The sequence below is a fragment of the Vombatus ursinus genome, unplaced genomic scaffold (genome assembly GCF_900497805.2).
Source record: "Vombatus ursinus unplaced genomic scaffold, bare-nosed wombat genome assembly UNPS02014158.1, whole genome shotgun sequence".
Taxonomy (NCBI): Eukaryota; Metazoa; Chordata; class Mammalia; order Diprotodontia; family Vombatidae; genus Vombatus; species Vombatus ursinus.
The window spans coordinates 5,367,290-5,439,175 of NW_020953936.1; the positions used below are offsets into that span (position 1 = coordinate 5,367,290).

General features: G+C 39.2%; 4 protein-coding genes across 7 annotated transcripts; 1 reads left to right on the forward strand and 3 right to left on the reverse strand.

The window, feature by feature from the left end:
* Positions 1 to 10,010: 10,010 nt before the first annotated feature.
* Positions 10,011 to 38,930, reverse strand: TRMO (tRNA methyltransferase O). 4 transcript variants are annotated; one of them, XM_027859075.1, is made up of 6 exons: positions 38,365 to 38,571; positions 34,135 to 34,309; positions 32,927 to 33,084; positions 28,470 to 29,096; positions 24,989 to 25,259; positions 10,011 to 11,440 (listed from the first exon to the last, which is right to left on the reverse strand). In XM_027859075.1, the coding sequence occupies exons 1-5, from the start codon at positions 38,435 to 38,437 to the stop codon at positions 25,003 to 25,005; spliced, it is 1,290 nt and encodes a 429-aa protein (XP_027714876.1). In that variant the 5' UTR covers positions 38,438 to 38,571; the 3' UTR covers positions 10,011 to 11,440; positions 24,989 to 25,002. The 4 variants fall into 4 exon arrangements, with proteins under 4 accessions (XP_027714876.1, XP_027714877.1, XP_027714879.1 ...); XM_027859076.1 differs by lacking the exon at positions 10,011 to 11,440 and adding an exon at positions 38,869 to 38,930 and having other exon boundaries at positions 23,936 to 25,259; positions 38,365 to 38,458; XM_027859078.1 differs by lacking the exon at positions 10,011 to 11,440 and adding an exon at positions 38,869 to 38,915 and having other exon boundaries at positions 23,936 to 25,259; positions 38,365 to 38,455.
* LOC114040872 (tigger transposable element-derived protein 1-like) lies at positions 38,691 to 42,900 on the forward strand. The gene is made up of 2 exons (XM_027859073.1): positions 38,691 to 38,825; positions 39,902 to 42,900. Exon 2 carries the CDS (start codon positions 40,512 to 40,514, stop codon positions 42,792 to 42,794), a length of 2,283 nt encoding a protein of 760 aa, XP_027714874.1. The 5' UTR covers positions 38,691 to 38,825; positions 39,902 to 40,511; the 3' UTR covers positions 42,795 to 42,900.
* Positions 42,901 to 48,942: 6,042 nt separating this feature from the next.
* LOC114040817 (hemogen-like) lies at positions 48,943 to 50,778 on the reverse strand. The gene is made up of 2 exons (XM_027858999.1): positions 50,343 to 50,778; positions 48,943 to 49,123 (listed from the first exon to the last, which is right to left on the reverse strand). Exons 1-2 carry the CDS (start codon positions 50,674 to 50,676, stop codon positions 49,005 to 49,007), a joined length of 453 nt encoding a protein of 150 aa, XP_027714800.1. The 5' UTR covers positions 50,677 to 50,778; the 3' UTR covers positions 48,943 to 49,004.
* Positions 50,779 to 50,860: 82 nt separating this feature from the next.
* On the reverse strand, positions 50,861 to 57,374 carry HEMGN (hemogen). The gene is made up of 4 exons (XM_027859066.1): positions 57,260 to 57,374; positions 54,705 to 54,795; positions 50,940 to 52,249; positions 50,861 to 50,877 (listed from the first exon to the last, which is right to left on the reverse strand). Exons 1-4 carry the CDS (start codon positions 57,339 to 57,341, stop codon positions 50,861 to 50,863), a joined length of 1,500 nt encoding a protein of 499 aa, XP_027714867.1. The 5' UTR covers positions 57,342 to 57,374.
* Between the last annotated feature and the right edge of the window lie 14,512 nt (positions 57,375 to 71,886).

Sequence of the window (71,886 nt, forward strand, 5' to 3'; positions counted from 1 at the left end):
GATCAAATGAGATGTATCTGTGAAGTACTTAGCCTAGTGCCTGGCACATGGTAGACATTATATCAATGCTCGCTTCCTTCCTCTCCAGTATGATCAAAGTAGATTTTTATTCTATAGACTTGGTAAATTTTCATTCTTGAACAAAACAGAACTAACTCATTATCTTTCTCCCCAAATCCACCCCTTTTCTGAACTTCCCTATTTCTGTTAAGGGTTATCACCACCCTTCCAGTTGCCCAGATTTGCAAACTGGAAATTATCTTCCATTCCCCAATCTCCCTCACCCTACATATTCAAAAAGTTGTCGAATCTTGTATTTTATACTTCTACTACATTCTGAAAATAAATTCCTTCTCACTGGTCGCTCCACCACTCCATTACTTCAGGCCCTGATTACTTGCAAAAGGCAGGAGAACACTGGAAAAGGTTGGCTGCTGAGGGAAGTGTCTGAGGGAAGCCCCAGAGAAAGGGCTAGAACTGAGTACCAAGCAATATGGGCAAAGGATGAGTTCACAGCCTTGTCAGCCACCTTGTTATAAGACCCTCTGGACCATCAGAATTTACACATGCCCTTGTGTTGCACCCTCCAGACCACTGCACCTTTCCATCCTCCCTGTAGCTAAACTCCTAAACCTGTTGTCTCCTCCTTTCTGATGGAACCTACTTGAGAACAAGGTAGTTTTCCATTTGTATACCCAGTACTAGCCCAGTTCTTGGCACACAGTAAGTACTTAATAAATGTTTATTTATTCATTCACTCATTCATTCGTTCATTCTTGTCTGGACAATCAGGTAGTTTCCTGATTGGCTTTCCTGGCTCAAGTCTCTCCCTACTCCAATCCATCCTCCATACAGTTGCCAAAGTGACTTTGCTTCAGCACAGATCTGACCATGTCACTCTTCCTCTCCCTCTCCCCACACTACTCAATAAAGACTTTCACAATCTGGCTTCAACTTACCTTTCCAGCCTCATAATACAGTACTCCCCTTCCTGCCCTTTAGCCTTTTTGCAGTTCCTCACACATCACACTCTATCTCCCACCTCTGTTCCTTTGTACTGGCTGTGCTCCATGCCTGAAATACATTCCCTTCACACCACAGATTCCTGGAATCACTTGTTTCCTTTAAATCTCAACTCAAGCACCACCTTCTACATGAGGACTTTACTGCACACTCTCTCCCAGCTCCCAGTATCCTCCTTCTCAAAACTACTTTGTATTTACTTTGCATAAATTAAGTATGTATATGTATGTATACACATATACATTTACATATACACGTGCATTTACATATGTCTGCATACATACATTGCATATATTGTATATATGTGTATATGTATATATGTGTGTATACACACCCCAAAAGAATGTAAACTCCTTGACATTTTTATCTTTGACTCCCTAGCATATGGCACAGTGCCCAGCACAGAGTAAGCACCTAGTAAGTTCTTGTTCATTGATTATGGAAGTATATATCTGTGAGAGCAGTATCACTAATGGCACTACGATTTTTTTTTAATATTATACAATGATTTGTAACAATAATACAAAACTGAAGACTATGATCTCAAAGCATACCAAGGATTCAATAAAATTCAAAATTAGTTTATTTTCTGTTTTCTGTGAGAAAAGGCTGTGGGAAGAGTTTCAGAAGAAGCAAGATGGACTTGTGCTGAATAAAAGAAGGAAATTGTGAACTTAATTTGAAGGTTTATGAAGAAAGTCAAAGGTTGGATTAGGAGACATGTTTGGAGAAATTGGAGAGAAAAATTTAAAGGACACAGTCTCCAGATCCAGATTCTATTTCTGGATCCTATGAGAGAAGATTGCAGGAGTCAAGTGAGAGAGTATGCATCTGAAAATAAGGAGTCAAGGAAAAAGAAAATGAGAAGGCAGTTGGCAAGGCATGGCAAATGAGAAAAGGCAAATAAATTGGTAAAGTAAATTGCTAAGCAAAACCAACTAGTGAAACAAATAAGAACCTCACGAGTCCTTAAAAGAAAAAGGAGGTAAAGCACTGGCTATAAAGTTGTTGAGATGACTCGTTTAATAAAGGAAAAGAAGTTGAGGGTGGTTGCCAAGTTGTTGAGGTAATTAAATATTATAAAAGTCTTACCCTAGGTGGTCAGATGTTGTTGGTATCTAGAAGCAGTTTAAAAATCAGTAGAGAATCTCAACAGTATGGAGAGGACGAATTTTGTATTGAGTGTGAGATGTTTTTATTTCTGTGACAGTCAAGGGATTAATATTTATATTCCAAATCAAGGCTAGGATCCCTCCTGGAGAAGGTACTCCTTAACCTTTCCACATTCCAGGTTATTAGAGAAAGTATAGTTGCCTTTAATAAAAGTGGCAGAGAAAAATTTACTTTTGTTAGGATTAAAGAGAGAGGAAGAATTTCAGAGAAAAAGAAAAAAGACGAGCTAAAAACTTCACATTTGAGGTTCTTCCTAAAGAAGAGGGAGCTTAAGGTTCTAAAGAAGTAGTTACCTTGGGTAAGTCACTTAACTCCATTGCCTAGCCAAAAAAAAAAAAAAAAAGAAGTTGCTTGTCTTCTAAGGAAGTAGAAGTAAAGTCACTGAAGCTATCGGGGAAGGATCATTCAATGAGCTTCAAGGGTCAAAGGAAGAAAAGAAGGGTAATGGTACTTGATGACTCTCTGCTCAGGGGTACTGAGGTATCTATATGTTGACTAGTAACAGTGATAGAAAGGTCTCTTGTCTTCACAGGGCATGCATCCAAGAGACAACAGAGAACCTAACAAAACTTGTCAAAATAGATGACTACTACCCACTCCTGACAATTCATGTGGGTGCAAATGATATTGCCAAAGGGAACCTAGAAAGCATTATGAAATATTACAAAGTCTTGGGCAAGAAACTGAAGGTTGTACTACGGTGGTAGTTTCATCATTGCTGCCCACTGACAGCAAGGGATACAGAGGAGAAAAATTGCGTTAGGAAGTGAATATCCAGCTAAGAAAGTTGTGTATAAGGATGGAATTAAACTGGACTGGGCACTATGGTATATGCCAGAGAGTCAAAGATAAAAATGTCAAGGAGTTTACTTACTGTCAAGTAGTTTACATTCTTTTGGGGGAGACAACATGTGTGTGTATGTGTACATACAACATATATATTTAATATATGCAACATATGTATGCAGGCATATATGTAAGTATATATGTAAATGTACATGTATATATAAATATGTAAGGATATGTATATATTCAGGACTATGGCTTAAAAGGATACAAGCAGTTTTCAAAAGAACTGCAAACTATAATTGACCATATGAAAGCATACTCTAAATCACTAATAGTAAGGGAAATTAAAAATTAAAACAGCTTTGATGTTCCACTTTACACCACGGAGATTGGAACTTTATTTAGATGACAAAGATGGCAAAGAATGGAAATATTCAATGTTGAATGGGCTATAAGAACATAGACATTAACGTACTGTTGGTGGAGCTATGGAGTAGCACAAGTTTTCTTTTGTCAGTTTGGATATTTATGCAATTTACATAAGAAATCTGACTAAATTGTACATCTCCTTTGACCCAGTAATCCTACTGCTGGGCATATACCCTAAGAAAGTCAAAGTTAGAAGTAAAAGTTAAATATATACCACAATATTCACAGAAGCATTCTTTGTGGTAGCAAAGAACTTTATTCTCTCAATAAAGCCTATCAATTAAGTAATGGCTAAAAAAATTGGTCTATGAATGTAATGGAATAGTATTATGCAGTAAAAAAACAACAACAACAACAAAACTATGACAAGTTCTGAGAAACCTGAGAAGATTAATATGAAGTAGGACAAAACAAATTAGAAGAACCAAGAGAACAATACACATGACTACAATAACGTTAACGAGAAAACATCACTAAAAAGAAGTCGAACTCTCAGTGAGGTCCTGGAGGACAGATAAAGAAACACCTTCCTTCTCACGCAGAGACTACTAGGACAAAATATTGTATGCATTGTCAGATGAAGTCATTGTATCGGATGTTTTCTGCTTAATTGTTTTTCTTGTCACAAAGGAAGGTGCAATTTCGGGGGTGAGGTAAGAGTGGGGTTTGAAATGATGGTGATGCAAGACGTGCTCAAGACTAGACAGACATGTACAGAAAGGGAAGAAGCTGGGAAAAGGAGACTTGAAATCCAGCAGAGATGCTACATCCAAGGGGAGTTACATGTGAAAGATAGGAAGAGATAAAGGACTTCCAGACCCTACAGTACCAGGAGTTGTGAATTGACTTTGCTACATGTGTATCCTACAGTGTGATTCACTACCATTATATTCTAAGCTTGAGCTAACTGTTCCTATGGATACTATGTATTTGTGGGAAAGTGTGCTGCAGGTTTATGAAGGTTTATGAAGATTTAGAAATAGTGTTTTTACTAAGTCTTTTCTAAGAGTGAATTGTGCTTACTGTCTGATAGTTAATGGGATGCACACCCTGTAGGGGCTTATGAATTAAGGTATTGGGAATAGAAACCCATAAGGTAGCTCTAGCGCCCTTCCCTCTCCCAGAGGCTCCAACCAGTGAGTCCAAATGCATGTTGGTGGAATAACTTGGAGGACTACTGTATCTTTTTGTTTCTGTAGAACATGTCACGTCTTACTGAACTCATTTCCTTTTTTGACAGGGTTACTAAACTGGTCAATCAGGGGAATGTTGCAAATATAGTTTACTTAAATTTTAGCAAATCATTTGTTAAAGTATCTGATGTGGAAAAGATGGAGAGCTGTGAGCTAATGATAAAACAATTAGATCAATTCAACTGATTTGATGGTTGGACTCAAAAAGTAATCATCAATGATTCGTTGTCAACTTGGCAGGAGGTCAACAAAGGAGTTCCCCAGGGATCTGTGCTTGGCCTTGTGCTGTTTAATAATTTTTTTTATCAGTGATTTGGATAAAGGCATGAATAAATTCTTGTCATATTTGTAGGTGACACAAAGCTGGGAGGGATAGGTAACATACTGAAAGACAGAGTCAGTAATTTAAAAGGTATTAACAGAAGAACATTAGACTGAGCCTAAGAAAAAGAAATATAATGGGGATAAATGTAAAGTCTTATATTTAGGTTCAAAAAATCAATTTCATATGTAAGTGTTGGAGAAGCATTGCTGGACAGCACCTTATGTAAAAAAAAAAAATTGGGGGGAGGCAGGGTTTTAGAGGGCTGAAAGCTTAAAATAATTCAGTCATGTCATATGGTACCCAAAAAAGCTAATGTGATCTCTAGCTGCATCAAGAAAGGCCTAGTTTCTAGGAATAAGGAGAGGATAGTCCCTCTGTACTTTGCCCTAGTCAGACCACATTTAGGGTCTTGTACTCAGTTCTGGGTACCACAGTTTAGGAAGAACATTGATAAGTTAGCATCCACAGGAGGGCAAACAGAATAGTAAAAGCTTGGAGTCCCTGTCATATAAAAATAAGTCAAAAGAACTAGAAATACTGATCCTAAAGAAGAGATGACTGAGAGGGTGACATATGAGTTATATTCAAGTACTTGAAGGGCTCTCACAAAGGGGAGGAATTAGACTCATGTTTGTCCCCAGAGGACAGAACCAGGAGTAATTTGTAGAAACTGCAAAAAGGTAAATTGAGACTCTGACATTAGCCACCTTTTTTTTTCCTTTTTAGTATTAGTAAGAGTATGAAAGGGCAGCTAAGTGGTACAGTGGATGGAGTGCCAACCCTGTGTTCAGGAAGACCTGAATTCAAATCTAAACTCAGGCACTTACTAATTGCACGACCCTGGGAAAGTCATCTAACCCTGTTTACCTCAGTTTCTTCATCTGTAAAATGAGCTGGAGAAGGAAATGGCAAACCACTCCATAGTCTTTGCTAAGTAAACCCCAAACAGGGTCATGAAGAGTCAGACATGACTGAAGTGAGTGAACAAGAGTATGACTTTTTTTTTCTAAGCCTTTGCATCCTCCCTTCCTTCATAAACTTTGTGAAGTAATCCCTGAATGTTCCAACAGTTGTTTTATCTCTAGGACCAATGAATCTCCTCTATATATACTTGGTCCAATCCAGCTGCATGTCCTGTCTTTGTTGTCTTTACTGCCATTTTATTTGCTCAATAAATTCATCTGGAATAGCGATGCTAGAGTTACTAATAGGGGACAGGTAGTCTTTCACAAATAATATTTTACAATAGGCTACATCTTTGCCATCATACATTTGATTGAAAGATGTAGATAATACAAGATCCCACTTTATTGTCTGTTAATTACACACACACACACACACACACACACACAAAAGGCACTTGATTCAATGGAGCAAAATGTCCCCTTAAAGATACTGTTACAAGGTGTCTCCAATACACACTTCAAAATAATGAAAAGTTCCTTGAAAAATCTAACAAACGTGTTTGAGGGGCCCCCTGAGCAAGAAAAGGAGGAGGACTCAGTGAAGGAGCCACCTCAAGGAGCCCTTCTCCAAACTTCCTACTAATACCCTCTTGCGTGTTCCTTCTCCTAGCTGGACAATGGCACCTCCATTCCTGCTCCTTTATGAGGGAACACAGATCCCTAGCTCCACCTCAATTCTCAAACCCACTCTCAACTTTAAAATAGTTGTGAATTGGTACCGCCAGCCCCGCCACCCCAGGTATAGATGTGGTCACTCACAGCACTTGGAGAAAAAGGAAATCATCACCGACAATCCTTCTGGCAAGATCAAATATAAAAATAGTGTTGGACTTCTAAGATGCCTCTGCATCTTCTGTCCCCCAGGCCTCATAATCATCCTAGCACTACATCATCTAGAGCCCAAGCATTTTCATCTGAATTGCTAATGGACCATACGGACCTCTGAGATCTGCCATGCTGCGGCAACACATGACTCACCAGGCCTTCTTACCCACTCTGCATCTGAACCTTCCTTTCTGTTACCTCCCTCAATTAGAATTCCTTAAAGTGTAGTCTTTCTCACTCTTTTATTTGTATTTCCTTCACTTAGCTGTGGTTGGCACACAGTAAGAGCTAAATAATGATTGGGTTTTTTAAAAATTCATTCATGAATTCATTTAGGAATGCTCAGCGCGGGTCTTCACCACTGCCCTGGAGAAGATCCAGCGTACAAATTGAAGAGGGATTCCTTATGGATGGTAAGATTTTCCAGATGATTCTGTTTGCAGAGGACATTGTGTCCCAAAATATTAGAACTTCTTGAACGATATCCGCGGCCATTCATAAGATTTTGGCCTAATTATCCACACAGGAAAAAGCAAGTGGATGAAGAATACCTATTGTTTATATTGCGATTGCTGTTGGTCCTTCGTTCTGTTAAAGAGACTACCTATACAGCTCGTCCATCTGTGTGCGCTCTGTCCAAAGTGACTAACAATCTCTTAATTGTCTCTTCTCCGTCCACATCCTTCTTTGACTTCTCTGACACCGTCAACACCCTTTTCTCCTGGATACTTTGCTCTTCCTAGGTTTTTGTGACACTGCTCTCTCCTGACTCTCCTCCCACTTGTCTGACTTTTCATCTCAGTCTCCTCTGCTAGATCTCCATTAAGGTCATACCCATTAACTGTGGGTATTCCCAAAGGTTCAGTCTTGGGTCCTCTTTTACCTCTATACTACTTCACTTAGTGAGCTCATCAGCTCCTATGTATTCAGTCATTATCTCTCCACCCCCATCCCCCAGTCGCCCGTGCTCACAATCTATTTACTATTTTTTATGCCTCACTCTCTCTAACCCCATAGCCAATCAGCCGTCAAGTTCTGTCATTTCTACTTTAATGACGTTTCTTGTATATGCTCCCTTCTCTCTGACGCTGCAATCACCCTGGTGCTGGCCTTCATTACCTCACTGTACTACAGTAATCTTCTGGTTGGTCTCCCAGCCTCACATCAATCCCCATTTCAGTCCATTCTCCCTTCACCGGTCAAACTGATCTTCCTAAAGCACAAGTCTGACCACGTCACCAGCCTATTTGATCAACTACAGGCTCCCAATTGCCTCCAGGATCAAATATAGAAATCTTGTTGGACTTCTAAAGCCCTCTATAGCTTTAGTGTAGGACCTCATCATCTCATACCTAGACTACTTCAATAACCTGCTGATGGGTCCACCTGCCTCAGGTCTCTCCCTACTCCAATCCATCCTCCAGTGATTTTCCTAAAGCACAGTTTCAACCGTATCACTCTCCTCTCTCCACCCCAAATAAACCCCAGGGACTCCCTATCATCTTTAGGATCAAATTAAACTTGGGAATGCAAAGCCCTTCATAATCTAGCCCCCTCCTACCTTTACAGTTGTCATATTCCTTACTTCTCTCCACTCACCCTGCCATCCGGTAATACTGACTTTCTTATTGTTCCTCCCACAAGACAATCCATCTCCTGACTCAAAGCATTTTCTCTGGCTGTCTCCCATGTCTGGAACTCACTTCTCCTCTCTTCTTCCCAGCTTTCCTGGCTTCCTCTGAATCTCGGCTAAAGTCCCACCTTCTTCAGGAAGTCTTTCCCAATCCCCTCTAATGACGTACCTTCTATTGATTATCTCCAATTTGTCTTTTATAAATCTTACATGTACATAGTTGTTTGCATGCTGTCTTCCTCGTGAGCAGGGACTCTGGCCTTTCTTTAAATTCTCAGCTCTTAGCACAATGTCTGGCACAAAGTAAGTGCTTAATAAGTGCTAGTTGACATTCAGCATCCCAGGCAACTCCCTAAAGCTACGAGTTGCAGTTGAGATGCTGATTTGCATCGGCGGAAGGAGCTTCCACACTGGGAGCTCCTCTCACCAATGGAATCAGAGGTCTACACCAAATATCCCAGTCCACCATTCCATGTGAGTTTCTCCATGCTATGTGAATCCACAAGCAGACAGGCTAGTCCTCCCAGTCTGTGACCCTGGACTTTTTCTTCCTACAGCCAAGTGGAAAAGCTTCTGAGAGACTGGGAACCCTGATAAGGAAAGATAGCCTTGGGGATTTATCCTTTCCATCTCCCTACTCCCTTCATCACCACAAGCATTGCCACTGTAGCACAAATACATTGGAACAAAAGAAGAGCTGAGACCAGTCCTGGAGATCTGCAGCAGCCGGAATCTAAAGGGAGGAATAAGTGAATTGTAATTCAGTTCCAACGGGAGGAGAGGAGCAATACTGGCCAGGCACACTATCACACTCCTCAGTGTGATATCTGTGCTGATGTCCACCTACCACTTCCCTCTCCTCTATAATCCCCATTTCTCCAAGCAGAACTAATCTTAGTTTCAAACCTATAATTGCTTCCAACCCTTCTTCCCATGTTCCAACCATTCAGGGGATGGAGAGGAGGACCAAAGGAGTCCACAGCTCATTTACATTTACTTTACCATGTTCCAATAAATCATATGTCTATTGAAATATAAAGTCTTGAAAGTAGGGTCAGTACTGGGAGGTTTCTCTAAAGTGGGGTGGGGGCTCAGAACAGAACAGAGGTGATAAATGTGCCTATTTTTGTAAGGGTATGCCCCTAGATCTATAGATCTATATTAAACTCTGAGATGGCTACAGAGACCCTAAGGGTGCAGAAGAGATCAAGACAATGGGAGGGGGAAGTAATCTAGCGCCTAAGTGTTCGCAAGCAAGCACCCTCTATCTAAGAAAACTGAAGCATCTGCACTGAATACTCTCTGATGCAGTCTCTGGGCTGGTGGCCTAACCGTGGCACCACCTAGTGGCCAAAATATACTAAACCTTCTAGCTGGTTAATTAAAAAGAAATTAGCCTTTACTAATTTTTAATTATAAGGATGACACACCCTCATTCAATCCATATGTCAAATGGTCACATGCCTCATATGGTACATGAAGCAGCTAAGGGAAAAGTGTAAGCTCCATAATACGAAGGAGTTGACATTCATTCTGTAGCGGATAAAAAGTTCAAGAGACATAGTATCTGGGTAATTAATCATTTTATTAATTACGGCTAGCAAATAATAAATAAAAAGATTTATATTTGTTATATGAACTTATTAATTATATTATGTAGATTTAACTAAACTAAACTTCACAAAATGGATAACTGACTTGAAAAGATTTCTACAAAGAAACTTTGGGGTAAAGATAACTCTAATGATACAAACACAAATGAACAAGAAAATGGCAAAATTGACAATTCTTCTGGTCATTATCAGCTCACATTGCAAGGTAAAAAATAACAGTCTAATAAGTTCTGACATTAAGTCAGCCAAAAAATTTTATCAAGATTATCTGAAATATGAATTTGGTATTAGCAAATAGTAGCATGAAGCCATCACAATTAGCAAAACAATTAAAAACTAATTTCTGTTGCCCAAAACAAGGACTTTCATCTATAAAAACTTATATCTGCACACCTAAAAACTGGAAAAGCATAACTTTTAAAAATAAATTTAAGTGGGTTTCCAAATAAATTTAAGTGGATTTTTAATCCCTTTGTTAAAATTTTGTTTTAAAAAACTCACACTTTCCAACAAAGTTATTAAGAAAAATTTATTGACATCAGGGAAGATGGAAATTTACTAGCTGAATTTCAACAGGAATCTTTAAATAATTATATGGGACTGAGAAATTAGTATCATTATTTAGTAAGCAGAGCCAATGGAGCACTTCTTTCACTTTGATCTATAGTATCTTTGTGAGGGTTTCTTTTTAAGCTATTATAACCACTTAAAACGATGTACAGAAATACAATCAAATTAGAACCAGAACTTCAAATTTCTGTATCACAAAATAACCAAGATTTTTTTAAAATAATGAAATATATTCAATTATATGACTTTCACTAAAACATTACTAATAATAGTATTTTAGGGAAAGCCAAAAAGGATCTTGCATCATTAACATATAAAAAACATTTGAAATATTTCATCTTCATAGCCTAATTCTAATTTCCATTTTTGTGGATGTTTTATAATGGACATATTAGTATAATGACCAAGTAACATATAAATTAACATGTGTTGGGAATTCAAACTCAAATCTTTTATTTATTTATTTTGCTAATAGGACAGTGTGATCAATAAGGTTTTGAGACCACTGCTCTAAGGTCTAGCTACAATGCCACCTTCTCTAAAAAGGCTAACAACTGAACATCATCTCTCCTTTTTTTTAAACTCAATTTTCATGTCTTCTGGCAAAAAAAGATATGTAGAATCATGCAGATGATTTAAGTTAAGTTTACAACATAAGAAATTTAGCACATTCTGTTATACACTTGAGAATTCATTATATTTCCCTTACTGCTTATTCATAAACAGGAAATATAAACTTTCAGATTTTTTGATTCACAAATGCTTTTAAAATAGTTTAGAGTTTGAAATTCCAAAACATAATCCTCATCCTTCCACAGACGCCGTAGAGAGGCACAACAGGAAGAGATTAGACATGGGTGGATCTCTAGAAAAGTTTCAGCTCCTTCTGATTTCCAAATGGCCTGGAAAAGAAGATTAATGGAGAGAATTCAAATAGCCACATGGTCAGATGTGATTACTGCTCCAGGATTCCACATGGGGTGGCTGAGTAGGGAGCAGCTATGACCACCTTATGTGAAGACAGTGGAAATGAGATAAAGCCAGTAAGACTTGGGCTGACCAGGACCAGTAGGGAACAGAGGGGAGATCAGGCCAAAACAGCAGATAGATGGTAGGCAAGATACCAGGATCCAGTCCATATTTGCTTTTTTCCTTCCTTGGAAGGTTGCCAGGGGAAACCAGTATCATTGATTCTGTTTTCCTGTCTGACCCTCTTACTTTCCATTTCCCTTGGACAAGTGGGAGGATGTACAGTGAGAGAAAAGATACTTATTCTCCTCTTTACTGGTAGGTACTGATGTTAGGAACTGGAAGCTTAATTCCCTTTCAAGGTTAATCTACCTTACAACGTACTTGAAGCTGCTCTTACATTATATGGCCATTTACTATGTTGTTGGCTCAAACCTTTGATCAGCAAGTTCAAGATCTAAAGAGAAGCTAAATCAAAAGGAAAAAAAAAGATTTTTTTTTCCATCACAAGCTGGGGTTGGAGTTAATGAACTGATGAGAGAGAGACAGCTATTTTAGTAATATTCCACAATAAATGCGTGAGTGTACATCTATTTATGCCTACCAGACTTGTTAACTCTGAGAAAAAAGCTAATAAGAAAATGAGTCATAAGAGAAACTGGGGGGGGGGGGGGCAGTATTTGGCTGGTGCAATTTTTTGCCTGAGGGCCCCTTTGGTACTGCTGCAGCTTAGTTAGCCTGGCCTGGAACTATCGGTTTTCTGATTACTGCCATCATGAGCCATTTCTTGAAAAAACTGATGCTGATATATCTGAAATGTATTTCGGTATATGTAATGGATGGTCTCTTACGGTATATGTAACGGATGGTCTCTTATGGTATACATAACATAGAGGTCTCTTCATATTGAGAACAGACCCTGTGTACAAGAAAAAGAACATTATAAGATCACTGAAAAGAGATATAAAAATTTGGAGGATTGTAAAATAATTTATAGAAGGGTCAGTTCAGGAGAGACCACACAGGAGGTCTTTTGTGATTTACCAGATACAATGAAACATTTAAACATTTCTAATGCTGTGGCAGTAGGACACGGTACATAGAAACTGATCTCCAGATTCCTTCCTCCACCCCCAAAAGAGCTGTTTGAGAGCTCACATGGACAGGGAAGGCTGGTTAAGCCAGGAAAAAAAACAAACTCAAACATAGGTAAGGCCAAGCCTAGAATTCCTCTATCAGAGGGATATTATAAGCTCAAGGGAGGACCCTTCTCAAGAAAGGAACCATGTCCATCTAAGCAAGAACCATGCGAAGTTTAGAATAGCCATATGACAGAATCATTACAGCATAGGCAGGTAACTGAATTAAAAAGAGGAACAGTTTGTTAGAAGGCTTTAAAGCAACCACTTTGGGACCTGTTCAGGGCCTGAAGGTTGCCCATCCTGGAATCACATGACAGGTATGTCTGCAAAAAGCAGAGGAAATTTGGTAGTGGTGGGATACTATAGGCATGCTACATTTCTCTATTCTACTATTCCACACAAACTTGTAATTCAGGTGTTTGGTTTTTTTAAACGATACAAATAGAAGGAGAAGAACTAAAACTTGAGGAAGCAGCAGTGGTTATATTGGAGCAAGAGAACCAGAGGTATGACATAAGCTGCAGTTGCCCTTCACTAGCCCTGAATTACAGCAGAAGCCGCTAAATTTGGGCCACTTGATGGGAAGAGTAAGATTAAGAGCAGAAGAAGAGCTGCAAAGAGAGACTGAACTTGAAAAGCACAGCCTCAAGTAGGTCCAGTTTATCTTTCTGTGTATGAAGCAGGGCAAAGCTCCCATGCCAATCAGAGTGAGATCAGTCCTTGAGTAGGCCTTTTACTTCCAGCCAAGGCAAGACAGGGAGACCCAGTATTTATTATGATTATTAATCATCATCATCTTCAAGTACTAGCACAATACAACCAAAAAACAAACTGGGACCCAATACTGGCATGTTTTTGACCATCCATGCAGTCTACACAGAAGCTAGTTGGAAAGAGGCAAGCAGTCAACATCATGAGAACGCTGGCTCTTGTAATTCAGAAACAAATCCCAGTCAGTTTTACTTTGGGAATTCCCCAGTACTGAAAGAATGTAAGGACTGGTTGAGGAGAAGCCCAGGAGAAGGATACACATGTTCTCAATGAATAAATAGGAAATGGGATGTGTCTGAGGAGCAACTCACAGAACCTACCTCACTGGCTCCCAACCATTCTGGGAATGATCTAGGAAGCTCCCTTTATCTGTGATGGAATAACTCAGAAACTATCTCAAAGATCCAGCAGGCTATATCCATCAATCTACAGTGGTGACAAAGAAGAAAAGTGGAATAATACAAATATTTGTGGACTATCAAATGTTGAACGGGAAAACTAAAGCAGAGCAGAATACCATACCAAGAGGTCTTGATGGCAGCCAACCAGTGGTCCTCAATATTGGGTTTATTCAGTGGATACATATTCCTGTGGCAGAGGACAATGAAAAGACTGCTTTCATACGCCCAGATGGATATTCTGCAGTTTAAATTTCTGTCCCAAGGCATTTCAAGGACACTTGCCACTTTTTTTTTTTCCAATTAGGGTTAAGTGACTCGCCCAGGGTCACACAGCTAGTAAGTGTCAAGTGTGTGGTCTGAGGCCGGATTTGAACTCAGGTCCTCCTGACTTCAGGGCCAGGGCTCTATCCACTGCGCCACCTAGCTGCCCTACCTGTCACTTTTCAATGGCTAAAAGAGAATAACAATAATAATAATAATGATAATGATAGCATTTTAAGGTCCACAAAACACTTCACATAAATTATCTCATTCAATCCCCACAAGACATAGATGACAGGTTTTAGAGTCAGAGGAGCTGGGTTCAAATGCTGCCTGCCACTTACTACCTGTGCAATCTTGGGCAAGTAACATCATCTCTGGGCTTCAGTAGCCTCATCTGTAAAATCAGTGGGTTAGACCAGATGGCTTCTGAGGACCCTTCAGACCTAAATCTATGATCCCATAATCCCACAAATGTGAGGGAAGACTGATGAAAGTATTGCATTGACTAGAGGAGTCAATGACACTGACAAGTACCAGTTCTGCATAGCCTCTGTGAGGGATATAGGTCACATTATGGTGCAGCAAAGCATAAGCACCAATCAGAGAAAACAGAAACATTCTTGAATTGGCTGCATCACAGAACCTTCAAGTTCTAAGAATTTTTCTAGTATTTGATGGCTACTATTAGAAACTTTTAAAGACCTATGTTGCTATAGCTAAACCACTAAATAATCTTGCTTTTAGATATGTAATGGAAGACAAAGAAAGCAAAAGGGCAAGAAAGGTAAATTTATTTGAAACCTTATGAGGCCATTTGGACATCAGTACACATGAGGGCAAATGTAAACAAGCTTTCAAGGACTTAGTTAACTGCCAGCACATTCATGTAAGACTAGGGAAGTCCAAGCAAGTCTTTTGTTCTCCTGCACACAGATGCTAATTTGTAGGATTGGAGAGCAATTCCATACCAAGGAAGCAATGGTCATCAGAAAACAAATGCATTCACCCAGAGAGAACTTATTAACAGTGAGAATCTATACTCCATTCAGGAATTTCTGGTTTTGAAAAAAAAAATGAACAAGTTAAAAAACTACGTGAATGGCACTAAATTTCAAGCATAGATCGATAACAACCCACTGACTTATTTAACTAGTGCCAAGTTAAATGTTGCTTACAAAAAATGAGTAGCAGCACGAGCCTATGAATTCAGCATATGTTCCCAGCAAGGGAAGACTAATTTGGGACACAGAGACCCTGTCTCAAATGCCATGTGATGCCTGAGTTACGGTAATCCCTAACTAAGGAGTAATTGCTATATATAATTATTCAGGGAGCTCGGATTCAATCACGTAGAAGTACAGTTGAGAGTTTGGGATTTTTTTCTCAGTTGTCTGCAGAGGACTAGTAGAAATAACAAAGATGGCTGGTAAAAGACTTTGAAAAGTGATATAAGCCAAGAAACAAGGAAGTGAAGCTAAGAATTAGGCAGTTTACTATTGAAACAATGGCAGAAGTTGGAGCTATGTAAATATTATACCTGACCACAATCCCACACATTGGACCACAAAGCAATCGGTGCTGCCCAGTGCATATTACACAATATACTTATCACTAGAAGAAAGCACTACATGGTGACTTTGGACATATGGGTCAAGAAAGAACCTTAGATTTACAGATTTTACTGGCAGCAGATGTCACTAAGAAATGTGAAACTTGCATCTGATGTGTTTAAAGAGAAGTGCTACCAACTCCTGCTTGCCATACAAGCTCTACAAGCATAGAGTACAAGCACTAACAAACCTTCGTAACACATCTTAATTCACTTTCTATCCCTGGAAAGGGACAGTAAGAATATGTACCATATCTAAGTGGTGAATGATCTTTTTCATCAGGCATGCACTGGCACACCCAACCAGAAACCAGAACACTCCCATGGTTGCTAAAGTGTTGTAGGAGAAGTATTTTCCAATACGTAGACTTTCCTGTCAGAATCCATACTGACCAAGGCAGAATTTGAAAGCAAGCTACTCAAATAAATACTAGTGTCAGAGATTCAAGAGGGTTAGACTTGACCATTCCCAATGAAATTCACACCTTGAGGGTTTTGATCACACATTAATGAACTGAGGGGAAAAAAAATCTCAGTGGAGTCAACATGTGACATTTCTAATATGCAGCCACAATTCCACCAGGAATGATGCCTTTATTCCACACTTACTGATATGTGGTTAAGAGGTATGCCTTTTTTGTACTTCAGAGTCAAAGAATATGGAAAAGATGCAAATACTCACAAGTCCATAACTTAGCTGACAGAAGGGTTAAAGGAATGACCTCAGCTCAGAAGAGCTCAGGACAGAAATAAATAACAGTATGACGCTTCTATTCATTGCTAAGTTCCTCATCTTGTGTGACAAATGTTTCAAGGAGAAATCTTTGTATTCAGGAAACAAGTCAAAGACTTGCCAGTCTACAAAATAGCCCCAGAGAATGGAGATGCTACAAAGACAATTCATCCCTACCGCTGCTTGCCTATGGGAATTGTGCTTTCTGATGATCAGCAGGAAAAAAAGATGGCGGACAAACAATATATCAGAAGGTGATCTTTCAAATAAAGGCACTCACTGTATATCGTAAGCAACTACTCTAGCAATATCCAGCTCCCCCATTTTATAGATGATATAATCTGAGACTATTTTAACAAAAGTATGAAGTCCAAAATGAGCGAGATCATAGCCATTATAATTGCCCCCGAACTACATCTGGAGTATTTTGTTGAATATCAGATGCCACATTTTAAGTGAGACATTAGGCACATACCAAAACTGAAGTACATACAGAAGAGGACAAGCATGGTTGAGAGGTCTCAAAATTATGCCCCCTGACTACTTAAGGGTCCAGGAATGTTTAGCCTGGAGATAATGATTATAATAATAATAGTTTTAACATTTAAGTGGGGCTTTAAGGTTTTCCAAGTGCTTTAGATATGCTAGGAGGGACCATATCTTCAAATAGATGAAAGGCTATCAAGAGGGATTAGACATTTTCCCTGGAGCTTCTAAGGGCAGAACTAATACCAGTAGTTGTTAGTAAGGGGTGATAAATTTTTTACATATTTGCAAGAAGTTCCTGAGCTATTCAAATACAGAAAAGGCTGCCTTGTGAGGTGGCTACTTTGCTAACACTTGGGATGCTCAAGCAGAGGAGGGCCTTCAACCACTAGAGCTTAATAGGGAACATTCATACTTTGGGTAATGGTTGAGTAATGGTACTTCGTAACCTCACGGTCCTGTTCAGCTAAGTAATTTTAGGCTTCTGTGAATTTTTGTAACACTGCATATTTGGAAACTAAAGATTTCCTAGTTTATACTGATATATATTTAAATACATTGATCTATATCTACATATGGAATTATGTGATATATTTACGTTATAAGTGTGTTTACATAAATTTGAGAAAATTTCATAAATTTCTGAGGTTGACAGACCATTTTCTTGCCAATGGTCTCAAAATCAAAGTCAAACAAGTTGCCCACAACTTGAGCATCCAACAATTAATTCATAATACCTATTCTAATACATTTTCTGTTCTAACATTCATTCATTATTCATCTTATTATTATTATTTGTATTATTATTCATCTGCTAGAATAGACTATTGACTCATATTAAGTTTGTAGTCAACTTAAGCCCCTAGTTCTTTTTCCACATTAACTGCAGTCACGTTTAACACTTGCCAGGTTTAAACTTGACCTTTCTTAGAGTATCAGACAAGAGAATCTAACTAATGAAGTAATATCATTCTTAAGTTCTGACAGTAACAGAAAGTATTAAACTAATTACAAAGGGTGCCTTTTGGTGAAATTTATGAGTTTCTATCTACATAATGAAAATATTAGTGGATAAAATATTAGTGGATTAGTAGAAAATATTTAGAAAGAAAGGCAGTGACCTGTCCATAACTATGCAAATTCAAGGTGAAGATTGCCAGCTCCACCAAGCCCCTCTAGTGTTGCTAAATAAAGCTTCAAGATTATTTGGTATTGATATTAGCTACCAATGGTTAGATGGAAATAGAAAAAAAATTTACTCCTTCAACACAAGCTGCTAGCAAGCCTGGGGGAGTTCCTGCTGAGGGACTGGTAGGAAGGTGGTCAAAAAGCAAAACAACCTCAGGGACTCTGCTAAGCTCCCTTCTTGTGACTTTAGGTCAAACTCACAAAAGGTCAGAACAGTTTAGGGTACGAATTGAAGGATCAGGCAGAGAAGGCTCCTAGAAGCAGTAATGCCGAAGTCCAGCAGATGGCGGCCTAGCAGCGCTCACGTCCATGGCTCAGGGAGCAGGGAGCAAGCAGCAATGAGCAGTTTCAGAAGCAATGGGGTATCTGAGCGGGTACCCAGTTCTAGGAGTGGGAGGTATCTTGAAAAGAGGGCTCCCTCACTAGTGCATAGGATTCTGGGGGGGACTATGCCTTGTGTGCATGTAAGGAATTTTCCTTGTCATTTAGCTTGCTATTGTATTCAATTAAGTGACTTGTGCTTTGAATTAATGTACCATCTAGTTTGTTCTGCTAAAACGGAAACATGAGATTAAGGGCTCAGGAGAGGTGGATTTGAATGGACACTAACACAAAAAATATCTCAAACTTGGCTGTCACTTGTCTGGGTACCATGCTGACTAGGAGGGCCTTTTTTGTTTTGTGGAGTTTTTTTAATTAGGGCAGACCTAATTAAATATTCATTTACTGGAACACGTTCTTTTCATTTCTTGTTCTTTTGATCTATTACATACACAGAATAAATAATTCACATTTATGTAGCCCTTTTAGACATATATAATGCTGTTCTTTTAACAACCTGGTGAGGGAGACCATATATTATCTCTATTTTATGGCTAGAGGGGCAGTATGACATAGTGGATAAAGAGCTGGTGGCCTTGAAGCAAGTCTTGCCCGAGACATCCTGGCTGTGTGATCCTGGGCAAGTCACTCAATCTCTCAGTGTTCCAGGCAACTCTATTAAGACTATAAATTGCAAGGGGCAGCTAGGTGGCGCAGTGGATAGAGCTCCAGCCTTGGAGTCAGGAGGACCAAGTTCAAATCCGACCTCAGACACTTGACACTTACTAGCTGTGTGACCCTGGGCAAGTCACTTAACCCCATTTGGCTCACCGAAAAAAAAAAAGGCAAAAAACAGGACTATAAAACGCAGAAAAGGCAGCAACCTACATTGGTAGAATGGTCTTATCTTGGAGATGCTTATACCAATGAAATCACAGATCAGGTCCCTATTCCCACTTAATGGATAATGAAACCGAGTCTCAGAAATGAAATGATCTGCTCAGTCACTCAGCTAGTGAGGGTCAGACACAGGATTCCACCCTTGGCCTGCCATTCCTCCTTACTTCCTGTGTGACCTGGGCCTCAACTTCTTCAGCTGTAAAACGAGGGGGTTGATCCAGATGACCCCTTCCAACTCAACATCTATGATCTACTTCTATCCAATGATCTCTATGTGATCTCTATGTGATCTATATTTATCCAATGCTATTTGCACCATATTTCATTGCCTCTAGGAAAGCAAATAAAGCATTCTTACTCTTTATTAATCACTTAGTTAACTGATCTATCAGTCAAGAATACTGACCAAACACCCCTAATGTGCAACTTACTGCACTACTCTGTAGGAAAACAGATTTTTGAAAGAGTTCAGTTGATTTCAATTTGCAAAACCTTACAAGATGTTTCAATTTGAAAGACCAACTTCAGTTAGTTTCAACGTACAAATAAAGAAATTAAGCAGATATGGATTTTAAAGAAGATTGTCTAGTTAGGAAGAGAAAGCAAGATTCTGTCCTAATATAGGGGACAAACTCAAAACAGTTTGTCAATAGCTAAATATTTGCACTTATCAGTGCCTGGCACGTATAAGTGCTTAATAAATGCTTTTTCATTAGTTCATTCAAACTATACACGAAAACTAGTAAGTTATCCCTTCCACACTGTTACTTGGTTTCAATATATCATGGGGCAGCATAAGAAATTAAATGGGAATTTTGGGGGAGTTTTGTGGAAGCCACAGATGACATGCAAAGGCCAGCAGATGACACAGAGCCTATAACCAAATGCTTAACACAAATTTTACAATAATTAACTATAAACACCCCATAAAAGGAAAAGAAAAATTCAGATTTCTCTGGTATAGAGGGCCAAAAAATTTTATGTGGATTTTCCATGGCACTGCACCACTAACCCCCTCAATGTGGAAGGAATAACCATATAGTGGTGTTTTCATCTCAAAGCAGCAACTATACTAGTCTTTCAGATGTAACTACGTAAGTGTGCCCTGAGAAGACTGCCCAGCAGCTATAATGAAAGTGTATACTGGCTGTGTCCCATACTTGAAATGCTCTCTTTCCCCACCCAGTCTCCCCAGTAAGACTCAGCTCAAATCCCACCTTCTGTCAGGAGGCCTTTATGGGTCTTGTCTCCCCAACTCCTAATGTCTTCCCTCTTAAACTGCCTTCCATTTCTACTATACAAATCTTGCACATTACTTGCGGGTTGACTTCTCCGTTAGAATGTCAGCATTCTGAGGGCAAGGATGGTGTTTTTGCCTTTCCTTGCATACTTAGTACTTAACACTGCGCTTAGAATATAGTAAGCACTTAATAAATCCTTGCTGACTGACTAGCTATTCCTCGATATTGCCTACCCAATAAACTTAATTCTGGCACTGAATGCAATCTAGTATCTGGCTCTAATCTAGTTTCCAACCTTAGCTCAGGTTACTTCTCATTCTTTTTCTGCTTTACAGACAAAACTAACTAGTCCCCATTCCCCAATATCCTGCCTTCTCATCTCCTGTACCTGTCCTTTCCCCCTTTCAGAAGCTGAAATTCACTGGATGTCGACAGAGATCAGCAACGCCTAAGGCTGGATCCCCCAAATGTGGTTGGCGATGGCAGGAAGGCAGATTCTAAACCTGTGACACCAGGACAGTGAGCTTAGAGAACTATATCTGGATCCTTTGCACTGTAGTAAAATGCCTCCATTCTTAATAGTTGCCACTTCTATAAGGCCTACTTTTATATATGAAGGCCATTTATAACTAGGTATACTCAAACTAAGTCTGTTTAGGTCAGACATTCATTCTTATTATTAAGCAGATTATAGTAGTGTTACGTTTGTTTTCTCACCAGAGAACCGAAAATATCATAAGGGAATTAGGATTAATTACTATTGTTTATGTGGTTAAAAATTTATATTTCTTCCTTTGAAGTCCTCAGAGTTCACAAAACACTCTCTGATTCACTTACCTATTACTTTGTACTCTAGTTAATTGTGTACATGTCATAACCCCACTCAATTGTAAGCTCTACAACAGGGGCCATGTCTTATCTAAACTCTGTACTGCTCCTAATACCTAGCATAGAGCTCTTCACTTAGTAGGTGTTTAATAAAAGTGGGCTGAGTTGAAAACTTATAAGGTAGAATACTCTTTAGGAGAGAAAATACATTTAAGTATACTATAAAGGCACATTATTGGTCCTTTAATGGACCACTAATATCAGACATACAGCAGCCAGGGTGGTGCAGTGTATAGAGAGCTGGGAGTAGTCAGGAAGACCTGAGTTGAAATCCAACCTAAGATACATACTAGCTGTATGACTTTGGGTAAGTCACTTAACCTGTTTCTTCCACTGTAACATGGAAATGATAATAATAGAACCTACCTCTCAGGGTTGCTGTGAGTATAAAATGAGATATCTGTAACGTGCTTAGCATAGTACCAGGCACTTGGTATGTACTATACAAATGCTAACTATCATTATCTTTTTTACTATTACATGTCAATGCGACAGAACAGTTTCACTCAACGGAGCATTAAAAGCATTGGCTAAATATGTCTGTGTAAATAACCATGAGCAATAAGATCTCATTTCGAAACATGGTCATTCATCCAGTCTCTGAGTTTTGATTACTTAATACCTATTACTACTGACCTTGGGCATTTATCTAACCTGCTTACGCTATCTTTTTTAGCTATCTAGTCACAATATTAATCTCTCAACTACAGGCAATATAGTTTCACAACCAATGGTTACCATTTCACCAGATTTTACTGGGATGATTCCCTATGTTGATACAGGATGACCAAAATAATATCAAGTAGGTTTTTTAAAAAGGGGATTGTGCTTATTAAAAACTGCTACCTTTAAAAATAACCCAAGTATCAAAAATTCAAAGGACCTGCCCTCAAACCACTAAGCATTTATTGTGCACTGCGTGAAAAGCACTGTGTCAAGACAGCTCTACAGCCTAGTATTCTTAGAAAAATATAGAAGTGACCTACACTCATTTGTGAGTCTATCCAGTTGCTTTTGAGACAGATGCAGTTTGTATCTTGATTCTTGCTCACAGAAATGTCTTTGGCAGGCAGAGTGACATAAAAAAGAGAGCCCTAGAGTAGATTTCTATCAAGTCACTCTATCAATCAACTACCATGCATTTTTTATGCATTGTGCGTGGCACCAGGGACATAAAGATAAAAATGAAACGGTCCTTGCTCTCAAGAGGCTCACTTCCTCTCAGGGGAAACAACATATACACAAATAATTAAACATAAGATAATTTTGTGGGCAAGGGTTGACGGCAGCAGCTGGAGGAGTTAGGAAAAGTCTAATGGAGAAAGAAGCATTTGAGCTACATGTTGAAAAAAGGCAGAATGAGGAAGGAATGCATTCTAGGCCAAGAGTATGCAATGTAAGGGAACAGGAGACACAACATTGTGTGAGAGCAGCAAGCACACAAGCGTGCATAGACCCTACAGTGTGCAAAAGGGAGTAACATGAAATGATAACGTGTCATATGTAATAAGTCTGGGATGAAGGACTTTAACTGTCAAGGAATTTGCATTTTAACTCTGAGAAAAGATTTCTCACCCTTCTTGTGCCAGAGGCCTCTTTGACAATATGGTGAGACCCGTGGACTCCTTTTCAGAATAGTGTTTTTAAATAATTGAAGAAAATGTTAAATCTCAGCTAAAGGTTAGTGAAAATAAAGACAGAAATGTTTTGCCATCTTTGTCTACAAAAATCCCCTGAAATCTATCTGTGTAGCCCTATGGCGACCTCAGACCCCAAATTAAGAACCGCTGGCCTAGGGGCAAGAAGGGACCCTCAGAGCTGAGGAGTGACAGGGTCAGACCTGTTCTTTAAGAAGGTCACTTTGGCAATTGTGTGCAGGATGAATTGGAAAGAACAACAGGTACCTGGACGTGTTATTCTGCCTCAATATCATCATGTGTAAACTTTACACATGTGGGGATTATCGTCAATGGTCTCCAAGGTTCCTTCTAACTCTTGTTGCTGTCCGACTCTTCATGACCCTATTTGGGGTTTTCTTGGCAAAGACACTGGAGTGGTTTGCCATTTCCTTCTCTAGCTCATGTTTTATGATGAGGAAACTGAAGCAAACAGGGTTAAGTGACTTGCCCAGGGTCACACAGCTAGTGTCTGAAGCCACACTGGAACTCAGGAAGATGAGTCTTCCTGACTCTAGGCCTGGTACTCTATCCACTGAACCAACTAGCTCCTTCCAGTTCTAGTATTCTATCTCATCTTATTAACTTTTGTGATTTGGAATGACTTTTTTTTTCCTTTAGGGAGATCGAATTTCTAGTCATTTCTTAGTGAGTAGAGTTTTTGAAGTTTTTTGGACTGAAAGCTCCTATGGCAAGGGCATGAACTGCATGAGTGGCAAGAAGTTAACTGATCCCTTCCTGACTCAGTGGCAGCCCAAAACACTTCTGCACACGCTGATACTGACACCATTTTTATAAAATGAAAGTTTATTAAAAGTAGATGTTTCCATACAACCTTTTTGAGCAAAAAAACTAAAGCAGTGGGAACTGTAAGATGCCACTTCGTTCGTTTGCAATAACCACAGATGGGCTATGCGAAAAATGCACAAGAGCATATTTAACAAATAATGTATTGAGGGTATGGTACCTACAAATAGTACTATTAGTATCTAACCACCGTATTAACAAGGTTCCTTCGGATGACTAGAATAACTTTGCCCATCCCGCCCTGAGATATAGGACCTTTTTCCTCCAGATGACTGACAAGATAAAAAACAGGAACTAAATATCTAGAATAGAATGGCTAAAGAGGCCCTACTGCTACCCACCTACAGGGACAGTCTTCTGTCAGGCTAGTTCCCCAATCCCTAAGCTTTTCTTTTCTTTCCCAAATTTACTGGCCTTTCCACTCTCACCACTTATTTCTTCTGACCAGGGTTTCTCACCTTATATATTGCAAAAGCATTGTACATAATGCCTGGCATGGTACCTGGCATGGTACGATGGTACTTGGTACTTAATAAATGCTTATTAACTAAAGAAACAGAGGGCAGTCTCCCATATACAAATGTTTTAATGTTATTGAAGGGTTTTTGTTGTTGTTGTTGTTTTTTTACTAATAGTAACAGTTTGTTGGTATATTAGTAAATAAAAAGGATGTCAGCCAGGGTACAATAAGCTCCTTCCCATAGATATTCCATCTTTGCTTTCTTCAAAGAACAGGTGTCTGGGTTAGGGTGATAAGCTAGCCTAAGGGCTCTCTACTGTTAAGGTTAGTACTAAAACTAGAAGAGCCAATGGCAGGATCAGAAGCCAAGAGAGGAACTGTGGAGGGTTACCACTACTATCCTTTGTCACCTGACTCCACCCTGGACTACTCCTGAGTCAAGTGAAAAACAAAGAGTTGAGATCTGAATGAGAACAAGTCCAGGAAGGAGCCAGATGAAGGGGAAGAGAGAGAAGAAAGAAGGAAAGCCCAAAGGCTTCCTCCTTGGAGTCATTCCATACGAAGATCAGAAGGAAGTCCCTAAGGCAGGTTTACCTGTTCCACATTACTTAAGATGAAGCTGACTGTAATGAACACTGCCCAACTGTATTCTCAACCGTGTCATTATGCTTGATCCTTAGCACTTCGGCAAACCCATCACCAAACCAGCAAGTAATGTGCGCTGTGTCCATCGAAAAGTAGAAAAGACGGTCCTGACAATGTTTCCTTCGATACACAGACCGGGGATCAGCTGCTAATACATCAATAATGGCACACTTTGCTTCTTTCACAGATCGAAAATATTTAAATGAAGTTATATTGATACCTGAAAAAAGAAGAACATATTAAAATTTTTAAAAAACTCATCTTTACTTTGAAATCACATGTGGGTCAAATTTTACTGTAATGAACTTCAATTTTATTGTGCTAAATAGCTCTCAAAATAAATGGGCCGCCATCTGAGGCTTAGATATCTTAATCACAGAGATTTTCCACTCAGTTCAACAGGCATCTATTACATATGCCAGGCACTATGCTAGGCGCCTCTACAGACTACATCTGTACTGGTTGTTATGCAGTAATTACAGCCTTCTTCCCTGAATCAAACCATGACATTTTCTTTTCTGATTGTTAAGATGGGGACTCTTATTTGTTGTTAGCCTTACAATACCAAATATCCTACAACTAATAATAAATAGTTAGCATTTATATAGTGCTTTAAGGTTTTCAAGACACTTTACAAATATTATCTCATTTCTGATCCAAGATAATTTCAAAGGACCCATGATGAAAAATGCTATTGACCTCCAGAGAGAGATTTGATGGAGTCTGACTGAAGATTGAGGCATACTTTTTTACGTTTCTTGCTTTTCCTTATTTTTTTTCAACATGTCTAATATGGAAATATGTTCTGCATGATTTCACATGTATAACTGATATGATATTGCTCGCCTTCTTGAGGGGTGGGGGAAGGGAAGGAGGGGAGAATTTGGAACACAAAATTTTAAAAAATGAATGCCAAAATAAATTATCCAAAAAAACCTAACTAAACAATGTTATCTCATTTTATCTTTACAACAATCCTGAGAGGTAGGTCTTGTTATTATCCCCATGTTACAGATAAGGAAACTGAGGAAACACAGGTTAAGTGACTTGCCAAGGGTCACACAGCTAGTAAGGATCTGAGGATGGATTTTAATACAGGTCCTCCTGACTCCAGGTCTAGAGGTCTATCCTCTGCGTTTAGCAGATGCCTACCAAAGAATAGTGAAGGAAACTATCACCCAGTCATCCACTAGGACCTAATCAGTACAAGCATCTTGCCATCTGCCTGGCTACTGTGTGGTACAGCGACTCTAACACAATTAAATCCAGAGACTTCTCAAGGTAGAAGCAAAAAGTTACTCTTTATTACAATCTCGCGAGAAGGGGTGTCTACTCCTCCAGTACACTACCAGCAGGAGAGAGGAGGCACAAAGGACAAAGCAAGGTTATATATCTTAACCCAAACAAGAAACTCCCACCCCCCCCCCCACTATCCCTTACTCCCACTGGCTGAGAGGCGGGCTTACATTCTAGGCGTGAAAATCTTTCCCATTCCCAAAGAGCAAGGAAACAGGGTATAGCCAATCCAAACATACATGTCCTTACTTAGTATATCTAATGCTGACGTGGCAGTGGCAATCAGGAGAGGGTTTAGGGCCGAATTCCTATAGGGTTAGGTAATTTAAACTTATGGCCTGTTCGTTCTCTCAGAGCCTATCTCTAGTTTCGAGACAGTCTTTTCATCACCACCCTGAGAAGTCTTCACAGGTTATATCTCATTCACTACTGTTGGAAATAACCTGGTGCCCAAACAGACACAATAAGTTAGACAGACTCAGGATGAGTGAAGCAGTTGAAACCTTTAATATGCTTCCTGCAGGAAGTGGGTATGGAACTCGAGATGAGCATTCTCGCACGTGCACGCGCGTGCACACACATGCACACACGCACACATACACACACACACACACACACACACATACACACACAGACTACAGAACTGAGAGCAAACTTTACATCTCTACTCCCAGCTGCAAGGCTCTCCTAGCTGACTTTCATTGGCAGAAGTCAGCACAGGCCACAGACTTCCCGGAATGCCCACATGTGCCCCTTGGTATGTTTCCCCCTTCTTCATACATCGCATGTTTAGAAAACGGCATCTTAACCCCACCCGGAGGTGCAGAAGCCAGTGTTCATCAGCCTATTAAGCATGGGCACTCTAAATAAAGATTAACCTTTGTCCTACTTCCAGCCTCTTTAATCAAACAACTAGTTTCAACCAATTTTAGCTGGTTCTTGAAGCTCCTAACCCAAAGTTACTTTCCTTTCAATTTCCTCATACAGCACTTACTTCTCACACTACTGTTGCCCTTGTCCCCAAACCAGAAACAGCTTCTATCCCTGATTTTTTATCCGTGATTAACTGAGTCAATCCATTCAACTTTGGGACTCCTCAGGGCAGAGTTGTGCAGCTTGGTATTTGAGCAAAAACTCATCTAAAACACTAGATCAGGCTTCGTATCTCATCTAGTCATCCACAAAGACACCAAGGGCTTACTCAGCCCAGCAGGGATGTATTCACCTGCCTCCAGCTTGTCACCTGCAGTCCTGTGAACCACAGTGAAAATGACATCATTGCTACAGGAAAAGAAGTGATAATCCCAGTAGCTCCACCAGTGACTTTCCTGTGACTGCCTTGCTCCAAGCTATGCATTTTGTATTCTCTGCCCCACCCAAACTAGAAGGTAAGCTCCCAGAGGGCAAGGATGGGGGAAAAGGGAGTGCCATCATTTGTTTCCGTAGCCCCAGTGCCAAGTATCCATCAAGCACTTAATAAAAGCTTGTTGAATGATTGCTTATAGCTACCCTGACAATCCCTTAGGGTTTCCAGCAATAGGAATACATGGAATCCTAAACAGGGAAAGCAGTAGCCAGCATTTAAACAAATGCATATCCTAAAAGAATACAATACTACCCAATACTTTTGTTTTCTTTCTAGAAAACCACATTGATAAATACCTCAAACAAATTCCTTATAAAAAGGACTCTAAAAATATTGCCCTCTTTTTTTTTAATTTTTAATTTTTCTTTATTTTAGGCAATTGGGGTTAAGTGACTTGCCCAGGGTCACACAGCTAGTAAGTGTCAAGTGTTTGGTCTGAGGCCGGCTTTGAACTCAGGTCCTCCTGACTTCAGGGCTGGTGCTCTATCCACTGTGCCACCTACCTGCCCCTACCCTTTGTTATATACCTAACAAAAACACTTCACAACTTTCAAAAATGAGAAAAGAAGATCTGAAGGAACTAATTTTGTCCTAAGGTGATACATGGGGCAGCTAGGTGGAGCAGTGGATAGAACACCAGCCCTGGTGTAAGAAGGACCTGAGTTCAAATCTGGCCGCACACACTTACTAGCTGTGTGACCCTGGACAAATCACTTACCCAATTGCCTCCAAAAAACAAACAGAAAAAGAAGAAGAAGAAGAACATACCTGTGTGATCTTCTGAACTAAAGTGTTCAAGATCCATTTCCGCATGAGGTGTAAACCGGACTTCTAAAGTAGTCACAGGAGAATCTTTTACCCAGGATGGAACACAACTGGCAGGGGACGAGACACCCATGCTAGAAGGGTGCTGAGTCCCCGAGCTGTTTTCTTGTGTGGCTGCATCTCCTTCCACTACACTTAACCTATTGTCTATACCTTCCTTTGGCCAATGAAGGTCAATCCGGCCTCCCTCTCTGCTTGAACTCTGATTTGTTCTTGTTTCTAAAACACAATCTGCTGTTGTGCTCCTGCACTTACTGAAGGGGCATTTCCCTTCTGCTGAGGCTTTATCTTTCAAATATTTTCCTTCTGCTGTCTGGTCTTCAGGGTGTTTCCCCTCTGTGCTGTGGTATTGAGGCCTGACGCCCTCTGCTCCTTGCTGCCGCTCACAACGACCAGCTGTGTTGACAGAATGAGGCAAATCTCTCTGTTTCTGTTCCCTTTCTTTTAAGTTGAGCTCATCTAAAGGTTCCATCAGATCCTGCGGTGAATCATAGTCAGCTATATATGGTTTTATGTCCAGAACAGGTGTGCCATTTATCATGTCAATTCCAGAGAGGTATATGGCTCCTCCTAAGATGTTTTTAAAAAAGGGGGGGGATGGGAAATCATCTTAAAATTTCCATAACTAAAGAACAAATTGTCCATTCAAACAATTAACAGTCAAAATGCTACCTAGAATCACATTTTTAAAGACACTAATGCCCAAAAGAGTTCAAAATATTAATCAGAAAGCTAGTGACCACAGCAAAAAATTAAGTGCTGATGACTAAACAATGCTTAGCATACTCTCTGTACACAATAAATGCTAGCTGAATGACTGACTTACTGAGGAAGAGGGTACATTTGCAGCTTTCTTGCCATTCACAACCATTCAAGCAGGGAATCTTCTGTTACTAGTATTTAGCAGATAGGAAAATTCCATTCTCTCTTGTCCCCATGAGGACCTTAATTAAAAGGGAACCCAAAGAATCACAAACGTAAAAAGCTGAATTAATTTGTCATTTGATAGGTGGTTCCTTTTGTTTCTGTCCTATTGATATCTAACAGATATTAACTGTCAATTAACTAAGAGATGTTGAGAATCTAATTTAGAGCCTCTTACAGATATATCAGAGTAGCTAGGTGGTTCAGTGGATAGAGCATTGGGCCTGGAGTCAGAAAGAGACTCATCTTCCTGAGCTCAAATCTGGCCTCAGACACTTATAGCTATGTGAACCTGGGCAAGTCACTTAACCCTGTTTGCTTAGTATCCTCATCCGTAAAAGTGAGCTGGAGAAGGAAATGGCAAACTACTGCAGTACCTTTGTCAAGAAAACTCCAAATGGGGTCACAAAGAATCAGACATGACTGAAAACAACTGAACAACAACAAAAAATGGTTGTATCAGCTTCCCAACTGGTAGGCAGGGATAAGAATAGCATAAAAAGTATAACAAAGTCACTTAGCCCCAATTGCCTCCAAAAACAAAAACAAAAACAAAACAAAAAAAAGTATAACAAAGTAATTATAGCTATATCCTTTTGTTGTTCAGTAGTGTCTGACTCTTCGTGACCCTATAGACCATACTGTCTCTGGAGTTTTCTTGGCAGGTACTGGAATGATTTACTTTTTCCTTCACCAACGCATTATGGCAAACAGAGGTTAAGTTACTTGTCTAGGGTCACACAGCTAGTAAGTGCCTGAGGCTGGATTTGAACTCAGGTCTTCCTGAATCCTGACCCAGTGCTCTATCCACTGAGCCACTCAGCTGCCTCTTAGCTATATTCTAGAATCACAATACTTTGGATCTATGAGGGAACACAGAGATCTCTATCTTTTCATTTTACAAAGATGGAATATGGGGCCCAGAGAGGCTTACATCCTGCCCAAGGTTACTAATCTAGTTAGTAGTGGAACCACAACTAGAATCTATGTCTCCTGGTTTTCAGTCCCTTTCCTCACCATATGCTATTGTCTCTCATCGTTATTGTATTTCCTTTATTCAGCCTTGATAAACATAAAGTAGCTCTATTATTAAGATATTTAGACATACCACTTATCCAGAGTGGACTAAGGAAAAGGTGTGAGCCCAAAGCAGATATGACCCACTAATGGCCATCATCAAGTTTTATTTGGTGTTACTTTCAAATTTCTGCTAAAACCACCCTCTTTGTTCTCAATGGCTTCAAGGACTGGTTTGCTTATTCACCAAAATTATGATAACGATCTTTGGTTTTCATGAATACAGAGAGGGACTGACCTGTGATTCCACTGCTGTAGGGAGCTCCTGGTGAAAAACCCCTCTACCAATGCAAGGCAACACCTTCTCTGAAACTTAAGGGTCTCTGGGGCAGCTAGGTGGCACAGTAGATAGAGCACCAGCCCTGAAGTCAGGAGGACCTGAGTTCAAATCCAGCCTCAGACCAAATACTTGACACTTACTAGCTGTGTGACCCTGGGCAAGTCACTTAACCCCAATTACCTAAAAAAAAAAAAAAACTTAAGGGTCTCTGAGAGTTTCTGTGAGCACTCACAGGGTAAGAAATTTGCCCAAGGTCAGACAGCCAGTATAGCAGAAGAGGACCTTGCGCCTGGGTGGTTTTAGTCCAAGGTTAGCTGGTTAGCTATCTATCCACTATGCCACTCTCCTTTTCATGCATTAAAAACACTATTTTGACTCCGTGGGAAAATCATCATTAGAGCCAGAAAGAATGACAACAAGCAACCTACAAGTGCTACATGCTTGACCCAGAAAACTAAACAGTCTAGCTATATTTTAGTCTCTTTGTTTTTATAACTGGTTCCTGACATCAAAAGTTCACAGAGTAATCTGATATTTGAGAAAGAGGAAATAATATACATTAGCTATTCATTCCTAGATCTACACCAGAAAGCTGCATTCCTAAAATTTACTCTCTTAGCTTCCCCAAAAGATACCTTCACTGAGTTAAGATTTGACTTTATACAAGTCCAGAATACAACACGCACTCAAAGAACATTCTGTATCATTCACAAAAACAGAGTTGAAGACAGGTTCCATTTTGTTACCGAAGGCCTCTTATCTAAGTATCTACATGATAAACTCCTCACAGAAAATGTCAGGAAGCCCTTTGGTTGGTTGTCTGGTAAAGCCAAGGGACCCCCTTCTCAAAATAATGCTATAAAATACATAGATTACGAAGGAAACCAATTATATTGAAATACCGTTCCAAGAATATTTATTTAAAAATAAAACAAGTTCATGGACTCAAGGTTAAAAGAAATCTGCTTCAATGGAAACTTTTCTGACTTTTTTTAATCAGACAATGAGAACTATATAAAACATAAACTATAAACAATATAAAATGCCTTTGCTTTTTTGCCTAAACTGCCAGGAAGCTCAGTGGCAGATTCAACTGTAGAATCTCATAAAAATGACAGATTTAGGAACAGAAGTGACCTTGGAAACCATCTAGTCCTGCCCTCCCCTCTTACAGATAAGGTAGGTGAGGCCCAGAGAGATTCATTGACTTGCCGAGGTCACATATGTAATGACAGAAGTGGGGTTTGAGCCAAGGCCCTCTGACTCTAAAGTCAACACTGTCTTTCCCACTGAATTTCAGGTGTTCAGTATATACACTTCTCTTCTCCTTTGAAACTTGTTTCTGTTTTTACCTTTAATTGTGTTTTATATGTGTTTTAACCTTCAAAGTTTCTCTAACTTTTTGGGAAGCAAACAGGGAATAAATATTATTAAATAAATAAAAACAGCTCCCAATAGTGTATATCTCTCAGCATTTGTTATATTCTCAGCTACAGAAAACCTTATAATAATGAAGACATAAAATGTTATTGCTTCATACATGATCAACTCCTACAGAAAATGGCATGTGTCCTGAAGAGGGAAAATGAGAACTCAAGCAGTAAAATTTAGGAAAAGATTAGCCATTTTTTTCCAATATGATAACATTAAAAATAAATTAGGTGATAATATCTTACATTTCTATAGTACTTTAAAGTTTAAAAAATGTTTTCCTTGCAACAACTTAATGAGACAAAAAAATGAGAGTATCATGAGTCCCATTTTAAGGGTCTGAAAACTAAGGCTGAGAGATTAAATGACTTGCCCATAATCACACAGCTAGTAAGTGTCACAGTCGAATCTAAGTCTTTACTGCCTCCAAGTCCAGAGCTTGTTTCATTACCCCACACCACTAAGAAGGATAAACACAACATAGTTTTGTCTTTAGAGCTAAACATAAAAGAAGACTGATGTAATTATCTGTAAATTCAAGAATGTTTTAATTATATAAATAAAATAAAGATTGCCCTTTTAGTTATTTGTTCGTCTCAAAATTGTGCTTATTGAGGAGTTAACTGGATATTGTCTTGATATGCTTCTTTCTGCTGGGATTAGGAATGTAAAAAAGAATAAACGTCACCTTCCACTTTGTCCAGCTTGGCAAGAGTAAGTCCAATAGCATTAGGGCGATGGGGACTCCTTGTGGAGAAGATTCCAATCTTTGTACCATTCAACCGAGGAGGCTGCACTTTCGCCTTACAACTCAAATGACCATTTTTATGAAAAACAAACAAAATCCTGCCAGAAAAGCCCAGAATCACTTAGTTTGGAAAAAAAGAAAGTAACTTTTTGAAAACATAAAACAAGCACACAAATTACCCCCCAAACAATGATGTCACTGAGTGTAAAATTTAACAAAGACTTTATTACTTACTTTTGGGGTGAGAGGGAATCACTGAAAAGTGACAATGGTATAAAAAAAGCAGCTAAAAACATCTTTTTAAAAGAAAGTAAATTTAAACTTTTAGAAGGAAAAGAATTTTTATTTAAGCTATAGTCTTCACCAATACTCACCCATTTAATTAATAGATTCTGGATATTAGGGAGAGGAGGGGAAGGAGGAGTAGATAGAGATGTCTCAGTCCAAATGATAGAGATAAATATTAATGTAGTTTCTCTTGGAAGAGATGTGATCTTAAAGGAGGATACAATCTGTAAAAAGTCAATGTACAGCCACAGCTGTCCCAGCTCCTACACCACACTTTGGTTGGTTCAGCATTTTACATTTGGGGCAACCAAAATGACAAACCCAACTGGTTGAAAGTTATACTAACCTTGGGCACTACGGCAGGCCTGTAGGCCTTCCTCCTCCACCAACATGAAGAAGATATTTTAGAGTATGAAAGAAGAAAACGTCTAGAATAAATTATTTGAATCTGCTTCTTTCCTAATTGTGTGCTGTAAGAAGTGACGACAATCAGTTTGTGGGTTCATTGAATAATATATCAGAAAAACAACTTGTGTTAGGATTTTTTTCCATAGTATCACAGAATGTACAAATAAAAAGTTATCTAAAAAAAGGATACCTGCCCACTTTTCAGGTTATATACATCCTATCAACTTGTAGAAAAGTCAGTTTGGAACCAGTATTTAATCCACTTGTACTGATGAGAAGGACCTTACTTACATATGAAAGGCATTAATATAGATAAGCAAATTGAGAATTTCAATAAAAATTAATAATACCCCCCCCCAAAAAAAGTCAATGTACTTTCCAAAGTAACCAGTTATTTATTCCCTAGCAAATTCTGGGCATAAAAACCTACTACCAGTAATTAAACAACTTACCAAACATGTGAAAACTGTTCTAAGCCCATTACGGAATGTTCAGGATTGTTAAAGACACTTTTTCTTATCCTCAGACAAGCACGTGACAAGCTGCAAATGGTTGGCTGCCTCGGTGTACCATTCTTAGCTGAGAAGCATGACTCTATGTAACCAATTGGCTCAGTCAAAATATTACCTATAGAAACAAAAGAGCAAAAACAATTTTCCAATTTGGTGAGACAGCTGGGAGTATAGTAGTTAGGAGGTTAGAATTGAGTCATGAAAACTTGAATTCAAATCCTGCCTCAGACACATACTAGCCTGTGAACCTGGGCAAGTCCCTTAACTTTCTTCATCATCAGTTTCTTCATCAGTAAAATGAGGATAACACCAGCACCTATCTCACAGAGTGGTGGTGAGTACATAAAATCAGATAACATGTAAACTGCTTTACAAAACCTTAAAATATTACCTAAATGCTAGCTAGTATTATCCTCAATGATTATAATGCAACTAAAGGATCATAAAAACAATCCATACTGCTTTCTTGAGTTTTTTGGTTATAGCCAACTTTACTGCTTTAATATTCTAAATGATTCTAAGAATAATATAAATCTAGAACTAGAAAGAATCTAAAAGAAATCATACTGCCAACCTCTTCATTTTATAGACGGAAAAAATGAGACTTGGAAAAGTTATGTTTTTGTCCAAGCTCACATACCTACCTAGTTGCTAAAGAAGTGGGGAATGCTCTAACTACCAATCCAAAGTCCTTCCCATTAATGAATAATAAATGTTTGTTGCCAGACTTACTAACACAACCTTCATCTAATAACAAGTGTTAAAAAACTGGTCACTTAAAGGCAAAGTTTTTCACATAATCTCAGCAATGAAGAGTTAAATGTAACAAGAATCATTGATAGCTTTCTTCATTTGTGTCTTTGCCACATGACCCCCTAAAAAAAAGTATCCCCTGAATAACTATATCCAAATAGTCTAAAAGACTGTCTCTGACACAGATACCAAGGGGCATTTTGTGGGACGTCAAACTCAAAAATCACATGACATACCGTTTCAGAGAACCAAAGAGTGGAAAGGAGTCTTAGATCACTTAGGCTAGTAGTTGCCAGGAGATGACGAAGGGGTTTGCACTAAAAATTCTTTAATGATGCTTAAAGCAGTAAATAATAAGTATGATGCAAGTATATTTTCCTCTGTAAAAACAAGCATGTACATACTTGAATAACGTTTTATAATTACATAATATAAATTTTAATTTGCAGTTTTTGGGGGCAAAAGTTAGCATTTCGGTTACTGTAAGTTTGTTGTTCAGTTGTTTCAGTCGTGTATGACTCTTCATGACCTCATTTGGGGTTTTCTTGGCAAACACACAGAAGGGGTTTGCCATTTCCTTGTCCAACTCATTTTACAGATGAGGAAATGGAGGCAAATAGGGTTAAGTGACTTGCTCAGGGTCACACAGCTAGTAAGTGTCTGATGCTGAATTTGAACTCAAGTCTTCCTGACTCCAGGCTCATTGCTCATCTACTGAGCCACCTGAAAAATCTAAAAGAAAATTATAAGTAGTATATTAAAGTACAATGGAGATTCACAATACATTTTTTTCTTGCTGAAAAGGGCTTACTGAACAAAAAATGTTGAGAACCACTGATCTAGTCCAACCCTTTCATTTGAAGAAACAGGCCTAGAAAGGTTAAGGTTAAAGAGGTAGCCCAACATAGCTACCTCATCATTTTCCATCTAACTTCAGGTCTGCATCATCTTCTCCCCAGCCCCCATCCCCAACCCAGGATACTCTTCCCCACCTCCACCTCCATTTTTCAACTTCTTTTTATGTGCTGTTCTCTCCCATAAGGCTGTGAGCAACTTGAGAGCACGAGCTGTCTTTGCCTTCCCAGTGTCTTTTCCTTTCCCCAGTGCTTAGCAAAATGCTTGGCACGGATCAGGTGCTTATTAAGTGTTTAATGACTGACTGAATGATTAAGTGACTTGCCCAATGTCACAAAGCTAAGACAAGAACTCAGGTCCATTAAGTTTTACTCCCTGCTCTTGTGGCCATACCTAATTTTCCCTATATAGGCTGACATTAATCTATTAATTTTTCTCAGGCCTTTTGGAATCTGTTTATGTTTTACACAGACAACTTCTTGGGACAAATAAATCCCATCTTTATAAATGCAGAAGACAAAAATCTCCCAAATCAAAATTCTATTATAAAAGAAAGTTCCATTCACATTTATTTATTTCTGTTTCAGTTCCTGTACCCAAAGTTCTAGGTTAACAATGTACACATGAGCGTAGAGGCCATAATAATAATAGTTAGCATTTATATAACAACTAGGTGGATCAGTGGATAGAGTGCTACGCTTGGAGTCAAGTAGACCTGAATTCAAATCCAGCCTCAGATACTTATTACAAGTCACTTAATCCTATTTGCCTCAGTTTCCTCATCTGTAAAAATGAAGCTGGACAAGGAAATTAGAAACCACTCCAGTATATTTGCCAAGAAACCCCCAACGGGATCACAAAGAGTTGGACATGAATGAACAACAAAAATTCATATAACACTTTAAGGTTTGCAAAGCACTTTACAAAAATGATCTTATTTTATCCTTACAACAACACTGAAAGGTAGATGCTATTATTATCCCCATTTTGCCGATGTGGGACTGAGGTAAACAGCAGTTAAGTGAATTCTCTGGAGTCACACAACTAATAAGTGTCCTGCGCTATGTGCCTTGATGACCATCTCACCCAATTTCCATGGTATGAAGGAGAGAGCTGTGCTGGACTTACAGACAAGGTGCAAGTCCCAGTACTGCCAAGACTTTGCATGACCTTGGGTAAATAATTAATCTCTCTGGGCCTACTTCCTAATATATAAAATGAATGATGGACTGGAGGAGACTTCTAAGGTCCTGACCAGCACTAACAGTTTCACAGAAGCAGCTCACTGACTTGAAGAACTTGAAGGAGCCTAAGAGATTACCAGGAGTCCAAACCCTCATTTTCCACTCTCAGCTAGATGACTGTTTTTACTTTTCTTGTTATCCCCAGTTCTTAGCACAGTGCCTCCAACATAGTAATAACAATAATATACATTATATATGTATATATCATACATATAACATAAATACGCTATATAGATAGATAGCACTTTAAGATTTGCAAAGCACTTTACATGTTAATTCATTTGATCCACAAAACAATCCATTTAACAGATGAGGAGACTGAGGTTAAGCAATGAGAGAGATTAAGTGACTTGCCCAACTATAAAGTGCCGGCCACAGTATCTGAACTCTGGTCTTCCAGACTCAAAGGCTTTCACAGAAACCACCTAGTAAGCATTCAGTATATGCTGTTGATTGACAAAGTTGTTGATCACCTCAAATCTACACACACACACACCCCTTTGACTTTCCACATAGTTCTGATTTATTCCATTTGCTTTATTATTATTGTTTGCTATTATTTCTAATGTGCTTCCAGAGCTAAATCCTGGTGGATGGGGGTTGGAGGCGGGGAGGGACATGGAGTGAGGAAGACCCAAGCTCAAACCTGCCTCACCTACATACTAGCTGTGAGAGCCTGGGCAAGTTACTTAACCTTGCCGTGCCTGGGTTTCCCATCTGTAAAATGTGAATAATAATAGCACTTCACAGGGTTGTTGTGAAGTTAAAATGACATAATATATCGGCGCTATATAATGAGTTTGAGGATCAAATGAGTTAACATGTTAGTGGTATATAAAAGCTAGCTATAGGACACCATCTAGAGCTTAGCTGAGCAGGCTGGTGCAGATGAGTCGATTCCAATCACCTGGGGGAGGAGTGACAAAAAGAAGGAAGAAGAGATGATTTGGGGATGATTTTCCCTCAGACACTGTACCCACCCTTACCCACACCCCAGAGTCTTTCCTATACTCTTCAAGCCGGGGTGACCATGGGGGTAAAAAATGATTAACATTCTAATTCACTGAATCTATTCTAATTCACTATTCATTCACCACAACAGATGGCTGCCACTAACTGTAAGGAAACAGGTGCGGGGGAAGGCGGGGAGAGAGATGTTCTCCGAAATAAAGTCACTAAGGTAAAGCAAGCGCCCAGGAAACAATCTACTATCGGAGGGAACTCCTGCAGGGGAGAAGACGCTAATCACGTGACCGCTCTTCACGTGACTGCCCGGCACGTGACTTTCCTCCAATAAGGAAACAATCCCTTAAGTTACCTGTTTCTAATGCCGGTTTCATGCACCCACAGGTCGAAGCGGGCAGGGTCGAAGGCTCTTCGGAATGCTGCATGGCGTCAGTCTCCTCGGCCTGCTTTAGAGATTAAAACACAATACTAATGATGAAGATGATAACCACCAGCTCCCGGTACCCAGCCCGGCGAGGTTCTCTCGCAGCTTGCGGGCCGACGGTCCCCGACCCCAACGACGCACAGCATTGGCTGGAGTCCCGCGCCTGCGCAGGAGGGGGGGGAAGAAAGGGGAGGGGGAGGGGCCCTGCGCGGAGCGCGCACGCGCGCGGCCTGTCCAAGGGCTCGAGAGCCGCCGCTGCTCTTCTGTTGGCGTCGTTTCCCTGGGTCTCTAAGGCAGCCTCCGCCCTCCGGCGTCCGCCGCCCTCCAAGGACAGGTTCACCAGCGGACAGCGCCGAAGATCGGTTGGGGCTTGCACGCACTAGTCCCAGGTATCTTTGCGGGGAGAGGCTCGCCGGCCCGGGGCGCACACACCTGTGATCTGTGTCAGCTTGTCTAGGCTGGGCCTGGGCTGGAAGGTCCCCCGGGGGAAAGTGTCGCCGAGCGTGGAACCGCCCCGCTGGGCGCCGGCCGGGGGGAGGGGCGGGGCGCCCTGGCCCTACCGCCCCACACCCACCCCACCCAGCCAGGGCGGTTTGGCAGCTGACCCGGGACGCAGACCCAGAGTTTGGGGACACGCAACGTGTAGAAGCAGGTTAAATGGTGTCTTCGTAGACGTTATGTCCTTTATTCAAAAACTTTGTGCTCCTGTCTTTAAAAAAAAAATTCATTCCACCACCCACACCTAAGTGCAGTGATAGATACATGAGCATGTTTGATGGGTTTTTTTTAAAGCACCTACTATGTGTCAGGCACTGCTAGACTAGAAAGAGAAGTAGGAAGAATGAAGACAGACCCTCCAGGTTGTCCTAAAAATCTTGGTGCAGGTTTTAAGCTTTAACTTGAGAATAATAATGATAGCAAACATTTATGTGGCGACTGTTGTGTGCCAGGCATTTTGCAAGTTGATTTTCACAATCACCCTGGGAGGTAGGTGCTATTATTAACCCTATTTTACAAATGAAGAATCTGAGGCAAGCTTAATTGTTTTGCCTAGGGCCACAGAGTTTGTAAATATCTGAGACAGTATAATAATAATAATAGCTAACATTTATATAGTGTTTACTATGTGGGAGACACTGTGCTAAGCCATTTACAATTATTACCTTATTTGATCCTTACAACAACCCTAGGAGGTAGGTGCTATTAATCCCCATTATGGGTTATTCCCCATTTTACAGATGAGGAATCTGAGGCAAACAGGTTAAGTGATTTGTCATGAGTCATAGAACTGTAAGTATGTGAGGTCTGGGTTTGAACTCAGGTCCTCTTGACTCCACGCCCAGTGCTTCTATCCACTACTACTAACTTAGGGGAAAAATACTATTTGAGAGTTTAATTATTTATATTTCTTTTGTGATTATTTAATTTTGAATGATACATTTCTAATTTAAATATTTTGTTTCAGTCTCTTCGATTGAAGATAGCAAATATTGAAGAAAGTCAACTGCATTCTCTGGTTGGCTGAAATCAAGTCTACAACAGCAGTAAGAAGAAAATTCACTTTCTTTTATAAGGAGGCTTCCCACAGAAATTTAAATAAGAACTAGATGAAAAAATTAAAGGAAACTGGCTCATTTCAATATAAACGTAGATTTGGGAGACTCCAAGCAAGCAAAGAAACTGTGCCTGAAACTGAGGGAGCAGCATTTGTATATGAAGCATAAGAAGGTGCATGTAGAATTTTAATAAGAAACATCAATATTTTTAAAATTTAAATAACCTCCAATGTCACTTTTTTGTAAGTTTGTAGCAAGTATTCTTCTTAAGTTATTACAGCTAGGTCATGATTAATGCAAGTTCAAATAATTCAAAATTCAGTTTCCTGCACTTATAAAATGAGAGCAATTGAGTTGAATGTAAGCCAAAAATCAGTTGATGCAGCGTGTGCTAGTCAAAGGTTTTAACTTGCAGATATGTCATTCTGCTCTTGCCTGTCATAGTGTGCTGATGTAATTTGTTGCTGTGTACCATATTACCAATAGTTGCATTAATTTTTTTAAAAAGCCCATAACAAAATGGACAAAAGGAAGAAGACTTCAGATGGAAATGCTGCCAGTGTGAAAAAAAAGAGGCTTGTTATTACATTAGAACAAAAATGTGATGTAATTGAACGGCATGAACGTGGTCATAGTAACTCCAAAATAGGGCGAGATGTAGGAATGCCAGAATCTACAGTACGAAATATTATAAAACATGCGGGTGAAATTAAAAAAAAAGGCAAAGTTGCATCCACTTTTTGTGGTTTACAAACAACTACAAGGAATAGAAGTGTTACAATGATAGAAATGGAACGTCTTTTAGCTGTGTGGATTGATGATTGTAATAAAAAATGCATTCCTCTTAGCAGAGCTGCCATTCAGACAAAAGCCTCAAGTTTATTTAAAGCAGTGAAAGAAAATGGGAATGAAGTAGATAGTGAGGAAACTTTTTCTGCCAGTGGTGGTTGGTTTGATCGCTTTAAAAATCGAGTTCATTTGCATCATGTTAAAATTACCGGAGAGATAGCCAGTGCAGACGAGAACATGGCAGCCAACTATCCCGATGTTTTGAAGAAAATAATTGGAGAAGGTGGATACACTGATCAACCAATTTTTAATGTGGGTGGAACAGGCTTATTCTGGAAAAAGATTCCTTTCAGAACTTATATTTTTAAGAAAGAAAAAACTCAACCTGGATTTAAAGTGTCTAATGATCACCTGACAATTTTTGAACAGCGAGAATGTAGTCATAGTAATTCTAAAACAGGACAAGATGTAGGAATGCCTGAATCTGCGGTACAGAATATTATAAAACACACAAGTGAAATACAAGGAAAAGACAATGTTGCACCAGCTTTTTGTGGTTTACAGACAACTACAAGGAATAGAAGCGTTACAATGATAGAAATGGAGCGTCCTTTAGCTGTCTGGATTGAAGATTGCAATGATAAACACATTTCTCATAGCAAAACAGCCATGCAAACAAATGCTCCGAGTTTATTTAAAGTAGAGAAAGAAAATGGAAATGAAATAGATAGTGAAGAAACTTTTACTGCAAACAGTGGTTGCTTTGATCCCTTTAAAAATCAAAGCCAATTACATAATGTTAAAATTACCGAAAAGGTAGCTACTACAGATGAGAATATGGCAGCTAAATTTCCTGATATTTTAAAGAAGATAATTGAAGAAGGTGGATACACTGATCAACAAATTTTCAATGTGGATGAAACAGGTTTATTCTGGAAAAGGTTGCCTTCCAGAACTTACATTTCTAAGAAAGAAAACACTCAACCTGGATTTAAAGTGTCTAGGGATCGCCTAACACTTTTACTAGGAGGTAATGCAGAAGGGGATTTTAAATTAAAACCAATGCTTGTTTACTGGTCCCGAAATCCTCATGCTCTGAGAGGCTACAACCAACAATCACTTCCAGTTCTTTGGAGGTCAAATAAGAAAGCATGGGTAACTAAAGCTATTTTTGAAGACTGGTTTTCAAGTTATTTTAGCCCAGCTGTCGAAAAATATTGCAAGGACAGCAACATTGCCTTTAAAGTATTATTGATTTTAGATAATGCCCCAGGTCATCCAACTACACTTGGTTCATTGTGTGAGAATATAAAAGTAATTTTTTTGCCACCAAACACAGCATCTTTATTGCAACCCATGAACCAAGGAACCATTGCGACATTTAAGGCCTACTACCTAAGAAAAATTTTTGAACAGGCAGTTGCAAAAACTACAGGTGAGGAAGTAATGTCATTAACTGACTTCTGGGAAAATTATAACATCAGAGATGCAATTGAAAATATTCATCATGCTTGGCAACAAATAACTACAAACAGCATGCGTGAAATATGGAAGTGTATTTTGCCACATTGTGCAAATAGTAATTCTGAAGGTTTTCTCTCGCAAAAGCAAGCTGTTATAGAAGAAATAACAAACACAGGAAGAAAGCTTGGTTTTGATGAACTAGAAAGTGACAATGTCCTAGAATTATTGGAATCGCACTCGGAAGAATTGACTGATGATGATTTTCTTCATTTAGATCAACAACGAGTGTTTGAAGGTGTTGACAATGATACTGAAGAAGCAGATAATGTACAAATGAAAGAGTTCAATCTCAAAGAATTTGAAGATATCTTTCAAGCTTTAGAAGTTGTGAAGCAAAAAATTATGGATGCTGACCCTAATGTTGATAGAAGAATACAAATTCATCAAGATGTGGATAAAGCTCTTTGCACCTACCAGCGTATGTATGAAGATTTAAAGAAGGAGAAGACAATTCAGTCTACACTGCTAAAATATTTTAAACAAGAATAACAATGTTTTCAGCATATCGGTGTAGGCTTATCTTTAGGTAAGATATTCAATAATTTAATTTTATTTTCTTAATTTTACTTTCTATAGCTACATTATTACTTTGTAATAAACTTGAATCAGAAGTACATTTTTCTTGTCTTTTGTTGTTATGTTAAAAAACCGTAAAAAAAAAAAAACCTTATTTTAAATGTTTTCATTGCTTCTATCTGGCTAGAACTAATAACAATATTTTGCATATACTATAACTTCAAATGCAACCACTTCACAGGAGTCATTATTCAGGATTCATTAATCAGGATCTAGTTGTGAAACTTAAAACTGCACTGAGATTTTTGGAACACCTCCCTCTCCTCCCAGCTGTCAATCCATCCCCTTATTAATAAGGAATTTTTTAAAAAGAGAATACAGCAGTATAGCAAAACTACATCGATTCAGTATAAAAAATATGTGCAATATTCAAGACTCAGTGTTCCCCCACCTCCGCAAAGGAGATACATTTTTTCAGCATTTTTCCAGAGCCAAGTTTCTTGGTCATTATAATTATTTAATGTTTGGTTCCCATCAAAAGGCGAACAAAGTGAGATTCAGAAGAGGCTTTTACCCTTTTAACTATTCTCAGGAATAGTTCAAGGGACATAAGATAAAATTGAGATAACATTCAACGAATTTACACCCTAGTAGAATATATTGCCTTTCTCGAGTCTCATGTCATAACTTGAGTTATTCCTGGTCTTGCTATTTATTGTAGAACATTGAAGCCAGGTTCTGTGTCCTCATTTGACCTCATTTATAAAATAAGGGGTTAGATTAGATGACTCTCAGGTCTCTTCCAGCTCAAAATATATAATCTTATTTGAACTGTACAAAATTCCTTTTGAAATAACAGGGGTGGATGTTATACTCCTTTTACAGAGAAAACTGAAAGGTAGAAATTAAATAGCTAGTAAATAATTGACAGTCCTGGCTCTTCCGACTAACAGTCTAGTGTGCTTCCACTCTTCCTAACAAGCATAGTGTATTTACAACTAAAGGAGCAAAATGTTGTTGTTTTTTTTTAATATTACCATGTAGCTATTGCTTACAACTAAAAAGTATTTATAGTACTTAAAATGCAGTAACATTATATAAATCAGAATTTTCTTGGCATAGCTCCAAATTTTTAAAAATAATATATTTTGGTCAAATTTCAAGATAATTTTTCAGGAAACCCTTTTATAGTGACAGAGAAGTATGTCTACCAATGAAATGTTTGTGAGGCATAATAATGAATCTTCAATGTGTAATTGCAGCTAATTTAATAATACCCACAGTAGCCATTTTTATGAACTCTAAGGAATGATTAATTTCAACAAAGGTTTTTATATCAAATCTTCCTTTTGTAAAAGAATATGACACTACTTCTACAATACTTCAAGAATCCACCAAGATTTCAACCTTTGTGAGCCTTAGTAGACATCTTCACGAGTTGCTTTGTTGAAAGAAAATCACCTAACGACAAGCATCTCTAAACTTAGCTAGGTTGAGCTTGGAAGCTTTTTTGGGTTGACAGGATCTGCCCAAGCTTGGACACTGCTGACTGAACCCAGAGTCACACTCATACTATGATGGGGCATCAGGTCAGTCAACCAAGCATTTGTTAGGCACTTACTATGTGCTAAGTGTTAGGAATACAAATACTAGCGTGAGAGTGGGACTCAAGTGTCCTAAACATCTCTTTCCATTGAATTTCACGTTACCATTTCTACTTTTGACATTGAGAAATTGTTTCAGTATTCTCTAGAGAGAGGTTTTATGGACTAGTAGGCTAAGCAACAAAATGAAGATTGAAGTATTTTTATCGTGAGGCTGGTATTTGCATGTTGACCATGTAACTTGGAACTTAGAGGCAGCTGGTGGCAGAGTGGTTAGAGTGCTGGGCCTAGAATCAGCAATACCTAAGATCAAATTCAGCCTCACTTGTGCAACCCTAGGCAAGTCACTTCATCTGTTTGCCTCAGGTTCCTCAACTGTAAAATGGGGATAATAATAGCATCTACATCTTAATTGTAAAAATCAAATGAGATAGTATATTGGTGAATTAATGTTTTGTGAAAAAAGTAATTTTGTTTTTATTTAGCAATATCTATTGATTACTTGGAACAGTGCTAGGAGTATAAAGAAAAGACATGGTTCCTTTCCACATGGGGTAGTAGGGAACATGACATACAAACAAACTCATAACCTTAAGTCAGATGTGAAATTCTAAGAGAGAACTTTTCTTCTAGTTATAGCATCCTGGACAGTAGCATTTAAGTTGGGCCTTAGAAGAAAGATAAGAATTAGAGTGGGGCAGGGGTGGAAGGATAACGTAAATGCCACAGTGGAAAAGTGTAAGGTAAGGGAAGAGCAAAAAGTCTTACTTGGCTTAAAGCTCTTTAAGGTGAATAGTATGAAATGTCATGTGCCTAAAAATGATAAATCGGGGCCAAAGCGTGAAGAGTCTTGAATCTTGGGCTGAAGAATTTCAGCATTATTTGGTAGGTGGAAGAAAGTGATTGACAGTTTCTAAATGGGGAATACCATGATCCAACTCTTATTTTTTACAAAGAGAAACTTGGTAGCAAGTAGGATGTTATGGGAGGAGGGGAGAGATTATTGAGAACCTGAGCTAGGTTGACTGCAGTGCCTGTAGAGACCAATTAATGGAGATTACTAGGTACCAGTTACTGGGGTAAGCATTGGTGATAGAAATGGAAGATAACTGTAGAGGATGACCAGGAAAAACCCACAGAAAATGGCCTTTGAGTTGAGTCTTGAAGGAAGCGAGGGATTATAAGGGGAACAGTATAGGGGCATGTTGTAGCCAGCTCACAAGGACTCTGCTAAAGCCATTGTTTTGTTTTTAGTAGTGAGCATTTATACCTCAAAAATCAGCAAAAGCCACAGATCAGGACTGGATTTGTTGATTGTCTATACTTAAGAAAATATACTGGACAGCACGGTACCTGAAGGGAGTGGTAATATTTGTTGTTCATCTTTCGTTCTCGAAGAGGACCGATGACATAAGTCTGGAAAGTTATGAAGGGTACGATTTGTGAAAAGCTTTAAGTGCCAAATGAGGCAGTTTTTAATTGATCCTAGAAGTAACGGGGCCACTGGAACTTACAAAATAGGGAGACAGTGTGGACAGATCTCTGCTTTAGGAAAATCACTGGCATCCGTGTGGAGAATAGATTGGAATGGGGAGACACTCATGGCAAGGAGAGATATCAGGTTATTGAAGTAGTCCAGGCAAGGTAATGAGGGCCTGACCTAGGGTGGTGGCTGTGTGAATGGAGACAAAGGGCCTCACGTAAAAGATCTGTGAAAGTAGAAACACCAAGATTTGGCAGCCGATTGGATATACAGAATGAATAAGAAGGAAAGAGGTGATGAACATGAGGGACTAGAAGGATGGCAGTGCTCTTTGAAGTAATGGAAAAATTTGGAAGAGAAGCCAGTGGGTTTGGGAGGAAAGATGATGAGTGTTTTAGATGTGTGAAGTTTGAAATGCCTACCATACATCCAGCATGAAATGTCCACTATGCAGTTGTTGATGCAGGTCTGACAACCCGGAGAGGCTGAGGTTGGATCCATAGATCTGGCAATCATCAGCATAGAGATATTATTTGAGATTATCAGTGAGATATCATAAAGAGAAAAGGACCCAGAATAGAGTGTTAGGGGATACTCACTCTCTAATCATGGTTTTGACATGAATGAAGATCCAACAAAGGAGACTGAGAAGGAATGGTCAGAGAGTAAACAGTTCAGGTGATATTGTGGAGGCAAGAAATGATAGATTCTAATAAATAATTGAACATGTAGAATGAAGGAGAGGGAGGCCTGAAAGATAATTCCTGAGTTTTCCAGTGTGTGGAGATGCAAAGAAAGAACTTTCCTATGGCCCCCAAACCCATAGTGTGTGAGGCTTAGTCCTGTAGGAGACAGTATGCAAAAATAGGTGTAGGCATAACAGGAATGTGTTTTTGAGTCCTAAAACATATCTCAAGTTCCTTTACCATATGAGATACTCATTAAAGAACTAGTCCTCCAGGAAAGCAAAAGAACTTCCTGCTCTAATAGAGGTTCTTAACCTGTGGTCCAAAAGCTTTTTTTTTTTTATTTAATGACAACTGTATTTCAATATATCAGTTTCCTTTATAATCATCGGTACTTAGCTTCATGCATTTATAAACATTCTGAAGAATTCATAGGCTTCACCAAACAGTCAAAGAAGTCCATGACATAGAAAAAGGTTCAGAGCCCCCACACCTAGGTGCTGAGAATGGCACAAATGCAAAGGACAAAGAAAGGAGTTGGGAACAATGACCGCTATCTTCTAGAAGCTAACTAACTGAATTACAGGAAACAGCAACAGTGGAGGACAGTGGTAGAGAAAAGCTGAGAAGGGCAGGAGGCAAGACTTGTCAGATATTCAATTGTCAATAAACATTTGTTAACACACACACTGTGTGCCAGGCTCTATGCTAGGCACTGGGGATACAAAAAGAGGCCAAAGGCAGTCCCTGCTCCCAAGGATCTTACAATCTAAAAGGGAAGACAACATGCAAACAAATATATACAAAGTAGGCTATATACAGGATAAATAGGAAATAATTAAAAGAGGGGAAGCCTTGTAATTAAGAGGAGTTAGGGAAGGCTTCCTGTAGAAGGTGGGATTTTAGTTGGGACTTGGAGGAAGCCAAGGAGGTCAATAGTCAGAGTAGAGAAGAGAGTGTTTGCAGATATGGACAGTCAGAGAAAATGCCTAGAGCCGAGAGATGGAGCGTCTTGTTTGTGGAACAGCAAGGAGGACTGTGTCACTGAATGGAAGAGTACAGATTTTAGGAAAATCACTTTGGTGGCTGAATGGAGGATGGAATGGAGCGGAGAAGGACTTGAAACAGGCAGATCCACCAGCAGACTCCTATAATAATCAAGGTGTGAGGTAATTAGGGCCTGCACCAGAGGGGCAGCAGTGTCAGAGAAGGGGGCTGACTGGTGAGACGTTGCAAAGGTGAAATCAACAGGCCGTGGCAACAGTTCAGAGATGCCTCAGGGGTGAGGGCAACTGGAAGTGAATCCAGGATGATTCCTAGGTTATGAGACTGAAGGGCCAGAAGGATGGTGTTGTAATAGGGAAGATAGGAGGTAAGGGAGGATTTAAAGGGAAATTTTTAAGCAACACTGGGCAGGCAAAGATGATAAGGAGGGGAATGCCAATACAGAAAAGCAAACTTCAACCATCTCTGCTGGAGTGCCATCCCTAGGGTAAAACAAGGTGTCCCAAAAGACTTAGTGCAATTTTTGGCTTTAGTAAGCTTTAATGATCTTAAAACTACACTAAGACTTTTGGGACACCCTATGCTTTAAATAACTAACTGAAATTACACCGGTGAATTTTACTTCTTTCTATGGGCTCAGATGTGAGTCCTGCTTAGTTTTATTAACCTGTAAATAAAACTGTTCATGTTTTGAGACTTCATAACTATGTATTTGGAGTAAAGAGTGTTAGACATTCAAATTCCTACATTATCAGGATCCAGGCAATGAGCCAGAGAAGTGAGGAGTGACCCAAAGTGTATCCTATTGCTTTACATTAGGAAGAAGCCTCTGACACAAAAGTTATATATATAATTTTTTTTTATTTAGTTAAAAATAGGAGATCAAACGAAAACACAAAAAAACAAGCTATTACGCACACACACCCACACCAGATAGGTTTTGAGGATCCTCATAGTAGTAAGTAAAACTGCTACACTAATAAAACAACCAAATTTTTAAAAAGCCTAAGCAAAATAATAAAATTATCACTACGTTAATATTTAAGGTTACAAGAAAATGAGAAACTGCCAAAGAAAGGCTTTAAATGTTCCTAATTATTTAATCACTTAATATCAATAATTAATTAAAACAATTTCGTTTTCTGAGGTACAAATGGTCCTCGGTTTTTTCCCCTCCCCCCCCACTCCTATCCAATCTGTTCCCACCTACCCCCAGTTCTCCAGCACACACAAATGAGTCACCATAGCTGAAGCCAGGTCTTCAAATATGTTAAATGCAGAGTACATACAGGAAAATATCCCTGAGTCAAATTCGTATCGAATACTATAGAGATCTGTAGTTTATTGCATTTAGAGAAATTGTGCATTTAAAATATTAGTGTACTGTATCTTTAGTTTGAAACTATTATGGTTGAGGTAGTTGTTGAAATCTATAGTAATCAATCTCTGCTTTTTTCTCCTGGGAAAGATTCAGAATTGCAGCAGGCTTTTCTGGTTCCTCTGCTTTTGTTATTTTCTTCAGTTCTGTAAAACAAAATAAGATACACATAAGTGGTTTGCATCAAAACTTGGGAATGTAAAATCTTAGAGATTGGGCATTACCTTGGTTTTAGTTGACTCTAGTTTTATATTCCTACAGGTGTTCACACCTACTTTTGGGGGGGGCGGTGTGGGGGTGTTGCTTACACAGTACTATAGTAAAACTTCAAAATTTGCACCCAATTAATCAAAATTCTCTATCACTGTGTTTCATTGAATTTTCCTTTTAAAAGGAGCTATCTGACAAAGAAATGAGTCATTATCAAGGGTTTAAAAATCCAAGAAATATCATAGGGCCAGTAGAAATTCATTTAAAGATTCTTGAATGAGAAGCACTTATGTTCAGAATGATGGCCACAAGGCACTGTGAGATCACTCGTCATCAAGCAAAGATACAATTATGTTCAAAAAACTGTTCACCACCAAAAAAAAAAAACCCTCATGAATTTACAAAAAAAAAATTAACTAAAACACACTCTTAAGCACTCTGGTTAATTTTATAATTAATATATTAATATTTTATATATTACATAATATTTTTGTATTTTAATATATATTTCATATAGAATATTTTATATTATAAAATTTATAATATTTTAGATATTATTTCTGTTAGATTCCTATCCCTTCATTGGCTAAGACCAAGTTGCTATTGCAAGCTTTCATTTTTTATTTTTTCCTCAAGTAGGCACTGATTGAAATCACAGATGGACTGTTCCCTCAGAAATCAAGTGCCCTTGAGATAAGGGGGTCACCCCCAGGTGTAAAACAAACAGAAACCTGCACACCTGAGGGTCAGAAATAGCCTGCTGTAAGGGACATTTGAGAGTCTCTAGACCAATTGCTCTGGCTGGCTGGTACAGTGGTTAGAGATCTGGGCCTGAAGTCAAGATAGACCTGAGTTCATAGTCCACCCTCAGAACACACACTAGTTGTATGACCCTGGGCAAGTGACTGAATTTATGTTTGCCTCGGTTTCCTTATCTGAAAAAGAGGGGATAATAATAGGGCCTACCTCCTTGTGAGGACCAAATGAGATAATAATTATAAAGCACTTAGCACAGTGCCTGGTACCTAATTAGCTATTATTATTATTAAGAAACTTGCCCAGGATTCAATAGTACTTGAATATTTTAAATCCAGAGAGTTGCTAAATGCAAACTTTCACTTCTATTTGAACATCTTAATGAAAGGAGAAGCCTACTTGGAGGACAAATGACAGCTGTAGCAGTTTCTCCGTGTGTTCCAGGATCCTGAACTACAGGCATAGCATTTTCTTGGTATGTTTCAGTATGATATTCTTCCGGATCATCTGTTTTGTGGCATATTTGAGCCAAGAGAGTTTTAGGCGGAACTACTTCTTGGTATGCTTTAGGGAAATATTTTTCAAGCACAGATATTTTCTGGCTTATATTAGGAGTGAGATCTTTGGCCACAGCTGTATCTTGGTATGTTTCCATAGGATCCTCTTTAATTCCATCGCTTTCTTGGCATTTTTTAGGCAAGAGATCTTTAGGCACAGCCCTTTCTTGGGACATCTTAGGGGCTTGTTTTTCAAGCACATTTTTCTCCTGACATGTTTCAGTAATGAGAACTTCATGTATAGCTGTTTCTTGGTATGTTTTGGGGGTATATTTTTCAGGCATAGGTCTCTCCTGGTGTGTTTTAGGAGGAAGATCTTTGGGCACAGCTGTTTCTTGATACGTTTTAGAGGTATGTTGCTCAAGTGCATCTATTTCCTGGAATGGTTTAGGAAAGCTACTTTCACACACAGTTGTTTCTTGGTACATTTTAGGGACACCTTTTTCAGACATAGGTCTTTCCTGGCATGTCTTAGGAAAGCAATCTTTAGGCACAGCTGCTCCTTGGCATGTTCTAGAGGTGTATTTTTCTGGCACAACTGTTTCTTGGTATGTTTTCAGGTTGTATCTTTCAGACACAGCTCTTTCCTGGCATGATTTTGGAGAAAACTCTTCAGGTACAGCTGTTTCTTGACATCTCTTAGATGCATAGTTTTCAGTAATCACCGTTTCTTGATGTGTTTTAGGAAAGCAATCTTTAGGATCAGTTGTTTCTTGGTGTCTTTCAGGAGAGGAAGATTCTGTTTCAGCTGTCTCTTGGCATGTTTCACGGGTGTATTTTTCAGGCGCAGCCCTTTCTTGGCATATTTTAGGAGAAAGTGCCTCATAAATGGCTGTTTCTTGGCATCTTTTAGGTGAAGAATTTTCAGTTATAGCTCTTTCTCGTAATGTTCTAGGAGAGAGATCTTCAGGAACATCTGTCTCTTGGTATGTTTCAAGGGTGTATTTTGCAGACACATCTATTTCTTGATATGTTTTAGGAGAAAACTCTTCAGGCACAGCTGTTTCTTGACATCTCTTAGATGCATAGTTTTCAGCGATCACTGTTCCTTGATGTGTTTTAGGAAAGCAATCTCTAGGAACAGTTGTTTCTTGGTATCTTTTAGGAGAGGAAGATTCTGGTACAGCTGTCTCTTGGTATGTTTCAAGGGTGTATTTTGCAGACACACCTATTTCTTGACATGTTTTAGGAGAACACTCTTCAGGTACAGCTGTTTCTTGGCATCTCTTAGGTGCATACTTTTCAGTGATAGCTGTTTCTTGACATATTTTCGGAGAGCAATCTTTAGGGAGAGCTGTTGCTTGGTATCTTTTAGGAAAGAAAGATTCAGGTACAACTGTTCCTTGGCATGTTTTAGGAGACAGCTCTTTAAACACAGTGGTTTCTTGGTATGTTGTAGAGGTATGTTTTTCAGGCACAGCTGTTTCTTGGCATGTTTTAAGAGAAAGATCCTTAGGCTCAGATGTCTCTTGGTATGTTTCAGTTGTGTAGTCTTGAGGCATAGCTGCATGCTGATATGTTTTAGGGGCATGTTCTATCACAGTCGCTTCTTGGTTTTCTGTAGAATGGAGGTCCTTGGCAGCAGTCACCAGCGGCTCCTTCTGCTGCTCTAGAGATGGCAGTTCTTTCTTTGCTTTTTCTTCCTTTTCCACTCTCACAACTTGTAGTGGAGGCTCCTTCTCTGTTTCTTTAGTGTGTGGCCGGCCTCGGCCTTTTGCTGTTCTTTGTCGTTTGCTTTGGTTTTGTGATCTGTTAGGACAACAAAAGAAGATTGAAGAACATGATTTCAGCATACACGTAAAAATATAGCATCATAGTATAACTGACTCCAGGAACTCTAGTGCTTATGGCCAGCCTAGTGGAGAGTCAGAGCTCAGGATTTGCATACCTCAGGAATTAATTAGAATACACTTTCATTAAAGATTTAGGAGGAGTGAAGGTATTTTACTATACTGTATTATTAGGTTTAGAGCAAGAAGTGATCATAGAGGTCATTTTGTCCAACCTTTTCATCTTACAGAGGGAGAAACAGGTTCTGTGAATTTGCCCAAAGGTACAAAAACTTAGAATCAAATCCAGGTCCTCTGATACATCTAAGGCTTTTTCCACTGTGTCTTTGAGAGTCTCAGATAATCTGTCCATGCCTACCTAGTATCTAATGTGAATTAACTGGAAGATATTTGAAAGGCACTAGGCAGAAATAGATGCCTTATCTCATTCTAGTAGGTTCAGAAGGGATTAGATAAGATGACCTCTAAGTCTAAATTCTATTTTTTCCATTTATGTTGTCCTGTGGAAGGAAAAAAAGTGATGGGAGAAAAAATTAGTAATAATGACTTTGTCAGATTCAGGTCAATCAGACATTGGGATTGAGTTGCTGTGATATAGCACCTCTTGAGCCTTTTGTTAAAGTAGCTAGGTGGTGCAATAGAGAGAATGTTTATCCTGGAATCAGGAAAACCTGAATTAAAATTTGACCTTAGATCTTTACTAGCTGTATGACCCTGGGCAAGTCACTTAGTGTCCATCTGCCTCAGTTTTCTCAAGTGTAAAATGGGGATAATAATAGCACTCACCTCCTAGGGTTGTTCTAAAGATCAAAAGAGATACTATTTGTAACATAAGTCCTTAACAAGTGCTTGTTTTTCTTTTCTAACCTGGGGCTAGCCTTGAGAAGTCAGTCCAGTCATACTAGGAAGAAAATAAGAAGCTTCCTCTACGAGACAAATTGACTTTAGTTTCAAAATCCTAAAATCTCTGCTGCCCAAACCACTTGGCAGATCAGAAGCCAATAATACTGTCTTTATCTCTGTCTTGTGCTGTGTATTTCCTGGCACCTGACTACCAGCCAGCTTTTCCTTATGGTTGCATCTTTATTTCTGGCTTCCATGCAATTTCCAGCTTTTGCTTTGACTCTCTTGATACTGCTTACAGCCCAGTCCAGAACAGCCCTCTGTTTTGATGTCTCATGTAAAGGAATGTGCAGCTAGCTGACACAGAGGTTAGAGTGCTGGGCTAGGAGTCAGGGAGACTCCTTTTCCTGAATTCAAATCTAGTACTGTAGTAAGAGTAAGAAAACATGATCCCCATCTAGCTTCCATCACTGACTACTTACTAGTCTGTGGACCAGTCACTCCACCTCTAGGAAAGTCCATTTGCTCATCTATAAAATAGGAATCAGAGGATATAGAGCTGAATGGACATCTAAAGATCATCTCCTCCAGCTCCTTCATTTTGTAGATGAGGAGAATGAGATCCAGAGGAGTAATATGCAAAGTCATATAGGCATTAAGAATAAAAGCTAGGGGGCAGGTGGGTGGTGCAGCGGATAGAGCACCAACCCTGCAGCCAGGAGGATCTGAGTTCAAATCCGCCCTCAGACATGTACTAGCTATGTGACCCTGGGTAAGTCATTTAACCCCAATTGCCACCCCCCCCCTCAAAAAAGAATAAAAGATAGAATTTGACTTCTGACTCCAAGTCCTTTGTTCTTACTACTAAACCACTTGGCCATCTCCACATAAGAAAATATTTGCTCTTTCCACAACATGTAGTTTTTATGAAGCTCAAATAAATAACACATTTATATGTCACCTTAACATTTACAAAGAGTTTTATATCATCTTATTTGATATACCAACTCTGAGATAGATGTTATTATCCCTACTTTTTGTTGTTCAGTCTTTTTCAGTCGTGTTTGACTCTTCATGACCCCATATGTGCTTTCCTTGGCAGAGATACTGGAGTGGTTTGCCATTTTCTTCTCCAGCTCATTTTACAGATGAGGAAACTGAGGCAAACAGGGTTAAGTCACTTGTCCAGGGTCATACAGCTAGTAAGTGTCTGAGGCCGGATTTGAACTCAGGAAGATGAATCTTTCTGACTCCAGGCCTGAGTGAGGCATATCCACGGCATCATCTAACAGCCCCACTTTCCAAATGAGAAAACTGAGGCTCAGAGAGGTCAGCTGACTTGTCCAAAATTACATAGCTAGTAAATGTCTGAGGTGGGATTTGAATCCAGGACTTCCTGGCCCGAAGTCCAGCATTACCCACTATACCACAGTGTCTCTCTATGTAAAAGCACTTTGTGAACTCTAAATACAAATATAAGCAATTGATGTTATTCACACTGTTACCTAGATTCCCTCAGGTGCCACCTGCTCTCTTTACAACACACTTATATTCCATTGTAACTAATTTACCCAAGCCACTGTGCCGTTTGTCTTTCCTGGGCTTCAGCTTTTCTTTTCCTCAGCAGCTCTCGGTTCCGCAAACGTCGAGTTCCTGTGATCTCTGTGGGACCAAAATAAAAGATCTTGATCAACAAAATGCAATAATATTTAACTGGCCCATTCTGAGGAAAGAGATTATAGAATCTCTGTACCTAGTAGTCTCAGAATACAATAGAAACTTTCCATTTGGGGGTAATTGGGATCCATTCCTCTCTTTACCCCCTAGATCAGATTTCTCTCTGCAACAAGTCCTGACCTTCCATCCTAAGGGTGAAGAGGAACAATTCTGAGCACAAAGGAGATCTCAGTCTCCAGCTGTCTGTGACTGTGGCCACACAATGGCTCCTTGAGTAAATGTCATTTCACCGGATCTTCACAAAACCATAAGCCAAGTATTTGGGCCAGGGGACCATGACCAAAGAAGCACAGCTACCTCTTAGCAATTTACCCTATGTAAAACTTCAATTCTTTTGAAGAGTGAATCCTCTGGAAAGTTTAGTCTGCAAACCTAAAATAAAAATGTCATGCTCCGTCAAGCGCTATTTTTTTCTCCTTCCTTTCTCTAACTAACTCCTTGAATATCAATCATCTACCAGAGGTGTCCTAGATAGAATATACAGCCACAAGTAGCCCACAAAACTCTGTTGCAGCCTGAATCAGATTAAAATGTAATTGAAAAATGTGTAATAATAAAGCAAGATACAATATACATAATTTTAATTTGTAGTTTTCTAAGTAACATGCAATTCCCAGGGATCTATTTCTATTTGAATTTGACACCACTGCTCTACACACCTACCTATACTTCCTCCCCACTCATTTCCTCCTTAACTCATTGCAATCTAGTTCTTTGACTCTACCGTTTACTAGCTGTGTGGCTTTGAGCAAGTCACTTTGTCCCTTTGAATTCAATTCGCTCATCTGTAAAATGAAGAGTTTAGCTTCTCCGTAAACTGGTCTTCATCCCTCTTCAACCTTAGTTCTAACTTTTCCCACTATAACCAGTGTGATCTGTTCATTGGCTTATCATTCATTTTCATTTCTCTGTCTTAGCTCATGTTGATTCCCATCACGAAATGCCTTCCCCTGTCTTCTCTGCCAATCTACATCCTACCTACATTTCAAAGTTCACCTCAAGTCCCATCACCTCCATGAAACCTTTTGCCCCTTCAGCCCACAGTGATGTCTCCCTCCTCTGAACTCCTATAGTATTTTCTATGTATATCAATCATTTTGAAATTATTGAAGTGTAACCTATATTCTTGCTTTTTGAATGCATATAGCTTATTTCTATTATATTCCCTGAGGAAAGTAATCAATACTTAATTTGAGGAAGCATAAAACTTCTTGACAAAGTATCACAGGACTATAAAGAGTTTAGAAGGAACTTTACAGGTCCCCTGGTCCAATGCAATCTGAAGTAGAATTCCCTTCTACTACATGCCTGACAAGTAGCCATCCATTTTCCCCTGAGCCATGTACTCCTTGTTTTTTATAGTCATATTGTCATAAAAGTTCTGTGGACAAATTCATTACTTGCATGCCCCTTTGCAAACAAATTGGGGTTATAGCCATTTAAAGAAATATCAATCAGCAAGCAGATGTGCTCTTAGTATATAAAATCCAAAATAGCAAAGCATTTATAAACTCAATGGATGTTATTTTCCACTAAAATTATTTTTCACTAAAATAACAAAATGGTGGTTTTTTTGGATTCTTATTTGTTGAATGACAAATTATCCATTTTCCCAGTCTCCAATTTATTCTTTGAATTCTTTGGGCAGTTGCAGAGATCTCACCTGTTATCTTGCAAGCCTTCAGTTTCTTCTGAAACTTTTTCTATATTGAATATGGAATTTGTTCAAGATCCATGGTTTTCTCATTATGGCCACGTAAGCTATTTCTAGTATAAAATAACAAAATCCCAATATTTTCTAACAGAAGTCCCAGGTACTAAAAATAAAAAAATCCTTGTGTTCTGAAAGAATCAATAGTTAATAATAAATAATAAGGGCAACTATAATAATAATGGAAAGAAAACAATTTACTCAAAAACTTTTAAGATTTGTTTTTATACTGCCAAAATGCCATTCTTCAAAATTATTCTTATCCTTAACAAACATGTTTCTCAGTCTGCCTGTTTTTTACCTCTTCTTGTCTTCTCAAACACCTACATATACATGGAACCATATTCTAAATAATTAATATTTGGACACATCATTGCTTTTTAGTCATTTAGCTTTAATTTTCTGCTCTCTCACCCCCTTTCTCAGACTCAAGGAATAATTCTTTTATTATTTCTTTCTGTTTCTTCAGGATGTAAGCCGAAAAGCTCTACATCAGCTTTTAGAATCGCAGGGCTAGAGGAGACAATAGTATGCCTAATGTCCTGTTTCCCACAATTATTAGTAAATATTCATCAGTGGCCTCTGCAAGGTCCACAGAGAGAGAGCGTGGCAGAAAATAAAATCCCTGGTGTATCCAACTGCTCGCACTTGACGGTCTCTGCACTAACTCTTTATTACCTGGAACACTGTCCTCTTTCTGGCCAACGGCAGGCATCTCATTAACATCTAGGTGAAGCTGGCTCCTTTTCACATCATTCATCTTGCTTGACTGCAGTTTAATGTGACTGCCACAAATACCAGCCTAGCAGCTGATTCAAGACGTTTGGGACATCCAATGCTTTAAAAAAAAAAAAAAAAAACCCAAACATTAGTCTTCCCGCCCAAATGTCTTATCTGGTCAGGCCACAACTGCTTGGCTGGCTCCATTTTCTTTATCATTCTCTCAAGGCCTGGGATGGGAAGAAGGGTTTGGTGATGCATCCTTGTTCTTCATCATCTCACTCGTTCTGCAGTGAGGCCCTCCGATAACACACTGGCTTGCAAACATTCCCCACCATTGCACGCTTACACAATCTTCCCTCTTGCATCGTTTTCCCGCCCAGTACATTTTCTCTGCATACTCTTGCAAAATGATAGAAAGAACTTTGCTATTTGAGTGACTGGCCTCATTTAATAACTGAGAAATAAGAAAGATAATCAACTGTTGGGTTTTTAAAGAAAGAGCTCCTTTTAAAGAACTGATAATTTATAACTAGTAGAGCATACAGCTATGTACCCAATAAGAATTAATAAGCATTAATAATTTATTTATTATTAATTAATTTTAAAATTAAATTTATTAATAATTAATTCAAAAGATGAGGGTGTCAGTACCAAGTCAGAGAAATTAGGTTAGCAATAACAAACTTGCAGATGTCTAAAAAGATCATCTGGTCCTTCAGAAAGGTTGGGCTTCTTTTTTTTCCTCCTAAGTTTTATTGGTGCCTTTTGTTTAAAAATCACAGCCATTTCTAGATATGTCTCCCTACCCTCACATTGAATTCTCTTTTGTGTCAAAAACAAATAGTTAAGTAAAAACGACTTACAGAGTGACTACATCTGACAAAACATGCAATGTTCTGCCTCAGTTCTTCCCATAATCTTCTGCCCCTCCCCTGAAAAAAAGAGAAGGTATGCTTCATTATCGCTTCTCTCAAAGCTAGGCTTTTTTTTCATGTATTCTTATAATCGTGTATATCCTTCTTCTGGTTCTGTTTAATTTACTCTAACTCAGTTTCATACACATTTTCCCATATTTTTCCAAATCCTCATATTTGCCTTTTCTTATTGCATAATAATATTCCATTACAGCCATATACCACAGGTTGTTCAACCATTCCCAAACAGATCTGCATCCTCTTTGTTTCTAGTTCTTTACTGCTACAAATAGTATTGATACAAATATCTTGGCATATATTGGACATTTCTTTCTGTTTTACTTCTTTGGGGTATATGCTCAGTAGTGAAATCATTGGGTCAAAGGATATAAAACAGTTTGGTCTCTTTTCTTGCATAATTACAAATTATTTTGGTCCGTCCATTTCTGAAAGTCAAGAATGCAGTCTGTATAACACTGTTCCCATACTGTTCTGGGGAACCCTAGTGTTTTGGGAAGCTTGAATAGTTGTTTTGTGAAAAATTAGCATGTGATAGCCATCATTTTCCAGGCATAGGAGGAGAGAAATTTCTCCCTTCCTGAAGTCTGAGAAAGGGAATGTGAGAAGAAGAATCCTTTTAGAAAGTTGCCCAGTGTACTGAGAGGTTAAGTGACTTGCCCCACCTTACACAACCAGTGTGTCAAAGATGGACCTTGGACCTGAATCCTCCTGACTTTGAGGCTACCTCTCTTGGTGATGATAATGGTGGTGATAGTGATGGAAGGAGGAGGGGGAGGAGAAAGAAGGATAAAGGAGGAAGAGAAGGAGAAGAAGAAAGAAGAACGAAGACAGAGCCAGGTATGTGTGAGAAACTGGGTTGGGGGAGGAGGAGGAGAGTTGGATGCAGCCTGATCTCCACATGAGTGAAAAACATAGCCATAGGTTTTTGTGATAAGGGTCTTGTACAGAGTGCAGCTGGATTGGGACACTACATTCCCAGTCAATAGAAGCATATTCTGGTCGTGAAGTTGGAAGATAATGTGAAGTGTTAAAACCTCCCAACCCAAAAGTTCAGTCTAGTCCCAAGTCTCATGTAAGTCTAGTTCCTATTTGCATGCATCGTTGCAGGCTCACACTGTCGGACGCCTACTGTTGCCTGAGCTATTTTTGCAGCAACCTAATGATATTTTGGATTATATTATATTTTTAAAATGCTTATTCTATGCAGTAATTTTTTCTTATGAAAATACCCTCAATTTCTTCTTTTGTTTCAGAATTTCCCCAATCACTTTTCCCCCATGGGATTTTCCATATTTCAACCTCCCCAACCCATCCATTTATATTTATAAGTTCTGTGACTATTATTTTAAATTCAAAATCATTCCTTTATCAAATTAGTCTGGGAAACTGTGACAGAAGACCTATTTCTGCTTATCAGGGCAATGTTTAATATGTCACTGAAAGCCCAGCCAGTCTGAAAAAAAAAATGTATAGTGTGTACTGCTGTAGAATAGATAGGAACCTAAAGAATTGTGGTTAAATCCACTATATGTAAATCAGGTCATGCTTTAAATAGACTAGGAATGCAAAGGAAATCTATAAAGATTTCTTTTTAAGACAAAGAATACTTCTGTAGTGAGAATGACTACCCCTTCTCCCCCTATCTCTGTAAATTTGGATTTTCGCATATTCTGCCTTCTTAAAGATTATGAATACTGCATGAGGCATTTTGATGACAAAAAGCTTAAAATAATAATGATGGTCATTGAGAGATGTCATCATAAACATTCTAAGAGCACTTTTCAGAGAATACATAGTGCTTCATTAACGTCTTGCTGATTTCCACTTTATAAAAGGAGCTTCTGCCAAGGAAGAGCACACTCTGCATAAGCGGGGAATGACACTTTGTCTAATTCACTTTTTCTTTCCCGATCAAACACCATGCATAATTTGACAACTTAATGCTAATGAAGATATGTATGGACTGGACTTTTGAGTTGACTCCTCATACAGAGTATTCTCTGGTGAGGAAACTCCTTCCACTACACCAGGTCAACATTAGTTTTAGAGAGTTGCCTAGTGCACTGAGAGGTTAAGTGACTTGTCCCACACCACACAGCCAATGGGACTTGAATCTGAATCTTCCTGGCTTGTCCTGCTGCTGATGGTGGTGGTGGTGGTGACAAAAGGAGGAGGAGAAAGAGAGGTAAAGGAGAAGGAAACAAGAGAAGGAGGAGGAGGAGGGGAGAAGAGCAGGAGGAAGAAGAGAAAGAAGGAGTAGGAGGGAGAAGAGGACAGGGAGAAGGAGAGAAGAAAGAAAAGGAGAAGAGGGGAAGGGATGGGGGAGGGGAAGGAGGAAGAGGAGGAGGTAGAGGAAAAGAAGGAGAAAGAGAAGAAGAAAATAATAACAATATGGATAAGCTAAATCTACCATTCTACCTCTAGGTAAGAGTATACGTAACTTTGTCCTAAACAGATTGGAATTCATCTTGTTTTTAGAAAAAATCCAGGGCTTAATTTTTGTTTCACCAAGGGAAATTTTTAATTTCATTGTATGTATAACTTAGATCCCTCAGGGTGCAGCTGAAGTCTATTAAGGGTCACATGATGCATTTATAATCAAGAAAAGATAGTGATTCCTATTTCTCTCAAATCAAATTTCTGAAGTTGCCCATTATTGGTGTCTTTAGCTTCATTGTCATCAATCAGCAGCAGCCTCAGAAATCAACATCAGTACCTCCAGGAGAAGGGACACTTCACCAGAAATTATATCGTCAGTCAGGTTGTATTTATAATGGATTTCATGGTGCATCCATCCAAAATCCCAAAATGTGATTTCATCATAACACTGAATTACCAAAAATCACATTCTCCAGCTCTTCCAAGAGCTCAACCCAGGTTCTGTGTAGAGGCCTTCCTTGCTTTTTCCCTTCCTCCAGCTTTACTGATTGACACCCATGGTGCCCAAGGATCTAGGACTAGTATTGCTCCCTTAGGAAGACATGAATAATGACTTGATCTAGTAAGAGTTCCGTGTATCATAAATTCACCATCAACGCAATTCAAGCAGGACATACCAGAAACTTCCTGTTATTTCTTATGGTAATTTCACCTAGTATCATTTTCAGAGTTTCATGGCTATAACATTGAAATGTATTTTCTGTGCTCTTGTGTTAAGTAGAATCATACTAATGTTTTTGTAATTTTTTTCTGTCCTCTACTTTTTGGAGACCACCACTAAAATCCAATTCATATATCTCATTTTCCTATGGAGGTGAACCTGGTTTATTCAAGTCTGTGTCAGGGGAGTAGCAGATCATACCAAGCCAAAATGACTTCGATTGCTCCAGAAATGGACTCCATGTCTGTCTTCTCCATTCTAACCTACTTAAGTGTTGAAAGGATCATCAGTAAAAGGAAACCTCAAGGTGATGATTTTTTTTCCTCAGTATTCTTCTTATACTTGAGTTCAAAAAGTCAATTAGTTAAGTGCAAGATGGAAGACATGACAAGATAGTCATTTACCCAAAAAAGATCATAATTTTAGTGAAGTGAAAGGTCAATATGACTCAACAGTATGATATTTAAAGAAAACTAATGAATTCATGGGCTGATCAAGAAAGGGATAGTGTCTAGGACTAAGAAGGTGATAGTCCCTCTGTATGCTGCACTGGTCAAACCATAGTAAGAATACTGAGTTAGTTTATAGACATCCCATTTTAGGAAGGACATTGATAAACTGTAGAGTGGCCAGAGGAAGGTAACCAGGCTGGTGGAAGGCCTTGAATTCATTCCATATGAAGGTAGGCCAGAGGAAATTCTGATATTTTCGCCTGAGGAAAGGAAGATTTTGGGGGACATATAATAGCTATCTTCATGTATTCAAAGGGCTATTGAGTAAAAGACACATTTGACTTGCTCTGCTTGACTCCAAAGGGCATAACTAGGAGCAGTGACTAGAAGTTGAAAAGAGTCAATTTAGGCTTGATATTAAAAAAACTTAATAATCAGGGTTATTAAAAATGACACAAGGTGGTGAGTGGGGTTCCCCTAGATTGGAGGTCTTCAAACAAAGACTAGATGGCCACTGGATGTCAGATATAGACATGGATTGGAGAAGATGGCCACTGAGGTCCAATTCTGTAATGGTGTGTGGAAATTCTGTAATGGAGTATGGTTCATACAGACCACCTACTTGGGAGAGGGTGTGATCCCCATAGAAAATACCCACATCTATGAAATCATGAATTCAATGCCATACTAATTATTACAAAAGCAATGATAACATACGTAATGATGTATGTATTGATAACAATAACATGTTCACAACTATATGTACAATTTACAAAGCATTTTATATTCATTATTTTATGTGCTTTTCACAGTGACCTTTTAAAATGAATATAGCAGGTACCATTTACCCCTTTTTAGAGATGAGCAAACTAAACTCAGGGCTATCACTGCCCAAGGTCACAGGGCTAGTAAATAGCTGAGATGGAACTAGAACTCAGTTCTTCTCACTTTTGGTCCAAGTTACTTAGCGTTTACACAGCATTTTTTCATTGTCAGCATCCTTTTTATTCAGTGTATATTTTATTAAATAGCAATGTTTCATACAGATTTACTTTGAATGAATGAATGAAAAAGCATTAGGCACTTAATATGTGCCAAGCACTGAGAATACAAATAGAAAAAGCAAGATAATCCCTATTCTCGAGTAGTTCACACAGTAATTGATGGAGAAAACACATAAAAGAGAGTTCAGCTGCAGGGCAGATGGAAAGACCCAGAAGCCCTAATAGTGGAGTAATACAGCAAATGTCAAGACCCAGAGGTCTTTAGGATAAGTTCGGCATTTGGTAAAAATTAATGCCATTTGTGTTAGGTGCTGGGTAAATGCTCGTGCTATTGGTAGGGGTAGCAGGATGTAACAAAAAAAGACACTGGACTGGGAATCCAGAGATCGGAGGTCACGTCTTAGCTTTGCCACAGACCTGTTCTGTAATATTAGACAAGTCACTTCGTCTCTCTGGGTCTCATCTATTCTAAAATCATTGTCTTTGGGAAGACATTGGAAGAACATGAAGAAGCACTAATAGAAGTATTGGATGTCTAAAGGACAATGGCTTAAAACTTTCTATTTGCAACTGACAGTTTTGCAGAGCCTCAGTGAAGTAGGTGGGTCACACTGATGTGGGCTTCAATAAGGTGGAAGGACTAACTCAGAGAAGGTAGAAGTGCTTCTCACTTGGCTATACCCAAAGAACCTCAGAGAACTAAGGATTTTTCTGGGATTTGGTGTTGATCAAAAAATGTGTTACTGCTGCTATTGCTATTGCTAAACTCAAGCATACATAATTGAAAAGGTGCAGAAGGCAGGAATTTTTTTAAGTTGTCTTAAAATGAACAAATCCCTTCAGAGACTGATGAATGGAAAGATGGGAATAAGCTTTCAAAGACTTGGTTAACTTCCTCACACATATAATTGTGTTAGCCTATAATGACCCGAATAAGAATTTTGTCCTGTACAGATGCCAATTTGGAGAGAGTGAGAGCCAAGAGAATAACGGTCATATGAAACCAACTGCATTCGGCAAAAGAGGACTGAGCAACAGTGAGATTTCCAATCCTTTTCACAAGCTAGAGTTCCTTTCTTTGAAATGAGTAGCAACTTAGAAATTCAGGCTCTCTCTCTATCTATCTATCTATCTATCTATACATACATATTATATATATATATACATACGTATAAAGAGAAAGGGAGAGAGAGAGAGAGAGAGAGAGAGAGAGAGAGAAAGTTATAAGTCTAAGAATCCATTGACTTGTATTCTAACCAGTGCCAAGGTAGAAACTATTTGCCAGAGGTGGGTGGCAGCACTAGCCAACTATGAATTCAATATTCACTAAAAGCCAGCAAAGACTAATATCAATACAGATGCCCTATCCAGGGCATGACACATAAACTGTAGTAATACCTGAAAAAGGAATAACTGCTATATGTACTACCCAAGGAGTCAGATACAAACCAATGAGAGTCAAGCTGAATGTTGAGGGCTTCCTTCAGACAGCATGCCTGCAGTGTATGTCATCCTGACTTCATGGAACCAACCTTCTTTACCTCAGTTATCTGTGGCAAAGAGAGCACATGGCCAATGAAGAAATGCATGAAATAATGCAATCCAGGAAACAGGGCCTCAATGCCAAAGGCTTCAAATACCAATCCATTGAAGGCATTTTATTGTTGAGACAATCGCAGAAGTTGGATATTTGCAATGGGGTTCTGTGGCAGACTGTCACTGGTACCACACATGACATCAGGAAACAGTTGGTGCTACTCAGGGCATATCACTCTCTAAGGGAGGAAGTGAAGGAAATAAGTATTCATATAGCACCTACTATGTACCAGACACTGTGCTGAGAGTTTTCACTAATATAATATCATCTGATTCTCATAACCCTGTGAAGTAGGTGCTATTATTATCTTCTTTTACAGTTGAGGAAACTGAGGCAATCAGAGGTTAAGTAACTTGTCCTTCACCCAGCAAGTCAGTGTCTGAAGTCAAACTTGAACTCAGGTCTTCCTGATTCTATGCCCAGTGCTCTATCCACTGAGCCACCAGCTACCTGCAAATTGCCTTAATTGCTCTATGGCAAAGAAAACCCTACATGATGACTTTGAACATATGAGTCAAGGAAGGACCTTAGAACTAAGAGAAAAAACATTTATTGGCCCATTATGACCAAAAAAAGTCAACCAGAAGTTTGGTATTTGTGTTTGGTATTTGCAAAGAAAAGTACTACCAACTCATGCTTCAAATTGGGAGAATGTAAGTACCAGCAGACCTTTAAAACTTATCTGCATTGTCTTTTTTTTTTTACTCTCCAGAAGTAGAAGATAAGAACGTAAGTCATATATTGGTGGTGACTGACCATTTCACAAGGTATTTACTGGAATACCCAATCAGGAACCAGAAAATTTCCTCTGCTGCTACAATATTGTGGGAGAAATATTGAGAAATACTTGAGAAAAAATTTGTGCTTCCTAAGACCAAGGAAGAAACTCTGAAAGTATATTGCTCAAGAAAATATTATCACTGACTGATATTAAAAAAGTCTTGAATGGATCTTACCACCTAACTTCAAGGGAACCCATAACCTGAAAGTTTCAACCATACACTGATGAATATGTTAGGTACACTGTGATAAAGTCAGAAATCTCAGAGAAGTTAACATGTGGCTTTCCTGTACATACATAAAATTCCACCAGGAATGATGGCACTGGCTTTACCCTTATTTGCTGGTGTTTGGCTGTGAGCTATATTTACCTATTGTTCTATATTTTGGAGTCTCAGAAGATGAGATACTTCCGACCACTCAAAAACCAATACATCTCTGAGAGAAAAGCCAAAGGAAACTTACTGTCCAACTACAACTTTAGCCTAGAAGAACACAGAATGAAAGAAAGAAAGAGGGGGGGAGGGAGAGGGAGGGATAAAGGAAGGAAGGAAGAAATGATGATATGATGCTGAGTTGGTTGTCAACAAGATGACAGAGTTTTCCTGAATAATCCTGAATGCAAGATAGCAGATGGATGGAAAGCTATTCCATACTTAGTTATAGAGAGACTAGGCAACTTGCCTCTTTAAAAAACAGTCCCTGAGGATTGGGGAGGGGGGTGGAGGTGGGGGGAGGTGATGTAAAGACAATCTAACACAATGACCTATTGCCAATAGGTAAGTTATTTCATCTCTTCGATGGGCAAGCCAAACTGATAGACATCATCTCAGGGGACTCTAGGAGAGAGACCACTTGCTATATCATGCAAACTCTGCCTGATCCAAATAACGGATCAGACACAGACATTTCAAATGAAGAAGCCTTTGAATATTGTATCCCCAAAACTACTTCAAAAAGCCAGTGAAGACTGAATCCAGAGGTGATACCATTTTTACCAAGTATTTCAGCCATATAGATTCCAAAAGTATAAATACCCTGCCGCAGAATATAGCAGCCCTGCTAGCCAGCCTAGGTGGGCCCGTTACAAGTTTAGGTTTAGGAAGGCAGTACTATAGTTCTGACGAGAATTATTATTGGCCCGTTCCATCAACTAACACTGCTGTAGGTAAAAAAAGGGCCATTAAGTCACAGAAGAGCAAGACTTGTCTGACCAGCAACCAAACTAACTTAAGAATTTATTACAGGTCGAACTGATGAAACAGTCACACTTGTAACCACACAATAATGCTAATGCTTTCCCATATAATGTGTGCCTTGTATATAAATAATTGCATATATTAACTGATATGTGTTCATTTCTGTGTATTCAATAGTCTTTTATTATTTTTCTTATTTACATTTATTTGCTTTATATTAGCATCATGCAGTCATCACATAGTTCATACAAGGACACTCTCAAGGTCTCTCTTAAGAACTTTGGAATTATTTGTGTGACATGGGAGATACCGGCACAGGACCGCTCAGTATGGCAGGCACATGTCAGAGAAGGTGCTGAATTGAAATAGCTCAAAAGAAATGAGATATGTGCAAATTTTGAGAATCCACCTCAAATGTTCACACGGACCATTTGTGCCCGACCTGTGGTAGAACATTCCAAGCTCGTATTGGGCTGATCAGCTACGGTCGGACACGTTGTAACTCTGCTCTAGTGTAATGATGTCATTTTGGTCCTCTTCCAGAAAGAAAGACAACAACCAACCATGAACTATGCTTAGTCTGCAATTAGTATGTGCACATAATCTGATTATTTTGCAGAGCCTACCAATGTTATTGGGGCAGGTAGGCGACAGAGTGGATAGAGCCCTGGCCGTGGAGTCAGGAAGACCTGAGTTCAAATCTGGTCTCAGACACTAATTAGCTATGTGACCCTGGACAAGTCACTTAACCCTGTTTGCCTCGGTTTCCTTATCTGTAAGATGTACTGGAGAAGGAAATGGCAAGCCACTCCAGTGTCTTTGCCAAGAAAACCCCAGATGGGGTCATATAGAGTCAGACACAACTGAAAAACAACTGAACAGCAACAACCAATGTTATTATCATTGAGATAATTTTTCCATCATGCATATTTGTTTATGTTATATAGATATGTATGTACTGCTGGGATGAATGCATGTAATATATGCTGCATGACATTCAGACCTCTAGTTACTGAAGCATCCTGTTAAGTGATGTTCTGTGGTGTTTATCTGTAGTGGTGGTGGAAAATAAATAAGTGTGCTATACCTTATCTACTTTATACATTGAACACCTTTCCAGAAGGATCCCTGTTAATTCCTTTGGGGGAGGCCATGGCCATGAGCTAAACCTAAGCTTTATTTAAGATATTATCCCCAAAGTTCTACTCCGGAATAGGAACAATAAACCAGAGCCAATGAGAAAGATTTTGTCCCCTGTCTTTAGAGAATAGGTTCCCTCAGGTCTTAACCTTGTTCATGTGAACCCAAAGATGGATCTCCTTAGTGAAAGATGGTGCCCTACTCCTAACACTTGGCCACAGGGTCTTTAAATAGGCAATAGAAGGAATTCACCCAAAACAGAAATAGGAACTGAATAATGTCACAGCATACATCTTATTATCTCCATGAATGGGAAATATCAGAGCTATCATGAAAATGTAAAACCATATTTTAAGTTTGTGATAGCATGACTTGAAACAAATGCTAGAAGAGAAAATTGAAAGAACTCACACTGAATTCTTGTCTTTCTATGTAACGTCTATGAAGTAAGTGAGGAAGAAATGGTAGAAATAGTCTATGCACTAGACAGTTAACCTAGTATTAGAGGCAGCTAGGTGACACAGTGGATATAGTGTCAGTCCTTGAATCAGAAAGACATGAGTTCAAATCTGGCCTCAGACACTAACTGAATGACCCTGAGGAAGTCAACTAACCTCTGTTTGTCTCAGTCTTCCCATCTGTAAAAATGGGGCTATTAATAGCATCTCCCTGCCAGTGTTGTTATGAGGATCAAATGAGATAATATTTGTAAAGTGCTTAGCACAGTACCTGGGTCATAGTGCACATTTCATAAATGCTTGTTTTCCTTTCTGCCTGTTAAGAAGGAGAATTGTTTCCCTCTCCCAACATCCATGTACAACAGTTCAACATGCGGCTGCCCCACCCATACTGTTTGGAGACTGGACAGCCTTGATAAGGGCTTAGCAATGCCCAGGGCTGAGATATAGAGGCCGTAGAAGCGCTGCTCCATGATGCCTTAAAACACGCCCAGAATGATGGATTTCCACACACACCTTTTCATAGCTCAGATATTTTTCCTGGTCTTTATATGGCAATAGCTTAGTCATAGTTTTCACAATCGAAGAACACTATAAAGACCCTCCTATCCAGCCCCCTCATTTTACAGATAAGGAAACTGAGGCCCAGAGAAGGGAAAAGCCATTTATAGGGTCCAAAGAGAATCTCAAAGCTCACCTTATCCATCCTCCCTCATTTTTTTTTTTCAGCAAATGGAAGCCTGGAGAAAGAAAACACATTGATGGGATCTTAGAACGGGAAGAGTCCTCAGAGTTCACCTAATCCAATACGCCTCTCATTGTGGATATGAGAAACTTGAGGCCCAGGAAGGAAAAATAAATTCATAAGATCATGTATTTGGAACTGGAAGGGACTTCAGAAGTCACCTAGTACAATCTCTTTATATCTATACGCACATATGTATTACACAGATGTATATGTGTATGTGCATAGGTATATGTTTATGCATGTATATTTATTAATGAAATGAAAGTATTCACATTATAATTACAGTGGGTGTGCTCAGGCATTCTTCCAGATCCTCACTGAACTCACTGATTACAACTTTGTTTTGGCACTGTCAGCATATGCCTTTACAAAAGCAGATACCAGTGCTCTACCAGAAGTGTCAAACTCAAAGCCTACAAAACTCCTAAGGGCAACTAGAACCAGATCAAAATGTAATTGGGAAATGTTTAACAAAATAAATAAAAACACAACATTTGTTGTTGTTGTTGAGTTGTGTCTGACGCTCTGTGACCCCATTTGGAGTTTTCTTGGCAAAGATACTAGAATGGTTTGCCATTTCCGTCTCCAGTTCATTTTACAGATAAGGAAACTGAGGCAAGCAGGGTTAAGTGGCTTGTCCAGGGTCACACAGCTAGTAAGTATCTGAGGCCAGATTTGAACTCAGGAAGGGGAGTCTTCCTGACTCCAGTCCCAGCACTCTATCCACTGCATCACTTAGCTGCCCTTACAATATAACATTGATAATGTTAATTTGTGGTTTTGAAGTCAATATATGTCCAGAGATCCATTTCTATTTCAGTTTGACACAGCTGGTCAACATTGTCTTCCTTAAGGTCGAAGCCTTCTCACAAGCCAGGTCAGGAGTAGGGCTCTTCCTCCTGTCAGTGGTCATCTTCTCCAAGAAACATTGTATAAAAATGTAAAAGCTTTCATTGCCACCCCCTGACTCTTTGGCATTTAAAGCCCATCACAGTCTGGCTCCAGCCCATCTTTCTAGACCAGGACTCTCCCTCACACATCCTATGTTCCAACCGAACTTCCAAAAGCCTGCTTGCCTTTCTCTCTCCGTAGCATTCATGTCCTTTCACCATACCTTCACACGAGGCTTTTGTCCCCTCCTGACGCCTGGAATGTTTTCTCTCTTCACATCTATTTCTTAGAACCTCTAACTCCTCTCAGAAGGCCTCTTCTGGTCTCTCTCACTGTAAATGCCACCAATGTCCCAATCGCTTTATATTTATTTAGTAAAGCAGCAAGTTACAGGAGAAAGAACACTCATTGGCTCTGGGGTCAGAAGATATGCATTCGTATCCTAGTTCTGTTATTTACTACCCAAGTGACCTCAAGCAAATCATTTAAACTCTATGGGCTCCAGTTTTCTCATATATAATATGAGGGATTAGACTAAATGTCATTTGAGGTCCCTTCCAGCTCTCCATCCATAGTCCTATTTTTGTATTTACTTATATGCATATATGTTGTATCCCTTTCGTAGAATATGGGTTCCTTAAGGAAAGGGATTATTTTATTTCTGTCTTTGTATCCTCACTACCTAGTGTAACAACACCCATAGAGTCACTTCTGACCCAAGGTGGGATAAGGGGGTTTTTCCAATAAGAACCCCTAACTCTGGAGTTAGTAACACAGACTGTCCTCAGCCCTGGGGGAGTCTAGCTTTTAAAGAGAAGCATAAGGCAGTCTTTTTCTCACACTTTGTGGCACCTTATACCCCCATTCTCAAGGACCAGGAAAAAAAAATCACTCAGAGTTTAATTTGGCTCCAAATTAAATTATCCCCAAAAAGTAGAAGAAGAGAGGTACTAAATGTAGGAAGTAAATCAGGTGGGAGACAAATGTTTATTTTTTCCACACAAAAGATATGTTTAACACAAGAAGACAAGCACATATTGACAAAAATTTAAAAAGCAGTAACTTTTAGCTACTATTACACTCTCCTGCATGATTGAGCCTTAATAAATCAATGGACAAACTGTTTTGTAGAACTGCCCATCTAGGATTTTACCTTCACCTTGACTGAGCACTGTCTTGCCATGTTTTTGGCAAGCCAGGCAGCACAGGGCTCGTCCTTCTCTCAATGGTCTTCTTCTCCAAGGAGCCCTGTAATGGATATCAGGGGTACCTATTGACTTAAGGACTCAGGGGCCCCCAACTTCTGGAATTCACAAGATTTGCCTCCAAACCTAGAAATGCCATTCTTGGGATTGATGTTCAGTCACCTATGATCAGGAAACAAATGCAAAGCAGAAGTAGCTAGAACTTTGAGATCCAATCTCAAGCTCACCTAGGCTGGTTGCCATGTGTGAGGAATTTGCCATATTTTCCAGAGTGAGAAAGAGCGGATGCTCCTTACAGGAAATCCCAGAGAGAAAGCATTCCTTGCCACATGCTGCAGAGAAAGAGGAAGGAAGAGAAAGAGCCAGAGAGAGAAGTCACTTCTTTTAAAATTTATTATGTGGACATCTCTTCCTGATTCAATAGCCACTCCTCTCTGACACTGTCTTGACATAGGCTCCCCCCACCTCTGAAGTAATGGGGGGTGGAAGGGACCATCCAGCGTTTGCTGCATCATCCAAAACTGCAAGCCCTTCAACACTGAGATACATCTCCCTGGGACTTACAAAGGGAGCTCAACGCAAGCCCATTCCTGTACATGCTCCCTGGGGTATAGTCCCATTCAACTTCCATTATACTAGTACAGTATCAGTCACATAGTAGGCACTTAATAAATGTTTTTTGATTGGCTTGTTGATTTTACAGATTTTACAGACGAAAAAATGGAGGCCCACAGAAGGAAGGTGAGTTGCTGAGGTAAAGCAGGTGGCAACATTAGGATATGAGCCCAGGAAATGAGTCCAAAACTAGCCCTCTTTCCACCACATCATGACTGTAGACAGTAGCCATATCTTTGTTTTGAGTGCATAGATTTGATTACGCTACTCTAGGCATTGCATAGATAAGACAATGTAATAGGAGAGTGCTGGAATGGAAGCCAGAAGACCTAGAATCTTGCCCCAACTCACTGAACCACTCTGACCCTCAATTTTCTCTTCTGTAAAATGTGTTGTTTGGGCTAGATCAACTCTGAGATTCTATCCAATTCTAATATTCTAGGTTTCTAGGATTCTAT

Excerpts from the sequence above, each read along its gene's own strand:
- HEMGN (XM_027859066.1), bottom strand. The coding sequence starts at position 57,341 with ATGAATGATGTGAAAAGGAGCCAGCTTCACCTAGATGTTAATGAGATG. Across the intron at positions 54,796-57,259 it reads GAAAGAGGACAGTGTTCCAG|AGATCACAGGAACTCGACGT; the intron begins GTAATAAAGAGT and ends TTGGTCCCACAG. Across the intron at positions 52,250-54,704 it reads CAAACGGCACAGTGGCTTGG|ATCACAAAACCAAAGCAAAC; the intron begins GTAAATTAGTTA and ends TTGTCCTAACAG.
- LOC114040817 (XM_027858999.1), bottom strand. The coding sequence starts at position 50,676 with ATGTCCCAAGAAAGGGCTGTGCCTAAAGATCTCTTGCCTAAAAAATGC. Across the intron at positions 49,124-50,342 it reads AGCTGTCATTTGTCCTCCAA|AACTGAAGAAAATAACAAAA; the intron begins GTAGGCTTCTCC and ends TTTGTTTTACAG.
- LOC114040872 (XM_027859073.1), top strand. The coding sequence starts at position 40,512 with ATGGACAAAAGGAAGAAGACTTCAGATGGAAATGCTGCCAGTGTGAAA.
- TRMO (XM_027859075.1), bottom strand. The coding sequence starts at position 38,437 with ATGCAGCATTCCGAAGAGCCTTCGACCCTGCCCGCTTCGACCTGTGGG. Across the intron at positions 29,097-32,926 it reads CAAGCTGGACAAAGTGGAAG|GAGGAGCCATATACCTCTCT; the intron begins GTGACGTTTATT and ends AAAACATCTTAG. Across the intron at positions 25,260-28,469 it reads TAGTTCAGAAGATCACACAG|GTATCAATATAACTTCATTT; the intron begins GTATGTTCTTCT and ends TTCTTTTTTCAG.